The sequence below is a fragment of the Schistocerca americana genome, chromosome X (assembly GCF_021461395.2).
Source record: "Schistocerca americana isolate TAMUIC-IGC-003095 chromosome X, iqSchAmer2.1, whole genome shotgun sequence".
Taxonomy (NCBI): Eukaryota; Metazoa; Arthropoda; class Insecta; order Orthoptera; family Acrididae; genus Schistocerca; species Schistocerca americana.
The window spans coordinates 424,000,232-424,072,320 of NC_060130.1; the positions used below are offsets into that span (position 1 = coordinate 424,000,232).

Consider the following 72,089-nt stretch of genomic DNA (forward strand, 5'->3'; position numbering starts at 1 on the left):
TATTCCCTAGGTTATAATGGAGTCGCCGCCGCTTGTGACCATCCCACAATATGGGTGTTAAGGAGCTGTTACCCTGGAAGACGACGGACTGGCGTCCTCCCATCGGTATGATGAAGAAGGTATCGGGATTCATCAGACCACGCAACGCTCTGCCACTGCGCCAACGTCCAGTGCCGATGGTCAAGTGCCCATTTCTTTGGTAGTTGCTTATGTCGTGATGTTAACATTGACACATGCATGGGTCGTCGGCTGCGGAGACACATCATTAGGAGTGTTCGCTGCACTCTTTGTTGAGACACACTTGTACTCCGCCCAACATTACAGCCTGATGTTAGTTCCGCGAGAGTTCGCCGCCTGTCCTGTGTTACTAGTCTGCCAAGCCTACATCTGTAATGAGGGGTGGCCGCCCAACACTAGGACGTCTGGACGTGGTTTCACCTTGGTTTCTCCACATGTTGAAGATACTACAGGACTCCTCGAACACCCGACAAGTCGTGCAGTTTCCGAAACAATCGTGCCGAGCCTTCGGGCCATCACAATCTGCCCTCTGTGATCGCGCCTTCCCATTCTAAACACGAACAGCACGCTCACTCGTACTACATGCACCGTGCGTGTGGCTGACTAGCAGTCATTCCTCTCCAGACGACGCTGCTATGGCCTGGACGGGTTTTTATCGATAGCAGGTTGGTGGTCATAATGTTCTGGCTGATCAGTGTACATAAATAAAACAGTAAATGTGAGTGTATGCTTTCCCGGCGTATACAGCTGGCGAAGAGTTCTCGGGCTTCCAGCCGGGTGGCGGTGTCTTCAAACAGCGACGTTTCGACGAGTGACATACTCATCATCTTCTGGCGAAGTGCCGATACTTTGCGGATGCCGGTCCCTTTATACCTGCGGTGTGCCCCCCACCACCTGGCCGCGGGAGGCTGGGTCCAGAGGAGCCGGCGGGCGAGGTGGAGGGGGAAGCGGGTGCGCCGTTCGTGTCTCCGTCAGAGCATTCTGATTGCGTCTCGTGAGCTGGACGGTTCTTGTTGCGTTCCTGGCGTATTGTGGCTAATGCTGGATTCCAGGCCGCGCTCAGTTGATAGCCTTCGTCCCTGTTCACAAGGTTCTCGTGGACCCGTATTTCTATTGATTCTTTAATGACGCTATCCCAATAGCTCCCGGCTCGGCATAGCACCCTGGTGTTTTCGAAGTCAAAGGTGTGGTTTTCTTTGATGCTATGTTCAGCTATAGCAGATTTCTCTATCTGTCCAAGTCGAACATGCCTGATGTGTTCCTCGCACCTTTTTCAGATGCAGCGCTGCGTTTGACCAATGTACTGCACACCACATTCGCAGGCAATGTTGTATATACCAGGTGTGTTTAGTTTGAGTGGGTCTTTAGCTGAGCCCAGCAGCTCTTTCGTCTTCGGCGGTGGTCGGAAGATGGTATTTATGTTAGATTTTCTTAATAGCCTCCCGATTTTGGCTGATGTGGGCCCCAAATATGGAAGAAAGGCGAGTCTCTTGTTAACTTCCTCTTCCTCTTCCTGAACTTTGTCAGCCTGTCTCCTCTTGAAGGCCCTGCCAATCTGTGTTTCACTGTACCCGTTTTTCCGAAATACCTCTCTTAGGTGGTGTAATTCGTCTGAGAGGCTTTCTTTGTCACAAATGACGTGCGCCCTATGCACCAAGGTGGTCAGTACTGACTGGCGTTGCGCCGGATGGTGGCAGCTGGTTGCATGGAGGTACATGTCTGTGTGTGTCTTTTTTCTATATACTGAATGGCCCAGCGTGCCATCCGCTTTCTTCCTGATCAGTATGTCCAGGAATGGAATACAGCCATTCTCTTCTACTTCCATCGTGAAGGTTATATTCTCATGTATGCCGTTTAGGTGATGAGTATGTCACTCGTCGAAACGTCGCTGTTTGAAGACACCGCCACCCGGCTGGAAGCCCGAGAACTCTTCGCCAGCTGTATACGCCGGGAAAGTGTACACTCACATTTACGACACCTCTACGGGGAGGAGATGCTCTGTAGCTTCAAGCTACTGCAGAAAGAACGCAACAGGAAAGCCAAATTGTTCAGCTCTCTGGCTTTCCTCCAACGTTGCCGAGACAAGAACATCTTGCCACGATTTGCGGAATTAAGACATCCTGTGAAAACGAAGAAAACCGAACGTATTTTACGGCGAGCAGGGATGGCCATTGTCAGGAACGCATTCACTACACACGGCAAGAACTGGACAAGAATGCACGCATCCTGATCGCATGTCACCTGAAAATGGCAGAAGCATTACCGGCACACACTTGGGAGTGGGTTGACTGCAGCTCTCACGCCGACAGTGAGGTGCAGAAACGACATGTTGCCGCAAAACAGATCAACAAATTCGGCAGACTCTCTGGAGCTCAGTCGACCCAGAAGGTGACAAATAGCACCAGAGCTATTGTAAATTTGACAGATAAGGTGCTAGATGCAGCCGCAACTTCTGTCCTCACGAAAGGGTTGAACTTTGCACCTGTACCAAGGGCCATACCGAAACGGGACATCATCAGCAGCGTAGAGGAAGCAATCCGGGGCCTACCCAAGGAGGAAGCTGAGCAGATCCGAAGGGAGACCTGCAGGATCATCGACAAGTCACGACTCCCTAAAGCTAACATTACTGCGCAGGAGCGAGAGGCTATCCGCGCACTGAGGGATGATGCTGACATCATGGTCCTCCCACCAGACAAGGGAAATGCGACGGTGCTGATTCGCACAGTCGACTACCAACAGAAAATCTGCTCTCTGCTGCAAGACCCAACCTACAGGAAGCTCAACAAGGACCATACATCGACGATGACCAGGAAAACCGTGGCGCTACTGAAGGACTCAGATCTACCAGAGGCAGTGCAGAAACGGCTGTATCCCAGAGCGCCAACGACACCGCGCCTGTATGGGTTGCCCAAGATTCACAAAGATGGGGTGCCTCTACGGCCGATTCTGGACACTATCAACTCGCACAGTTATGGACTGGCCATATACCTGGCGACACTATTGAAACCACTGGTGGGACACTGCAGTCATCACGTGAAAAACTCCGCGGATTTCGTTAGAATACTGAAGGACATCCGAATACAGAGTGATGACCTACTCGTGAGCTTCGACGTCACCACCGCTACAAGACGCCTTGGCGCTCCTTAATCGGCACTTCGAGCCTGAAACAGTGAAGCTCTTTGAATATGCACTTACGACCACCTACTTCAAGTGCAATGGAGAGCATTATGAACAAGTGGATGGAGTGGCCATGGGATCTCCCCTTGCTTCAGGGATCGCGAATCTTTATATGGAACACTTTGAGGAGGTGGCACTACAAACTGCTCACCGTAAACCCAGGCACTTCTTCCGCTATGTGGACGACACTTTCGTGATTTGGCAGCATGGCAGGCAGGCACTGGAGGAGTTTATGGACCACCTAAACGGCATACATGAGAATATAACCTTCACGATGGAAGTAGAAGAGAATGGCTGTATTCCATTCCTGGACATACTGATCAGGAAGAAAGCGGATGGCACGCTGGGCCATTCAGTATATAGAAAAAAGACACACACAGACCTGTACCTCCATGCAACCAGCTGCCACCATCCGGCGCAACGCCAGTCAGTACTGACCACCTTGGTGCATAGGGCGCACGTCATTTGTGACAAAGAAAGCCTCTCAGACGAATTACACCACCTAAGAGAGGTATTTCGGAAAAACGGGTACAGTGAAACACAGATTGGCAGGGCCTTCAAGAGGAGACAGGCTGACAAAGTTCAGGAAGAGGAAGAGGAAGTTAACAAGAGACTCGCCTTTCTTCCATATTTGGGGCCCACATCAGCCAAAATCGGGAGGCTATTAAGAAAATCTAACATAAATACCGTCTTCCGACCACCGCCGAAGACGAAAGAGCTGCTGGGCTCAGCTAAAGACCCACTCAAACTAAACACACCTGGTATATACAACATTGCCTGCGAATGTGGTGTGCAGTACATTGGTCAAACGCAGCGCTGCATCTCAAAAAGGTGCGAGGAACACATCAGGCATGTTCGACTTGGACAGATAGAGAAATCTGCTATAGCTGAACATAGCATCAAAGAAAACCACACCTTTGACTTCGAAAACACCAGGGTGCTATGCCGAGCCGGGAGCTATTGGGATAGCGTCATTAAAGAATCAATAGAAATACGGGTCCACGAGAACCTTGTGAACAGGGACGAAGGCTATCAACTGAGCGCGGCCTGGAATCCAGCATTAGCCACAATACGCCAGGAACGCAACAAGAACCGTCCAGCTCACGAGACGCAATCAGAATGCTCTGACGGAGACACGAACGGCGCACCCGCTTCCCCCTCCACCTCGCCCGCCGGCTCCTCTGGACCCAGCCTCCCGCGGCCAGGTGGTGGGGGGCACACCGCAGGTATAAAGGGACCGGCATCCGCAAAGTATCGGCACTTCGCCAGAAGATGATGAGTATGTCACTCGTCGAAACGTCGCTGTTTGAAGACACCGCCACCCGGCTGGAAGCCCGAGAACTCTTCGCCAAATAAAACAGTGCTACAGCTTTCATTTAACTTCATGGGGAGCTTGAAAGACGAGTTGAACAATGAGGTTTTGTATCAGAAAAAGCTATTCTGAGTGGCTCTTGTGAATGCTCTCAGATCTTAAACTGAGAGAATCAAAAAAATTATTAATGGACCCTGTATTTTTTGTTGCTGATTTTGATCTGGCTGCCTCTGGGGCAGATAACTAATGTAAGAGCGGAATTGTGAAAGTTTGAAATTAATTATGAAAATCAACAGAAAAAATATTAAAGTAATGTATAATCAGATAACGAAAACCGCCTGCGTAGCCGAGGTGTACCTTTGGCGCAATGACGCGAGGACATCTTGTTTGTGTCCCTCCTGGCGTGCAGCGCCCGCACGAGTGTTACCCATTTACCTTCTTGCTGCAGCATGTTCTTTTTCGAGAGTGCCATGGCACAGGACGATCTTCATATTGGCCCTTGAGACATCATTGGGATCCACTTATCAATTAGCAGCAGCGTCGTCTGCATCAAACTGATAAATGAGAAGATGTGCACAGATGTCGTGTGCTCGGACGGTCGTGATCTCAAATTTAGTCATTCGGACAGCCGATAGACCATGCAGAATATGGCTTCCGCACTCTCAAGATCTTGGAGCTCCCTTTCGAAGTAACGCCTGATATTGTGATGACAGCGTTCAAACTATACAGTACCGTGATAAACCAAGTGGCTGAAAAGTGGCGAACGTTTGAGACGCATGACGTCTTAAACGGTGTGTGGAAAATCAAGATTGAATTGACGAAGCATGTGCCAGCCTACGTAGTTATCGGGGGCTACAGGGCCATATATGGTGGACAGCCACGTACTTGTGCCAGTTGTGGCCGGGAAAGCCTTGCCCGATTGGCATGCATACAATGTAGACTGTTTCTCAAACTGGTCGGCAATGTTGCAACTCCTACGACGCCCACTGCATTCCCCCTCAAGAACGTGGCGCCGGCCGGAGTGGCCGTGCAGTTCTAGGCGCTACATTCTGGAACCGAGCGACCGCTACGGTCGCAGGTTCGAATCCTGCCTCGGGCATGGATGTGTGTTATGTCCTTAGGTTAGTTAGGTTTAATTAGTTCTAAGTTCTAGGCGACTGATGACCTCAGAAGTTAAGTCGCATAGTGCTCAGAGCCATTTGAACCAAGAACGCGGCGATTACGAAAGCAACAGATGTTGTTGCCCAGGACCGACACATCCTGCAGCCGTTGATGACTGACATCTGCGTGGCGGACCCTCACCTCCTTCCACGTTGTCACTGTTCGAACTGGCTAGGAAAACGACCACTCATACCCACAGCCTGACCCTCTTGAGAACATGTGTGTCGAATCAGGAGCTGTAACGACTTCTGCCTTCCTCCCGACGGGGACAGCGTCGGCTGACTGCTGCCCGCACTCCGACATGGAACAAGATGTCCGCAAACAACGGTCCCAGCGAAAACGCAAGACGAGACTCGTACGCCATTTGACGATTGCTTCCTTCAGAACTGTTAACAGGGTGAGGACCTGCCATCAGATGATGCAAAAGACTCCACGACCCAGGCAGGCACTGTGTAGAATTACCCCCCCCCCCCCTCCCACTTTTTAAAAGCGCAGCCCATATGTCCCGTCACGATGTTGCAGCGACTATAGTACCTACGCCTGCAGCCGTAAGTCCGCCTTCTGATGCTGAGAGTGTGCACACGTGCTCCACTGACAATACTCTTCAGAGGCATCAGCAGCTAAGATGGGGCCGCCCCTGGCGGCCGCAAACGCTAAACTGAACAACTTAATGGAGGGGACAGCCCATCAGATTCACCGCCTAGCAATAGTTGAACTCAGTAACATATGTGCTCGCCATAAAATGGCCATGCTTCAGGACACACTCGTCGCAGCGGACACTGACATTGCCCTTCTTCATGAGATGCATGTCGAAGATTTCACAGGAGGTATACTTGCCAAAGACGTCGAGATCTCTCTTACGCCAGAGGTATGGCTCTCACTACGCAAGCAGTCACACTCATCAATATATTTGTGTCGTCTGGACCTGGTAGGCGTAGTGAGCGATCTACGTTCTTCGTTGATGCGGTCATGCACCTCCTTATGAGACGGCAGGATGCCTTGGTACAGTTAGGGGATTTCAACTGCATCCAAGCACTCGAGGATCAGTTACCAAGTCACACTCTGTGCACAGAACTTGCCCCAATTGATAATAACCTCGAGCTCGTGGAGTCGTGGGACCATGTTCATGGCGAATGGTCTGGCCTTACACGCTATACTTGCCATTCATCTAGCAGCATCAATCAGGTTTACATTTCATGCTCTATTGTCAGGGCGACGAGAGCTGCCAAAGTGTGGCGCATAGCGTTTCCTGAACACGTGGCCTATATCTGTACCATCGACCTCGGCCTTCAGAGTGTATGGCACAGCCATGGTCCATGGAAGGTGAATCTTGCTTCTCCAGAATGTCGGCTGCTCATAGAGGCCACGTGGGACTCCTGCACTCCCCAGTGTGGCGGCTACCAGTCTGCACCAAGCCTGCCTCCAAAAGACCTTGATTGACTATGGCAAAAACGTAGCGATATAGTGGCTACATTCGATCGATTTCTGTTACACAATTCTACAGGAATGTTCTACACTGCTGCATTCGCCCTCACGGCAAACGATGATGAATAGCGCCAAGGCCCAGATCACTATCCTAGCACCCCGCCACCTTGAGGAGGCGATCGACGATCATCATGGCTCGCTCTCGAGTCGTCTACGTACCATATCCATGTCGAAAGACGACGATGGAGAAAGGCCCTGATCCACGTTGTCACGACGGACGATGGATAAAGCCTCGATACTCAGCATGATGTACGGAACGCCCTTCACTCCCACTACCCTAATTTGTACTTGGAGCATCGCCATCCCCAAGAGGTGATCGCGGAGGTCTCTCAGCTCAGTTTTGGCATGATCCCCCTGGCTGTGCAACGGATTGTATTGAAGATGTAATGGAGGAGGAGATCCTTGAAGTGATACAGACGTGGAGAAGCTCATAAGTCGCTGGGACTCGATGGCCTCCCTATGTTCTATGGGGCTTTCCAGCATTTACTGGCGCCAGCCTCGATGGACATCTGCCGTGATCTGCTGCCCGCTTGGTGTAGCGCCTTGGAGACTTCCTCGAAGGACTGGTTGTACCCATACTTAGACCACGAGGTGGATACAGGGTCTGTGATTATCGCCCCCTGATCTTACCCAACAGTGACATGAAGATTTTCACTCGACTGCTGGTGACACGTCTCGAGCAAAGGGCCCGTTATGTTGTTTCACACGACCAGGCATCGTTAGAAGGCGACCATTACGTGCGTACTGCACTCTGTCGGTATCGCGACATGATTGCACTTGCCCAGGCTCGTCAAATACCTAGGGCCTTGGCCTCCCTCGACTTCAGCCAGACATTTAGGTAGTGTTGACCACGGGTTTTTTACGGCTGTCCTACGACATATGGAGTACCTGGGCATCATCGTAGAGGTAGTGATGCTTCTTCTTCGCAGTGCGACGTCCAGTGTGTTATACAATAGCCCTCTCACGAAGACAATCCTGACCCAGCGCTCGATGAGACAACGATATTGCACATCTTCACCTAGAAATCGCTGGTTTGTGGCCTCCGGAAACCTCTCACGTATATGACACTCGGCGGACACACTTTTTACTGCACTACCTATGCCGACGGTCCGGTATTCCTACTTCGTGGCGGCGGTAATCTTTGCGAAGCATTGGCGTGGGTAGCGACCTACGGTGCGGCATCAGGCAGTAGTCGCAACGTCCAAAAATCGCATGCTCTGTCAATAGGTAAAGGGCTGCCCGATGGGTGCGTCGCCTTCCTACTAATAAGTGACACGATACGTTTCTTGGGCATTGACTTCGCAACTGGCATGCAGAACACGATAGCCCTCAACTGCAGGGGTCTGTTAAACGACATCAGAGCAAGGTTAACTGATCGCCGTCTTAGGACTCTAGAAATCTTGCAACGGACGTGATACGCCAATATCTATTTGGCTTTGCTCCTTCATTATGTTGCGCAGATGGTTTTGATCCCGCTATCTCTGGTCTGCCGTATGCTGGTGGCTGTGGAATCCTTTGTTATATGGGCATGGCGTTTAAGGTCCACTATAAGCACTGACCCTCCCAAGGGAGACAGGGGGCTTGGGCCTCTTTCATGTTCAGGACAGAGCAAAGGCCCTATTTGTAAGCTCTCACGTGAGGATGTGGCGACGTTGGAGGTCTTAGTGCCGATCTCTCTCTCTTCCGGTACTGTTACCGGACACATTTCTTCTACATTGGCCAGTTCTTCGATGGAATAAGTCACATTTCCATCGCACTATTTCTCACACGCTAGACAACGGCGAGCTGCATATACACACAGCCTGCAACTGAGTAGGGCACAGGACGTGAGTGAAAGGCAATACCCCATATAGAGTGGGGTGTTGTGTGGTAGTTGGTGAGCACCACCACTCTTGATACGGATGTTCAGTTCGCTTGATACATAACGATTAACGGCCAGCAGGTGTGCCAGTATCTCCCTTCCTCGGTTGAATAACTGCGATGGGTTTAAGGTCGCACAAGTGGCCGAAGTGGCATTGAACTACAAGAGATTATCATTATTATTATTATTATTATTATTATTATTATTGTTGAATTCACATACAGAGAAGAAAGCTGACGATCGGAATTTCATGAGAAGATTTCGCCGCAAGGAAGAACGCCTCTGTTTTCGTGATTGCCACCCCATATCGCGTATCATAGCCGTGACATCCTCTCCCCTATTCCACTATAATGCAAAACCAGTTGCCCTCCTTTGGACTTAACCGATGTTCTGCGTCAACCATATCTGGCAAGGCTCTCATACGGCACAGCAATTCTCTAGCAGAGACCGGACAGGCGTAGTGTAGACACTCATTTTAGCAGACTTGTTGCATCTTCTAATTGTTCAATGAATAAAACGCAGTCACCTATCCCACCACGTTATCTACAGGGTGACAATTATTGAGCTGTATGAAGAAAACCCTAAATCAATTACATTTTATTCAACACGTAAGCCTCACTACAGATATTCGGATTTAGGTTATGACATGCTCGATATGCCTGCAATTTTTGGCGAAGATGTGGCGCAGACGAACAGCGAAATTCTGCATGACCCGGTGAAGTGTAGGAACATCGATGCTGTCGATGACATTCTGAATGACTCTTTTCAGCTCAGCAATGGTTTTGTGGTTATTGCTGTACACCTTGCCTTTAATACAGACCCACAAAAAGGCGTCAAATGTGTTCAGATTCGGGGAATATGGGGGCGAATCGAGGCCTATGCCTGTGGGCTCTGGGTACCCCAGAGTCAGAAAGCGGCCCCCGAAGTGCTCCTCCAGGACACCGAACACTCTCCTGCTGCGATGGGGTCGAGTTCCGTCTTGCATGAACCACGTCTTGTCAAAATCAGGATCACTTTGGATAATGGGGATGAAGTCATCCTCGAAAACCTTTACGTACCGTTCGGTAGTCACCGTACCATCAAGGTATATTCCACCGGACATTGCACATCACACAGACACCTGTTGAGGGTGAAAAGACTTCTCGATCGCGAAATGCGGATTCTCAGTCTCGCAAATGCGCCAATTTTGCTTACTGACGAGCCGATCCAAACGAAAGTGGGCTTCATCGCTTAACCAAACCATATTCACACCAAAGTCCTGTTCGTCAATTCTGGGAACAATAGTGTTGGCGAATCACAACCGCTGTTCCATTGTCCAGGGTGTTAATGGCTGATGGGTATGAATTTTGTATGGAAAGAGATGCAGGTCTTCAACAACAATTTGTCGCAGTGTCTCCCGGTGTTGTGCAGCTCGTCTGATTGATTTCCTAGGGCTGGTTTGAAATACAGCGCGTGTCTTCTCGATGTTTTCAGGCGTTTCACTCTTTTTGGACGACCGACATTGCCAACACTTATATCGCGAACACTACCCGTTCTCTGAAAGTTGCGAATCAAATTCTTGATTGTTAACACACTTGGACCGGTTGTCTTCAGCTTGAAATCGGTCGCAAACTTCCTTTGAACCACAGGTGGGCTGTTATTTCTCACATAGTAGGCCTTTACAAGCGCTATACGCGCAGGCACGCTGGACCGTGACATTTTCACTTGCAAATGACTGAAACAATAACGCGCTTGCTCATTCGCATGCTAATTCTCATCATGCCCCGCGGCCAAACTTGCAGTTTGAACGTCCTAACGCAAACCGTTCAGAAGTAATGACGATTTTGTTTCATATAGTTCAATAATTGTCACCCTGTATGTGATCGTTAAAATTTAAGTTATTCGTAACTGTAATTCCTAGGCATTTAGTTGAACTGACAGCCTTTAGATCTGTGTGACCTATAGTGTAAGCAAAATTTAACGGATGCCTTTCCGTGCTCATGTGAATGACGTCGCATATTTCCTTGTTTAGAGAGGGGTAGATCAACCGAAGTTATTCTCTCTAGCAATATGAAAGACCAAGACGACGAGCTAGTGGAAAGTGTGTGGATGCGATTGGAAAACATACAGATGCGCGTCACTGAAGAAAAGTCTAGAGGAGTACTTAGTCCAGTCGTGAGTGTTAAATGACAGACCGCCGAATATCCGTGCGAATGTCAGTATAAGAACAGAATGGAGGTTTCAGAAACGTGGAAGAGACGGACAAGCTGCGTGCTGATGGGTGCAGCGGCGCGTGCCTTGGGGACGCCGAGGGAGATCAAGAGGCCCTCGGCGCTGTTTGCTCTCTCAGCTGACCACGTGCTTCGCTGCTAAGCTCTCTACCATCTGCCCTATCTTCCGGTGCCACACAAGCTGTGGCAGATGCTAATTTTCCCCAGCAGCTCCTAGATCTTTATGATGCATCTGCAAAGTTAACTGAAAAGTATTACAGTATATAAAGTATACCAACAAAATACTCTTCTGAGCCTCCTAATATCGTGTCGGACCTCCTTTTGCCCTGTGTATTGCAGCATCTCGACGTGACATGGACTCGAAAAGTCGTTGGAAGTCCCCTGCGGAAATATTGAACCATGTAGCCTCTATAGCCGTCCATAATTGCGAAAGTGTTGTCGGTGCACGATTAGTGCACGAACTGGTTTCTCGATTATGTGCCGTAAATATTCGATGTGATTCCTGTTGGGCAATCTGGGAGGCCATATCATTCGCTAGAATTGTCCAGAATGTTCTTCAAACCGGTCGGGAACAATTGTGGCCTGGTGACATGGCGCATTGTAATCCATAAAAACTCCATCATTATTTGGGAACGTGAAGTCCACGAATGGCTGCAAATGGTCTTCCGGTAGCTGAACATAATCATTCCAAGTCAATCATGGGTTCAGTTGATGCAGAGGCCCCAGTCAATTCCATGTAAACACAGCCCATACTATTATGGAGCCCCCACCAGCTTGCACAGTGGCTTGTTGGCAATTTGGGTCCATGAGTTCGTAGGGTCTGCTCCCCACTCGAAACCTATCATCAGTTCTTACCAACTGAAATCGGGACTCATCTGACCAGACATCGGTTTTCCAGTAGTCTAGGGTCCAACTGATATTGTCACGAATCCAGGAGAGCTGATGCAGGCGATGTCGTGCTGTTAGCAAAGGTACTCGCGTCGGTCGTCTGCTACCATACGCCATTAACGCCAAATTTCGCCGTACTGTCCTAATGAGTAATGAGAAGTAATGTCTGGAATATTGTATTCTCGACCACACTCTTGTCACCTTGAATCTCGTAATACTGAATTCCGTAATGATTTCAGATGCAGAATGGACCACGCGTCTAGCTCCAACTACCATGCCGCGTTCGAAGTCTATTAATTCCCGTCGTGCGGCTATAATCACGTCTGACACCTTTACACATGAATCATCTTACTACAAATGGCAACTTCGCCAATGCACTGCTCCTTTATACCTTGCGTATGGGATACTACCGTCATCTGTATATGTGCATATCGGTATCCCACGACATTTTGTCACCTCACTGTATTATCTTGCGAACGATGGCGTTAACAGTCTCCCTGCTAATCCCAATACCCCACTGTCAGTTTCCGAGAACACTGACGATTCTGAGACTGCATCTGTCGCACTTTCTACGTGTCTGTCTGTTTATGTGAATACTGCTGGTCGACACAAGCGTCGAGTGTTATCAAATTTCTTTTCTGTCCCAAAGGCATTTGAAACAGTCGTCAACATATTTTCAGTAGACCGTCTCTGTTCAACAAAAAACTGCGCAACTGTTTTTTCGCAAGATGTTTATGCTTTCTTCCGCTGCACACTGGGACGAGTGTACGTCGAACAGTGAGGGACTTGTCCAAGCATAGAAATCTACTGTACCTTAGTGAGTTTTACGCTTATTCACAAATCTCTCCATGCACATACCCATGCGCGTCCTTGTATTTTTAAAGTACTTTGCCTCTTAGATACTGGGCAGTTACAGAAAATTTACACATAATTAGAGAGATTGTATCGACAAAATACTAGTATGGCATGCTGGAATACTATCAGCTTATTATGATATAAGACATGGAATCTCGGTAGAGGCCCGCAATCATTCTATTCAACATATACTTACGGCAAAGTCTCGATCGTAGAATCATTTATTTGTGATCACCTTACAGGTTTTGTTACACATTGGTAGAGGCACTGCAATGCGTAAGACAATGTAATTGTGCGATGTAGCCTTTGCCGCTGTTACCTAAGGGCCGTAAGATTTTCAGATTTTCAGACTGGAATCTATTTTTCAGTACGATGGTAAGTAACACATGTACGCAAACAGGTGAAATGAAATCATTTTATGTGATCACACTATCGAAATCAAGTGGCCCTAATCAGGTACTACGGCCGAACATTTATGTATTAGAAGTAAGGTGGAACAACTATAAGAATATATACTACCTATATGCCCCGGATTCGCACGGGCAACATTAAGTATCAACGACAGTACGATTTGTCTAGCGCAGCGGTAGTTAATTACGAAGGCGTACTGAAAACTAATGTCTCCGAATTTTTTTATGTGAAAACTCTCAAAGCTTTTAGATAAAATAAACGTTACTAGTATTCTATATCTTTATTCTTCATGTCCAGACATTTGCAGCCCTCTGATGTTGGAGTGTCCCGAAACGTAGCGTGTTAACATGTCAGCATGACAATGCTAGACCACACACGAGCGCTGAGACATCTGCAACAAGTCGACACCTTTGTTTACCATCTTCGATCATCGTCTATACAGTCCCGACTCGGCCCGATTCGATTTTCATATGTTTCTGAAACTTACAGAGCACCGTCGCGGACTTATCTTTGATAACAATGAACCGGTGCAAGCAGAGGCGAGGTGGTGGCTTCGTCAACAAAGTCAAACATTCTACAGTGAGGGCATCAACAAACTGGTCTCTCGTTGGGAGAAATATCTTCGTCATCAGGATGACTATGTTCAGAAATAAATATGTGAACTGAATAATAAATATGTAGAACACTAATAACGTTTATCTTATTTAAAAAAAGCTTTAAAAGTTTTTACATAAAAGTTTCGGAGGCATTACTTTCCAGCACGCCCTCGTATATACGCGATCCTTCCTTCGTGAATCAGACTATTTACAACTGAAAATTATATCAATATCGCTGCGGTAGTTCCTGAGAGTAGCCTTCACGCATAGTCAGAAAAAGGCGTCGGGGGCTATTAATCTATTAACATGTATAGCTATACCTAGAACTGGATCCCAGAATGAGATTCATTGGAACCCATGTACCAAAGTGGTTACTTATTAATGTCTCTCCGACCAATTCTTGAGTATTTTTCAAATTCATGGAATCATTATCCAGCAGGATTGACAGAAAAACTCTTGAGAATACCCCATCTGCGTGAAACCATTGCCCAGAAGGATTTACAAAACAAAAAGAGAATATCCAGAGAAGAACTGCGTGATCCATCACAAGCCTGTTCAGTCAAGACACACTTATTCTCTACAAAACTCCATTTCACTGCTGTTCACAGTAAAAAGGTTACTACTGAAATCCAGAAAATTCATTTTCTTAGAGGACTGAAGACACATATTTGCTACCTGCAAAATACACATCGCGGAATGATACTGACGATAAAAACGCTGGAAGGTTGGCTAACACATAAGCTTACAATTATTCGCTCTTCCCACTCAACATCCGTGAAACAAGTGGTACTGGTACTCTGTGTACTAAACACATATTAAATGATGACGAACTATTACAGAAGGTCGTTGGTAGAGGTGGAGATGCTTTAGACGACTGCCTGAATAATTAACACAGCTGGAACTTGCTGAAAAAATCAGCAACCAGTTACACAAACAGATTTTGTCATTAGCTGGTTAGCTCCACTCCTTGCATGATAGCAGCACTTGTTGTTTTGTTTCCTTGTACTATATTTGTTTTATGTCAACTACAGTTGCCACTACAGTAATATGCTGAATACCCCTGTTTACTTTTGATGCTCGGTAATAGTTTATAATTTTAATCTTCTGAAGAAGGGCAACAAGTCCCTGAAACCAGTCAAGAAATAAAATTTCTTTTGTGCAACAGGTTGCTGGTTTTTTCGACAAGTACTCTTAGAGTTACTGAGGATGGATAAAGTACTACAGCTGGAAATCCAATTTTCTTAGCAGTATTGAAAAATAAACGGCTTTAGAAATATTTTCAACCTGAGTTGAAACACTTTTCGTCCTATACTTTCTTTTTCCTTTAGCAATTACATACGCCCTTAACCAAACTCAAACGGATCACTTACATTATCAAGGCACACCTGGTGTTAATATAACATGCAGAAATTTGGAAGTTCTAGAATTGGAATATAGTAATATATTAATCAGCATAGGCAGAAGGTCGTGACGTGATAACCTGTAACATTCCTGTTTATGTTTGGGACCACTGAGGGATATTGCAAAACTGAAGTGATTAATGAGCTGTGCATACAAATGATTGATGAAATGCAGACCCCAGAGCATATACAATTGCATCTCGTCAATAACAGAGAAATTAAGAGTAACAGATTTCGAACAATTAATCCCTAGATACGACAGTCCATCACAGGTCAAGCAGCAACCTCACACATCTTTCTGTAGTGCTACATGGAAAGAGTAATGTCGTTCGCATGATACTTATTAAAAACGATTTAATAACATGGTAGGTGACACATCTGTATTGATTAAAAGGAAGTTGATGTATTTATTTATTTATATAGTAGCTGCCAAATTACCAGCATACTGATACTCATCACGCCTGAGGATATACACTGAGGTGCAGAAAGTCATAGTATAGCGATGTGCACTTATACAGATTGTTGTAGTACCGTGTACACAAGGTATTAAAGGGCAGTGCATTTGCGGAGCTGTCATTTGTACTCAGGTGATTCATGAGAAAAGGTGTTTGCCGTGATTATGGCCGCATGAGTGGGAATAAAAAATTTTGAACACATGGATCATTCAAATTCGTAAATCACTGCGGAATTCAATATTCCGAGATCCAAGGACAATCCTAGATTTCGGAAATTACCTTTCATCACGGACAATGCTGTGCCCGACGGCCTACACTTAACTGCGAGTACGACGCGCGTATCCGTTATGCGGCGGAATTTGGCATTAATGGACTATGGGAGCAGACGACCGATGCGAATGCCTTTCCTAACAGCAAATGCCTTTGCCTCTCCTGGGCTCGCGAGCACATTTGTTCGACGGTTGGAAATGTAAATGTTGTGTGACCAGAGCCTCCCGTTGGGTAGACCGTTCGCCAGGTGCATGTCTTTCGATCTGACGCCACTTCGGCGACTTGGGCGTCGATGGGCATGAAATGATGATGATGATGAGGGCAACACAACACCCAGTCCCTGAGCGGAGAAAGTCTCTAATCCAGTCGGGAATCGAACCCGGGCCCTTAGGATTGACATTCTGTTGCGCTGACCACTCACGTACCAGGGGCGGACGTTCGACCGTTAAGGAGTGGAAAACCATGGCCTGGTCAAGTGAGTCCCGATTTCAGTTGGTAGGAGCTGGTGATAGGTCTCGAGACTGGCGCAGACCCCACAAAGTCATGGACCCAAACTGCCAACAATCCACTGTGCAAGCTGGTGGTGGTTCCATAATGGTGTGGACTGTGTTAACATGGAATTGACTGGGTCCTCTGGTTCAACTGAACCCATCATTGACATGAAATGGTTATGTTCAGCTGCTGAAGACCATTTGCCGCCATTCATGGACTTCACGTTCCCAAACAACGATGGAATTTTTATGGATGACGATACGCCTTATCACCGGCCCACGGTTGTTTGAAGAACATCTTGGAGAAATAGAGCGAAAGATTTGGCCATCCAGATCGCCCGACATGAATCACATCGAACATTTATGGAACATAATAGAAAGGTCAGTTCGTGCACAGAAACGTGCACCGGCAACACTTTCGCAATTATCGAAGGCTGTGGAGGCAGCATGGCTTAATATTTCTGCAGGGGATTTGGAAAGACTAGTTGAGTCCATGCCACGTCGAGCAGCTGCAATACGCTGGCGAAAGGAGGTCCGACACGACTTTACGTGTTATCCCATGTTATTCCATCGCAAAACCCTTTTTTAATAATTGCATTATACTGACTTTCAAGTGAGTTTGTTCAGTATCTTCATACGTACCTCACAAGTCCGAAGGAAATGCACTGCAACAGTCTATAACAAAAAGTTACATAATTTTAGTAGCTTAATACTTAGTTTACAAATGTAGACACCACGATTACAATCACATTCCAACATTAAAATCATTGCTTCCTTTTTTCTCTAATGTCTCTTGTACAATTACTTTCGCTTAAATTAAAACGATGAGAATCTGTGAATCACTAAAACATAAATCATTTAATCCTGAAGTTTGTGAATAGTCTTACCGTTACGTTGTCCACTTCATCAGACAGCTTGTCAGGTTGCAATTATCCGTGGCAAAATCATCGGAACAGGTTACGCAAGTTCTAACTACGCAGATGATACTTGGAAGGTTTGCGTAACTGTAAGTAAACGTAATAAACAAGTAGACATCGCTTCTTAACTGTTCGCACACCCATATGAATGCACTTTTAAGCGGAATGAACAACTTCAGCTCTCAAGACGTAGCAATTCCACTTAATTAAATGCATGTACACGGTCTTTCAACTAGCTTCATGTTTGGAAATTTTGGAAATTTGTGGTAAGGTCTTACGGGACCAAACTGGTGAGGTCATCGGTCCCTAAGCTTACACACTACTTAATCTAACTTAAACTAACTTACGCTAAGGACGACACACACACCCATGCCCGAGGGAGGACACGAACCTCCGACAGGGGGAGTCGCGCGGACCGTGACAAGACGCCCTAGGCCGCGCGGCTACCCCGCGCGGCTAGTTTCATGTACGATAATAGATTGATAAGTCTATGTCTAAAAAAAATAGCAAGACTAATTTTAGAGGACCCCAGACTGTTGGGAAGCTTGATTATTGTGCGGATTTCTTCAGTCAGCTTCAAGGCGCAGTCGTTAAGAGATAATTATGTGAACTGACCGACGTCATAGGTTTCGTGAAGATGCATCAGAAAGAGTACCGCGATGTGTGAAAACATTTGTATGTGGTCTACGTACGCTGAAAGCTCTCTGTCCGGCGTAGCGCGGGACCCAGTAACCCCCTCCCTGATCACCGCATGACGCGACGGCACAATACTCGGACAGTATTAAATGATAAAATTGAACTTGCAGAGGCGACTTGGGAAAGAAGCCTGAGAACCCGCTGGCACATTTTATCACTCAATACAAGTGTATCAGCAGCACCTGCCCACAGGATAGGACTGTTCCTATGATAGATACCACATCGTAATTCTGTCATAGACGCGTTGATGTTAAGTTATCTCTCATTTTCCTGTATGATTTATCTGTACGCCTCTTCGTTAAACGTTGCTTCTCTGAAGAAAAGGTTGCAGAATAATCTTCACATACGTATAAGAAGTTGTGGTGTGGTTCAGAACGTTTCGTCCTATAGCCCATTTTGCTCTCTAATTGCACGCCACACTCCTATTTTCAGGTTGTGCACCGTTGTTGTATGATTACACGATTGTATAACAATCACTGGAAGCAATCAGATCCAGTAAATGTCTAGGAGTGTGCGTACAGAATGACTGAAAGTGAACGATCAAATTAAGCCAATCGCAGGTAAAGCAGAGCCCAGACTGATTCCTTGGAATCCCCCACAAAGGCGGTAGCTTACAGTACCCTCGTTCTACCAGTACCTGAGTAATGCTCTGGATTCATATCAGTTGTAATTGATAATGGAAACAGAGAAGATCCAAAGAAGGTTAGAAAGTTTCATCACACACTCATTAAGTAAGCGTGAAAGCGTCATGGAGGCGCTCCACCGGCTCCTGTGACAGACACTGTGAGACAAGCATTGTGCATCACAATGTGGTTTAATATTATAATTTCAAGTGCGTACGTTCCAAGAAGCGCCAACTGATACATTGCTTCTTCCCAAGTATACCTCTCGGAAACACCATGAAGGTAATATTATAGAGGTTCGAACTCAAAGGAGGCTTAACGTCGATAGTTCTTTCTGTGGAACATTCGTGACTGAACAGGCGAGGATGAAGTGATACTGGTTCAGAAAGTAACCTCTAGCCTCTAGGCCACTACTACGTGTGGCGAACCAGAGCAAGAGGAACTTATTGTCCACTACGCGCTATCTAAGCTGTATTGCATCGCTCAGTTCCAGCGGATGAGTGCTACCAAACAGGCACGTGCCCCATTCCACGCTACTAAGGAAATTTACCGGTTAGCTATATCACAGCGCAGCGCGAGGCCTATTTACGCAAGTGCATCGAGCCTGCGTACACTCCAACATTGTGGCCCACGTGCATCAGAGTGCTATCCACATGTTAATACAGGCCGCGCAAGCTGTTGTGTCATTACGCGAGGTGTAGTGTCGTCGCCGGCCGCGGTGGCCATGCGGTTCTAGGCGCTCAGCCCGGAACCGCGCGACTGCTACGGTCGCAGGTTCGAATCCTGTCTCGGGCATGGATGTGTGTGGTGTCCTTAGGTTAGTTAGGTTTAAGTAGTTCTAAGTTCTAGGGGACTGATGACCATAGATGTTAAGTCCCATAGTGCTCAGAGCCATTTGAACCATTTGATTTGTAGTGTCGTCTTCGGCAGTTTCCGCCAAGCTGTACAATTTATTGGCGTTTATCTGGTAATAAATATGCAACCAGTCGCTTTTTATGATTTATTCAACCATGAACACGTTTTCGGTCCACTGCAGGTTCATGGTTGAATAAATTGTAAAAAAAGCGACAGGCCGCATATTTATTACCAGATAAACGCCAATTTAAATCACAGTCGCAGTTCGTCACCCACAATGGATATACTGAAATGTGCGATTTATGTTCGCCCCATCTCGCTCACCGCGGCAAAGTGAGCTCCAGTAGAAAGGGCATCTAATTGAAGTGCTCTAGTAGCCTCCGCCAAACACTGTAAGGAGCCCTACAGACTAAATATTTGGAATTACAATGAACTGAACACCCTTAGCTGCTTACAGGCGTTGACATACAACGGGGACAGATGAAAATGTGTGCGCCGACCGGGACTCGAACCCGGGATCTGCTGCTTACGTGGCAGACTCTCTATCCATCTGAGCCACCGAGGACACAGAGGATAGCGCGACTGCAGGGATTTATCTCTGACACGCCTCCCGCGAAACCCACATTCTCGCCGTATTGTCCCGCACTACATTCGTAGTGCCCCTGCCCATTATACTCATTACTCGCGGCGCGTTGCCGATTCCCGTAAGAGTTCGGGCACTGTTTGTGCATTCGCACAGAAGAAGAAGATGGTCAAGTGGCCGGTGAGCCTTATATATATATATATATATATATATATATATATATATATATATACTAAGATGCTATCTGTTCTTTTTGTGCCTATCTCCTCCTTGCCCATCTCTATCTGGCCATCTTCTCCTCTCCCATCTCTCTCCATGTTATCACCCTCACACCAATAGGAGGTTGGTGATTCTTACCCCACAGTATTTCTCTCCAGATGGTAACTAACATGTGCACCCAATTTAGTTGAAATCATTCCAGGGGCTTAGGATGAACTTTTTACTCTGCCTTTGCTCGTGTTACGCACATGTCAAATACTTTTCACGTATTTGTACACATATTTCACTTGTGTCACAAGAGAATTTCGTCATGCAATTTCATTTTCACGTATATCAATGTTTATGACGTCACGTGTCGTCCTGTCACGACTGTGTCACGACTGTCGCGACTATGTGTCGTATAATGATATCATTTTGCAATTCATCCAGTGGTTTATGTGGGTTCTGCCTGGGAACTGTTTTGTGAACAGAGTTAGTAGCAATGAAATAATAAACTAGAACGTCATACAGGATGCCGCAGTTTATCACTCACCCAGTTTAGTCATATTTACGTAATATGTCCTGAACTATATGTTGTACAATTCATGCAGGCGCGCGCGCGCATACACACACACACACACACACACACACACACACACATACGCGCGCGCGCGCGAGCGCGTATTCTTGCCCGTTTGGTTGCGTTATGGTCTGTCGTATTTCATAAAACCCTACTGACTATTAAAAACTGAATAATGAAAAACAAGTAGTTAAAACAATTTTTAGGTACGTATAGGTGGCTGATCATTGTCGAAAAACCGGAGCCAGGCACTCCGTCAGACGTTACAGAGAGCTAGTTGGTCTATACACTATCGTTGAGAACGAAATTCACACTAATTCGTCACAGAAGTTATTTAGAGTCAAAGGAAGGTAACCACATTGTAGAACAAACTGTATTCATGAATTCTAAATATATCTGATGTCAAAGAACATCATGCAGCTGTGGTTCTGAGCATTTCCTAGGCAACTATTCTTAAAAATGGATTAATCTAACCAAAGTAGTTCACAAACTACATTTTGTAAATGAAGACGACGTGTTAATATAACCGTGTTACAGTCTAGGAAAGTATGAAGAACATCAGTGAACCAGTTGCATAACACAGGTTTATTAGAAAACTTGACCTATATTTCGATAATTATAAAACTATATTCTTCAGAAGGAGATTGACGCTTATTACATATTGTATTGATAAGGTACCTTAGACTAATGCCGTTCGGCTGTTGTCAAGTAACAACCGTCACACTCTCCCTCTAAAGAAGATAATTTTATGATTATAGGTCAAGGGTTCTAGTAAATCTGCGATACGCAAGTGGTCGGCTGATTCTTTTCATCCTTTCCAAGATTATCGCTATACCGTTACTGTTTACAGCCATGTTAAGATTTTATAACCACACGAATTTTCAAGAGTAGCGTCTTCACACGTATATCAACTACAAAAAGCTGTACCGCTGCAGATATTCTATTGTTGACGGATTTCGGGTTATTTCCTAAGCACCGTTGATGCAGTCTTATCGGAAGAGCCATTGTTTTGCAACGAAAGCGACGTTGTTTCCAATCCTAGTGGAATTGGAAAAAAGGATCAGCAGTGCAGCGAAGTTTCTGTGAAATCCGATCGGGAGTTAGGTGGATGCCGGGAGGCTGGGCAAGTATGTGGCTTTCCGCTGGGAGTTGAGTAATTTGATTAGGGCCAGCAGCCCTCATTAGGGCGCTGCGCCACTTACGGCGGAACCCAGCCACGCAAACTTCCCACCGGCTCTGCTGGACACCAGATTCGATCAGCGGCTTTGCGCCGTCAACTGTCCCTGGTCTCTGGCCGTGGAGCACTCTCTGCCACAGCACTCCTAAGCCCATCTTTGAACGGTACAAACAAACAAACAAAAACACACAAGCGAGCACGGGGGCGGCTGTAAAATTGTAAAATACTGCGAACGCCAGAACTCGGATAATTAACGTGGCACTGGAACACAGTTAGCCTGACGAACTGCTGCTGTTAGCTGCGGATTCGGATCATAAAATTCGTCAATTGTTTCTTCGAGAATTCTGCATCATTGCTCATGGAATGCAGAATTTTCTAGTATGGGTGCATAATATTTTTCACTCTAAAATAAGAGCAACGAGCCTGGTAACGTAAACACCTTTCTGCTTGCGGAGCCAAAGAATGAGCCGATGCTCCTCACCATGTCCGCCGAATTATGCCTGAGCATAGATAACTATGTTCACTTGGAAATGCTATCCTGAAGGGAAAGTGGGGCATACAAGTACCCCCATATATGCTGAGTATTCCACAGTACAATCTGAGACCGACCTGGTAGAACATTGACTGAAGGTGCAACTAACTGGAGGAGTGCTCTACGACAACAAACGAAAGAATGCACATCATCGGTCTGTCGTCCATGAACCTTTGCGAAACGGTATCCGTGGCCTGATGTGGCTTTTAGATGTACTCCTACCTGCCATAAGTCAACGCCCTTGCCGCAGTGGTAACACCGGTTCCCGTCAGATCACCGAAGTTAAGCACTGTCGGGCTGGGCTAGTACTTAGATGAGTGACCTTACAAGTCTGCCGAGCGCTGTTGGCGAGCGGGGTTCTCTCAGCCCTTCTGAGGCCAGTTGAGGAGTTACTTCACTGGTCACGAAAACTGACAACGGCCATGAGAGTGGTGTATCTACTACATGTCCCTCCATATCCGCATCCAGTGACGCCTATCGGCTCAGGATGACATGTCAGTCGGTCGGTACCGTTGGACCTTCCGAGGCCTGGTCAAATGGAGTTGGTTAGTACCTTTCACAAGAGTATACGAAGGCTCATTGGCTCAAATTACGTTCTCCCATGATGTGAGTAAACGATGCAGATGTTACGGCGCTCATGCTAATCTCAGTCTTCCTATGACGTGCAACGAAAGATACACGTAGGGACAGTGGCTGCAGGACACCAAAATGACGATATTGTTTTGGATAGTAGACTACGGCTGTTCACAAGTTGATGTTGTCAGGCAATGAATTGGGGAGTGACCTTTAGCGCCGTTTACTTTCTTTCTGCTTTTACAAGACACAATTTTCGTCAGTGACCCATGGCACGAATTCGTTGTCGCTCATGGCAGGTGTCTCTGAACACGGTAGTTTTCCACGAAATGAGGTATTCGTGATGTATTATTAACACCTGAAGAGCCCAGTGCCTGTATGACACAATCATGATCAACCGGCGATCAAGTCTGCTCATATTGCAAATCTAGTTGTATTCTGCGCCGAATGAAGCGTCAACGCCAGTGCAAGTTCTTACTACACCAAAGTCTCAAGACACTCCTTTCGTTGTGGCAATAGGCGCACTTCCTCTCTACGACAGCTGTCATCTCCAATGTATGATTTTACCTGTGCGTCCGTCGTACATAAAACCTACATATCGTTAGAAACTTTGTGTAGAATGTCTCATTATGTAGCGGTTGCAACTGTACTGGCGTGCAGTATGATCTTACCTCACCAAATGATTGTCCATGATAGAAAATCAATCGCAACATTCACACACACACACACACACACACACACACACACACACACACACACACACACACACAAGCACACACAGTTGGACAAATTCAAGACTCTGTTTCTAATATTACCTCGACATAGGTTAGGGTCAAGTCGTGCACCATCTACGTTCATGCTCAACACTTATACTTGCTGCAAACTTGTGATCCTCCAGTTTAAATTACGTAAGTTTTGGCAAGTTATGCGAAACTAAATAAAATACAAGTTGAAATAAATGTGATATTAATACAAGTGTGAAAAGAGTCGAATTCTATCGAATAACAAATTGTAGGCAACATAAAAGTATTTGGGTTGAACGAACTGACGATTTATTCCATCAGTAAAAACACGTAAATAATTTTAATGTGGGCCGTGCAAATATGCATATAAGCATGAAATAAAATAACAATAATAATCAAGTGTAGTAAGGAGTGAGTATTTGCGTATTTAAGTCGTAGAAGATTTCCCAAATACTTAATAAACACCAATGGTTTGTGAAATACAGTTTCCGATTCCGCTAAACTATATACAAAATAACTGCCACTTCACAAATAAATAAAGCTAAATATCGCCATTAGCACATCTAAACTTTGCAGTATCATGAGTGGATAGTGGATTCCAAAGGTCTGTCCAGTAATAATTCGAAAATTGCAGCTGAACTAGATCAGAGTTCAGTGCTCCCCATCGCTTAACACTCGTCAAGTTAGAGACAGGCCCACAGATTTTAAGTCCCATTCAACCTCGAATTCTTCTAACTACGAACAGAAGCAAAAGTAATCACTTGGACACCAGTCGCCCAAAATCTGTCACTTTACCAGTTCTAAATCACGCTAACAGCTCACTAACACACAAGTTACTTCTAAGCCCATTTGAAACAGTGTGACCGCTTGAAGTAGAGTAACCGCTCAACGCACAATAACCAGGAACGGAAGTTCGCGCCACCTAATGGGTCCGCTCTCCAGAGTCAGCTTATAAAATAAGCGGTTCCTAAGATTTTTTGACAAAACAAATGAAGCAATCAATGTACATGTTTTTGCACATAATTTACTGACCACTGGATAACATATTCTGATTTTTTAAAAGAAATTCAGTCATCTTTAAACCCCCCCACACCCATAGGAAGAGTTAAAGCTGCTCTGACCAAAATGAGGTTTGTCCATGACGGAAGTCCTGTAGTCTTCAAATTTTATCTGAAATAAAAAAAAAAAAATTTCTTAATGATTTTATGTATATACACTGAAGCGGCGAGTGAACATTTGTACCACGGCCGAGAATTTAACCCGGGTCTCCAGAATACTAGGTAGGCTTCCAAATGGCTAACCGCTTACCCACTGGCTAACGCACCTGCGTAGTAAGCAGGAGAAACGGGTTCGATTCTCGGTATTGGTACAAATTTTCACTGCCCGCTTCAGTCTATATTCATAAAATCATATCTGAATGACTCCAGTAAAGTATCTGAAATTGTGTCATTTCAATTTTTGTTAATCTACGCTGAGCTGATAAAAGTCATGGAATACCTCCTAATATCATGTCGGACCTCCTTTTGCCTGGCGTAGTGCAGCAAAGACGTGGCATGGACCCAATAAGTAGCTGGATGTCCCCTGTAGAAATATTAAGCTATGCTACCTCTATATCCGTCCGTAATTGTGAAAGAGTTGCCGGTGCACAATTTTGTGCACGAACTAACCTCCCGATTATGTCCCATAAATGTTGGATGGGATTCGTGTTGGGCAACCACTCCGTCTTCGGGCCACAAGCGGCCCATCGGGACCATCCAACCGCGGTGTCATCCTCAATTGAGGATGCGGATAGGAGGGGCGTGTGGTCAGCATACCGCTCTCCCAGTCGTTATGATGGTTTTCTTAGACCGGAGCCGCTACTGTTCGGTCGAGTAGTTCCTCAATTGGCATCACGAGGCTAAGTGCCCCCCGAAAAATGGCAACAGCGCATGGCGGCCCGGATGGTCACCCATCCAAGTGCCAGCCACGCCCGACAGTGCTTAACTTCGGTGATCTGACGGGAACCGGTGTATGCACTGCCGCAAGGCCGTTGCACGTTCGGTGATCGGGATGGGCATAATCATTCGCTCTAACTGACCAGAATATTCTTCAAAGCAATCACAAACTACTGTGGCCAAGTGACATGGCGCATTGACATCCATAAGAATTCCGTCGTTGCTTGGGACATGAAATCCATGAATGGCTGCAAATGTTCGCCAAGTAGCCGAACATAACCATTTCAAGCCAATGATGGGTTCAATTGAACCAGAGGTCCCACTCCAATCGATGTAAACACAGCCCACACCATTATAGAATCACCACTAGCTTGCACAGTGCCTTGTTGACAACATGGGTCCATGTTTTTACGGAGTCTGCGTCACACTCGAACCCTACTGTTAGGTCTTACCACATGAAATCGGGACTCATGTGACCAGGCCACGGTTTTCCAGTCGTCTAGGGTCCAACCGAATGGTCACGAGCCCAGGAGAAGCGCTGCAGGCGATATCCTGCTGTTAGCAAAGGCATTCACGTCGGTCGTCTGCTACCGTAGGCCGTTAACGCCAAATTTCGCCACTCTGTCCTAAAGGATATGTTCGTCGTACGTCCCACTTTGATTTCTGCTGTTATTTCACGCAGTGTTGCTTGTCTGTTAGGACTGACAACTCCACACAAACTCCGCTGCTCTCGATCGTTAAGTGAACGCCGTCGACCATTGCGATGTCCGTAGTGAGAGGTAATGCCTGAAATTTGGTATTCTCAGCACACTCCTGACACTGTCAATCTCGAAATGTTCCGTTTTTTTTGAATTCCGAAATGGAATACCCCATATGTCTAATTCCAACTACCATTCCGCGTTCAAAGTCTGTTAATTCCCTTCGTAAGGCCATAATCACGCCGGAAATATTTTCACGTGAATCACCTGACTACAGATGACAGCTCCGCCAGTGCAGCGCCCTCTTATACTTTTGAGTACGCGATCTGTATATGTGATTTTCGCTATCCCATGACTTTTGTCACATCATGTACAGGATATAGCGCAGAAGTACGAGCACAGTGCAGTGATTATGCTGATGTGATACAATGAATCTGTGAATAATTACATAATTTCAAATTCTAACTTAGCATTCGTTGTCTCCCATTTTGCGACAGCCACCATGTTTAGTTCCTTCTCCCTTCTTCACCCTTGCCGTCCAAATGCTAACCGCTTCTTCCACCTCCAATGCACACGCATCTTAAATTCAGCAAAGATAATGTACTGTTTAATCTACAACAGTTTGCTCTGTAGAAAGTGTTCAAAATGGCGACCACAACATTCAGTACAGGCATGACAGCCTCATAGCAAATTCCAGCGTCCTCTTACAATTACAGCAGGCACCCGACGAGCCTCATTAGACGTTGCAACTATTTTGGGAAGAAGTGTTTCTTCGTCTCACGCCAGCCGGTATGGCCGAGCGGTTCTAGGCGCTTCAGTCTGGAACCGCGCGACTGCTACGGTCGCAGGTTCGAATCCTGCCTCCGGCATGGATGTGTGTGATGTCCTTAGGTTAGTTAGGTTTAAGTAGTTCTAAGGTCTAGAGGACTGATGACCTCAGATGTTAAGTCCCATAGGGCTCAGAGCCATTTGAACAATTTTTTTTTCGTGTCACGAACGCGAAGCTTTTGATATAGCCCCACAGACAAAACTGACAGAAGTCAGATCAGGGGAGCGATGTCACCATCTAATTCGACCTTCCCCTCTAATGCAACGCCTGGGATGTGGCATGGAGTGCGTCATCAGGTACTTCCACATAAAAGTGTACAGATGCTCACTCTAGTTGAATCCACATCCGACGACGCATTTTAAGTGGTACATGCTCTTACAGTTCTGGAACAACTAGTTCGATGAAGACCTTATATCCCACTTCACTGATGGACGACACCACGAAAGGTCAGCATCACCGAATGGATGCAAACAACTCGAGAGTGCAGTCAGTAGAGGTAGATTGTGCGGTCAGCACATGATTGTCAAGGTCTATGAACATCGTATAAGTGAGTACTTCTGCGTATGCTTTCGTGACGAGGCAGGTTTCCTGACAGAAAAGATCGCTCTGTTACTCTGAAATGAAATGATTGTATGCCAGTTTTAGTCGGCGCCACTTTGGCGACTTGCTCGTAGATGATGGTGAAATGATGCTAAGGACAACACAACACCCAGCCCGCAGTGGATAAAAATTCCAACCCGGCCGGGAATCAAACCCGGTCCTTGTGAGTGGTAGTCAGCCACGCTGACCACTCAGCTACGGAGGCGGATTCAATGCGGTGTCACTAAATGTGACAGTAGTCTCAGTTTGGAACCGCGCGACCGCTACGGTCGCAGGTTCGAATCCTGCCTCGGGCATGGATGTGTGTGATGTCCTTACATTAGTTAGGTTTAAGTAGTTCTAAGTTCTAGGGGACTGCTGACCTCAGATGTTAAGTCCCATAGTGCTCAGAGCCATTTGAACCATTTGACAGTAGTCAGATTAATCCTGGCAGTGTAAAGAAAGTTCGGCATCAGAATTTGGCACTCGCAGGTTTAAGAACAATGATTGAGCACAATTATCGATTAAGTGACAATACTTACAAGTGAAGTGAGGGCATGTGGGAAGGTGTAAGATGATCCATAATCTAAACATATTTCAACAGCTCTGTTAACGGTGTTGGCAAACAACACACAGGTACTGGCACTGGGATTCACCCCATCTGTTCATGCATTTTCACAATAATCTGTAACAGTACTACGTCGATACCACTCTCGACAAGATCTCATCCCAATAATTCACGTTGCTTAGACGCAATCTACTATGATTGCTACAAAAATGGTTCAAATGGCTCTAAGCTCTATGGGACTTAACATCTGAGGTCATCAGTCCCATAGCCTTAGAACTGCTTTAAACCCAACTAACCTAAGGACATCACACACATCCATGCCCGAGGCAGGATTCGAAACTGCGGCCGTAGCAGCTGCAAGGTGCCGGACTGAAGCATCTACAACCACTCGGCCACAGTGGCCGGCAATTAATACAACACACACGTTTCATTATAAGTGCGACTCAATCCACTATCCGTTCAACAATGAATCAGGAAAGGGTACACAAATGAAATTCTGCAGAATATTGTCATCGCCAGTCCTGCTACATGAAAGTAAATCGTGGTTACTAATTAAACGGGACGTGTCTTATATACAAGCTAGTGATACGAGATTTGTAAGAAGTGTTTTCGAGTACACAATGGCAGAGAGAGTACGAAACACTATTGTTTAGGAGTTAGACCTAGACCTATCAATAATATCCTGCCTCGGGCATGGACGTGTGTGATGTCCTTAGGTTAGTTAGGTTTAAGTAGTTCTAAGTCCAGGGGACTGATGACCTCAGATGTTAAGTCCCATAGTGCTTAGAGCCATTTGAACCATTTTGAACTATCTGTCAAGATCACTCCACACACACTTTGTCCTGCGTTGTGTCTTAGCGGATGGCGTGTTTCCGCTTTCCCTGTATGCGGCAGCCGGCCGAAGTGGCCGTGCGGTTAAAGGCGCTGCAGTCTGGAACCGCAGGACCGCTACGGTCGCAGGTTCGAATCCTGCCTCGGGCATGGATGTTTGTGATGTCCTTAGGTTAGTTAGGTTTAACTAGTTCTAAGTTCTAGGGGACTAATGACCTCAGCAGTTGAGTCCCATAGTGCTCAGAGCCATTTGAACCATTTGTATGCGGCAGAAATCTTCGATACGGTGCCTCTTGAAGCACCAATCACTTCGGCTCCCATGATTACCGGAGCAGCCACCATACGAACACCACCAATTTTCCCACGTTACAAATCAGTTAGTTCCAACAAAATGCACTCATAACTACACGGAAGACTGTTCTGACCACGACTGCCACTTATAACGTATTGAGGACATTGTACTGGTCTCGTTTGTGTCAAATACAACCCGAGCTTGCATTTCTTGTAGTGTTTACATATTTAACCCCCGGATTGATCTGCAATCACTGGGAGGACCCTGGAAAAGAGGGAGAGATACAGCCGAAAAAAAAACGATTATTTGAAAAGCAAGAAAATCAAGGAATGGGGAGGATATTGGCTATGCCGTTCTCGAAGGAACCATTCTGGCATTCGTCTGGAGTGATTTAGAGAAACTTATCTTGATGACCGGCTTGCATTTCAGCTGTTGTCCTGTCCGGTGTCGTATTCATTGGTACACCGGGCACAATGGGCCACTGATTCACCTGCAAGTTTTGCGTCAACAGTCCTTTCAAGTAACATCATTGAACGTATCGAGATTTGAACCCATTCACGTGGCTTTTAGCTGTGAAGGCGGATGTCGACTTCATGAATAATTTTTAATGAAAGTATAGATGTTTACAATCCAAAGTAAACCTGTGTATGATCAGCAGCGTCTAGCAAATAAATTACGTTATTAATACCACGTCTACCTTTTTCTCATATTATTTGACCTGACGACAATTACCGGTCGATTGTCATAAACTATTCTGTTGTATGTCTGCACACAAACCCTAATAAACATCGTGTTAGGCAATATGACAACGCATGCGCCTCTTTAGTAGGGGCTTCTTTTGCTACCAACCTCGTAATGATACTTCTAATCTTTTCCTTCCAGAATGTCATTGTAAGTTTTTGGTTTTACTTATTTTGTTTTCTTAGTTATAAATTATAACATGATTGTAGATAACGGCTGAAATGCCTCCCAGAGTGGCCGAGTGGTTCTAGGCGCTTCAGTCTGGAACCGCGCCGCTGCTACGGTCGCAGGTTCGAATCCTGCCTCGGGCATAGATGTGTGTGATGTCTTTAGGTTAGTTAGGTTTAAGTAGTTCTAAGTTCTAGGCGACTGATGACCTCAGCAGTTAAGTCCCATAGTGCTCAGAGCCATTTGAACCATTTTTGAACAGCTGAAATGATAAAATGGTAAAATGATGAATGTAATACCAAGGGTAAGTAATGAATAAGAAAAATAAATTATATTATCATTCACGGCATTTACCAAACCGACGGTTGTGTCGTATTTAACAAAAATGTCTACCTTTGGCAAATGCATCTACATTTCAATGTCGCATACAACCTACAGTAAAACAATAAACCAAAATGACAATTTTTAATTTCAGGAAACAGCTTAAGTAAATATTTTCCTTATTTAATGATGAAAATAGCTAGTAAGACCGTCTACGTGTGTTGGGAAAGGAACTTAAAAACAAGAAGGCGGGTGCAGTTGGCTTTGCGGCTGGCACCGTCACGTGGCTTCGCAGACTGTTCTATCGATCCTCGTAAAATTTAGACTCGCCACGTGCGAAGAGTAGACCGGGTCAGGGATAGCAGTTGGCACGGATCAACTTGAAGTTCGCCCATCTAGGGCATTCTGGCGGTTTCCCGTGGTAGCAAAGACAAGACGACGTATTAATGCCTGTCTAGTACGTTCCGACAGCACTAATGTAATGGCACTTCTGTGAAACCATTTAGAGTACAGTTCTAATGTTCTTCTGACCTTCGTCTCACTCTTGGCATTTTTTTCAGTTTTGATGCCCTGCCAGCTTCGAATGAAATAAGGAAGGAAGACTGGGATGTAATGTCCCTTCGACGACAAATACTTAGACGAAGAGCACTTCTCGGATTGAACAGGAAATGGACTGTGCTATTTTGAAAGGAATCATCCCGGCATTCGCCTTTATGGAAAAACGGGAACCACGAAAGACCTAAATAATTGCAAATAGCCCAAACTTGTAGCTCTGAAAAGCCACTAAGTATATTTTACATTTTATCAATTTTCATCGCCTTGGAGCAAGACAGGTCGTCATCAGATGACTGCAGTACAGTCCGGAACATTGAATACCGTCACAGAACGTTTGATATAACATTTTTTCGAAATATATTCTCTGACTGCGAGTTTCCTTGACATCAGCTGTATTAGGTATACATCTACCGCTTATAACAGCAGACGAAAATTTTTGCCGACTAGAACTTGAACTCACATTTCCCACTTATAGCGAGCAGTCGCCTTATCCTCTTCGGCTATCCGTACACGCTCCCCGGACTGACCCAAACCTCGGTACGTCACACTGTCTACATCCTTAGATCGTAGTCCAATAAATTCACCACCTAATGCTCGTAACATTGCTTGGACTCCGACAGCAGGGAGAATGAGACAACAAGGAATCGAGACCAGTGTTGCTATCACCGTGTGCCCGCCTTAACCTGTAATCCTTTCTTGCAAAATAATGGCTCTGAGCACTATGGGACTTAACTGCTGAGGTCATCAGTCCCCTAGGACTTAGAACTACTTAAACCTAACTAACCTAAGGACATCACACCCAACCATGCCCGAGGCAGGATTCAAACCCGCGACCGTAGCGGTCACGCGGTTCCAGACTGCAGCGCCTAGAACCGCTCGGCAACTCCGGCCGGCCCTTTCTTGCATATCTGAAAGAACAGACATTGTTGACGATCCACAGTTCTAAGAAATATTTCCGAAATTAATTCGCTGACTGCGAATTTTCTTGACATCAGCTGTATTAGGTATCCAATAGTGACATACGAAGATGTATGCCGGTCTCGAACCCGGAAGAAATTTTATCACTATACTTTACGCCATCAGCAGCGCAACCGGACACATATTTAAGTTTTAATATTAATTATGGCACGATACCGTCTCGCAAAGCAACTTGAATGCAAAGGCCTAGCGCAGAAACACTACAGGACAAAGGGGTACGTAAACTATGGTTCATTCGTAGGTGGTGCCTCACTTCATACACTTGTGTCCAATATTAAAGAAAAAAACCGCTATTTCCCCGTTCTGTGTCTAATTCACGATATAATCATACAAATTGTCAACGTATATCCGTACGGTCGTGTTCTACACGGAAGATAGGACTCCGGTAAACGGACAACTACGCCAACGATGACGTCAGGGCACCTATCAAACTTGGAACTCAATTTCAGAACCCAAACACTACACCCTAATGGTGTGGGCAGGGATTATGTTAACCACATGAACCCCTCTTCACGAAATAATACGGGTGAGCAGGCAAGGTTTAACTGCTGCCAGGTATCGTGATGAGATATTGGGGCCTCGTTTGCGGTTTTGTGAGGTGCTATGGGCCCAGGCTTCGTGCTGATGAACGATAATGCTCGACTTCATAGAGCACGGGTGGTTGATGTTTTCTGGGAAATGGAAGATATTGCACCCATGGCGGGGTATGTTCGCTCTCCCGATTTGAATCCTATAGAGCAAGTCTGGGATGCACGGGGAGATAGGATGCATCACGTCAGCTTTAACCAACCACTCTCCAAGACTTGCGAACACCTCTGCAGGAGGAACGGGCGTTATTGCATCAACATGAGACTGATGACATCATTCACAGCATGCCTCGCTGTTTTCATGCCTGTATTGATGCCAGAGATGGTCACACCCCATACTGAGCATATTAACCAGCAGTTAGAACGTGTGTGCAAATCCGTTAAGTCCGAAAAAACGAAGAACACTTTTGTCTACCGTCATGCATGTTGCAGTCGTTTACATGGTGTACTCTTTAAAGTTTTTCTGCTTAACAAAATTTCCGTTTGTTGCTTTAAGTTTGGACACCAGACAATATTCGTAAGGACAAACCATATTGTGTTTCCCTAGTCGTATATCCCGTGATTTAGAGCGGAAAAACATGGATTAAGACGGCATACAGTGGACTGTGCCGAAGTTTCTTAAAGTAATTGAAGTATAGGTACTACTGGTTACTACTGTATACATAGTCGTCTTATGTATATTTCTTTAAGCACCTCGGTGAGAAGCGACGCGTGATATTTACCAGCCTATCTGTTTCACGATACTGCTGTGAATGGGAAACTATCTGCTGCAGTTTTTCATTGTGCAGTACCATTTTCCTTCGGGTAGCCCCAGAGTTGGACTATCATCGCAAAGGCGCTCAGCATGCAGTCATAATGGGGCAAAGTAGCGTTGCGGCATACTATGGTGCACATACCGAGAACCATCGAAATTGTCCAACAAGCAGATAGAGCGGTTCAGCACAATTATCCAGAGTGTTCGAGGATGGAGTTGTCACCACGATCTACAGCTCGGTAGTAGCCGAACGCTTGCAGTCGCTTCCATATGCATAAACACATTTTGAACCCTCCAGCGTCTTTTCTGCCTCGCTTTGTTTCCGGCATCACTATACTTAGGAACATACAGTAGCACTGCTTCGCTCCATATGTGTGCTATGCCGGCCGGAGTGGCCGTGCGGTTCTAGGCGCTACGGTCTGGAACCGAGCGACCGCTACGGTCACAGGTTCGAATCCTGCCTCGAGCATGGATGTGTGTGATGTCCTTAGGTTAGTTAGGTTTAATTAGTTCTAAGTTCTAGGCGACTGATGACCTCAGAAGTTATGTCGCGTAGTGCTCAGAGCCATTTTTTTGTGTGCTATGGACCCACATAGGGTTGATAGGTCTCCGACTTTCAGTCCTTTCCGCTCAAACTTATCCGAATCCAGCTTCTCCGATTTTCGTTAGACGTTTTAGCGATGAAGTAGATAGAGAACACATGACTAAGGCCCGTTCCAAGCTAAGGGCGTAAACGCGAGGAATAAGAATATATAGATATACTAACAAATGCTATTCTAGAAAAAACGTGAAGTTGGATCACAGTAAAAACTCTCTTTTAAGTGTCAAAATATTACGAAATTCATGGCACAAAAAATGGGACTCTGCCTTTAAAAAGGTTTTGGAGTCATGAGAAGTGGTCGTCTTATTTCAAATCACATCATAATGAATTTCATTCGGAACTATCTGAGTACCGAGCGTTGCCTGGCTATTTACTTATTCCAATCTTCTGTTAGTCCACCTCCTCCCTCCTCCTCTCTGACTGTCCATCTCCTTCCCTTCTCTTCTCTCTCCATATTATCATTCCCACCCGAATGGGAGGTTGTTTTGCTCACACCCACAGTATTTATTTCCAGATAGTAAATAATATGTATACCAAATTCCACTGAAATCGATCCAGGGGATTAAGAGGCGGTTTTTGCCTGTGGCTTTGCCCGCGTACGCACATGTCACATATATTTCACACGGATTTGTGCATATATTTCACCTGCATCTCTAGCCAATTTCATTTTGTAGTTTCATTTTCACGCAGCTCGGTGTTTCTGACGTCATATCTCCTAAAATATGTGTCATATAATGATATAAGTTTGCAGTTACTTTAGGTAACATATGTGAATACTGTCTGCAAAATGTGTAGCGAATACAGTTAGTTTTAAGTAAGCAATAAATTAAAACGTCATTCCTCGTGCGGTAGTAAACGATAAACGCTGTTCCTTTCAGCATTTTCTGGGGAAACTGTTCGCAAGAAAATGTTTCGTAAGGGTTTTGAAATGATGTGAAAAGTTGATTTCAAGTCACTAAGTGCTCTTATTCTCAAATTGTGGATGAATAAAATCTGGTTATCCGCGTGTCGAGGGCTATACTTCCTTTTCACCTCCACCCCGTCCCTTTTGATAGGTAGGTGAGTCTTATTCTCAAATTGATTCTTTCGATACAGTAAATGATTTGTGTAGCAGGTTTCGTTGAAATCGGTCCAGTGGCTTAGGAGATGTGGAACATACGCACATACGCGTACATACGTACATACATTTTTATAACATGTACTGATGCATGGTTTATTGAACTTGGCAGAATTTTGCAGTTCCAGGCCATAATGCAACTTCGAAAAAGTGCTCTCTTTCAATAATCCCCAATGGACAAAGGAGCGCAATAAACTTCAAGCTGACACAATCACGAAGACGATGTTGTCGTGTGTGTGATTTAATATTATCCTGTCAGTATTTCCACGAAATGATTTTCAAGAAAAATAACGTTCTTCATAAAGTGGGTTCAAATAACAGATATTAATACTTACCTACAGATAACTGTTATTTGTTTATAGATATACTTGAAATAACCGAAGTCATTGAACATCTTTTCGTTTTGGTCCCAGAAGAAGATAATTGTCTATTTAGTTTAATAAAGAACTTTAAATTTATGTTGACGTCAGATCATCTTAGGAGGAAGACCGAGAAATTAAGAAGACTAATCATTGAGTCGTTGTCATAATTGCCAGACCATAAGGCTGTTTGCTGATTGTTTTAGTTAAAGCATAATTAAGGATGATCTCGGGCAAGAAACTGAATGTTATTAAAAAAACGATTGAAATTACTCAACTGACTCTATTTAAAATTGATAGTCCGGCTTTTATGACAAAAATGTCCGGCTAAATACAGTGCCAAAGCCGGCCCTTCTATTTCCGGATCTGGCAAACCTAGTTGCGCAGCACCGCTGCGTCATAAATGTCGACTGAAACACTGCGCCACGATGAGAAACTTGATAACGGTAATGGTCAAATACAACAGAGGACGAGAATAGTAATCCACCAATAGCCAAGCCTGGAAAACACCAATACATTTTGCTGTTTCTCACCCACCTACATACGTAGTTAGGTTACACAGCGTCAAATACACGGAGCCCTCTGGCGGCAGAGGGCTGTAAATACGTACGTGAAGAATAAAGATGTAGAATGTTAATAACGTTTGTTTTATTTAAAAACTTCGAGTTTTTATAAAAAAATTTGAAGGCATTGCTTTCCGTCACACCCTCATAATATGCTCCTGCACTTATTTTTGAAGTAAAGAAGACATTATCGGTCAACTGGGCCTAAATTCGTTCCCAGGAGCGACTAAATACTGCACTGGAGAGAACACTCCTGTCTGCATAGTGAACACCAGAGTTGGGCTGTCGCTTGACAGGCAAGTCTGCAGGTTAGAAAGATGATATTGTGGCTACTATATGCATGACATAGTCCATGTCTGAGGTCGCTTTTTACGTGCCACCGTCTCAAGAGACCCTCGATTCTAGGTGAGCCACCGCCGCCAGATTCTAACTGCCGTGATTGACTCCCTGTTGATCACAGGTGTTTCTAAACCACAGATGGATAAAAGATCTCAGTACGGCAAATGAATCGCTAATTCAATGGTGACACCAAGAACAAGTGAGCACCTATATTAACCATCCATCCAGAACCACATGCCACATGCCATGCCCGCTAGCCGCCCCCCCCCCCCCCCTCTACACACACACACACACACACACAAAATGTAACTCCACGCACCATCTTCCATAGGTCAGAGCGCTTACTAAAAGCGCAAGAGCACCCCTACTTTACGTTCAGACACATGAAAAAACGTCACCGGCACTGCTGATTCACGGTTCATGACGGTCCGTCACACGATGCGATGCATGACGCTGGCCAGAGAGGGCTCTGCTCAGGAAAGTGGCAGAGTTATTCTCTCTTGGAGGTTTTTTTCACGGCAGTAAATATGCCGCTGATGCTACTGCCATCACCTCTCATTGACGAACCAGCGAGCCAGCTGACGCAGTGGGAAGACATTGAATTCGTATTTGGAACGATTTTTTCAAAACCCTGTCAGACCAAATCGATTTACATTTTGCGGGTTTCCCCAGATTTGTTTCAGGCAAATGCTGAACTGATTCTTTTCAAAAGGATACAGCTGAATTCCTGCCCCATCCGCCCTAAATCCGAGTTTAAGCTGTGTCTTTAATGACCTCATTGTTGACTTAACTTTAACCCCAAATCATCCTTCCTCTTTCCTACTGTCCAATGATGTGCATCCATTTATGTGCCCACAGTAACCCACATGAGACCTACACTTGAAAGAAGATGATGCACAATTCCACTGCTTCCCTGTTGTGTCAAAATTTTTTGGGGGTTACAACAAACATGTGGGGATGCTTTCATTACCTTCCTCCCCATTATTTCACCTACACCAAATCCTTGTGAACACATCTGGGACACCATAGAGTGAGATGAACACACCTGGTATGTGACCTGTGAATAACGACTGAGTGTTAATGAGTGAGAATGGCCTCTTTGTTTCGAGGTGTTAAGGTCACGACGCACTGTTGCCGTCATCAGACGGAAGTAGTTTTCACACTCTATTACTCAAGAGTCTCTAAATCGATTGCTCTTGAGTACAGTATGAACCTACAAGAGAATTGACTACGTAATTATCAATCCCACAAGGAGGTTTCGATTTTCCTCATGCTTACTGAATCTGATTTTGGGGTTCCGACACAACGGTACGACGCATTTCTTATAAAAAATTACAAAAAAAGACACGAAAAAGGGAGCTGACAAAAGTATGGAAACACGAAAAACACAACGCATTAACATGCCTAGTATGGAAGACTGTTGCCATTCAAAACAACTTCCAATCGTTTCGAAATGAATATGCGCAAGTTCTGTATGGTTTTCAAGGGAATCTTATACCATTCTTCCTGCAAAATAATGGCAAGTTCGTGTAACGATGATGGAAGTAGATAGTGATCAAGCGTCCACCTCTCCAAAGGTGACTACAGGGGCTCAATAATAGTGATATATGGTGACTGTGGTGGCCAGGGATATGCGACAATTCATCCTTGTGCTAACAAAACCAGTCCTGGACGAAGCGAGCTGTGTGAACATGGGTCCTATTGTCTTGAAACACAGCATCACCGTTTGGGAACGAACGTTGTACCTTGGAATGGACCAGATCAGCCAAAATGGTCACATGAGCCTTGGCAGTAACGCGATCCTGTGTGTGTGAATTTTTCAAGGGACCAAACTGCTGAGGTCATCGGTCCCTAGACTTATACACTACTTAAACTGACTCACGCTAAGAACAACACACACACTCATACCCGAGAGAGGACACGAACCTCCGACGGGAGGGGCTGCGCAGTCAGTGACATGGCGCTTCTAACCGCGCGGCCACTCCGCGCGGCAACGCGATCCTGCAGAGTAACTATGGGTCCGTGGATTACCACGGTATGGCTGTCAAAATCGTCACCAAACCCCCGTCATATTTCACTCTTCTAACGTAAGAAAGTGAGAATAGTGTGAAACAAGACACATCTGACCAAATGATGTTCTTCCATTGCCCCACAGACCAGATTTTGTGGCTTCGGCACCACGTTTTCCTGTTGCCGGTATTTGCATCAGTGAAGTGTGGTTCTGGAATCCTAGCTCGCCCTGTAATTCCCTGATAATGGAGCTCTCTTTGTGGTGTTTTTTTTTTGTGCTGACAGGGTTCGCGAGTGCGACATTCAGTTTTGCAGTGACATTTGCAGTTTTTGTCTTCTTATTTTCCTCACAGTCCTCTTTTGGAAATTTGTGGTAAGGTGTTATGGGATCAAACTGCTGAGGTTATCGGTCCCTAAGCCTACGCACTACTTAATCTAACTTAAACTAACTTGAGGACAACACACACACCCATGCCCGGCGGAGGACTCGAACTGCCGGGAGGCAGCCGCGCGGGCCGTTTCAAGGCGCCTTAGACCACGCGGCTACCCCGCGCGACACACAGTCCTCCTCAGTGACTGTCTGTCACGATGACCCAACACACACGTTGTGACATTGCAGATGATGTTTTTCCGCTTTTCATGTATGCAATATACATTTTCGAAGTAATGAAGGAACAGTGAGTTTAACGTCCCTTTGACGTCGAGGTCATTAGAGTTGGAGCACAAGCTCGGACTACGTCAGTGATGTGGAAGGAAATTGCCCATGTCCTCTTGAAGGGACCATCCCGGCATTTTCCTGGAGCAATTTAGGGAAATCACGGAAGAACTAAATCTGGATAACTGGACGCGGGTTTGAACCGTCGTCCTCCCGAATGCGAGTCCAATGTACTAAATAAATCTTCGATACGGTGACTCTTGAAACATCAAACACTTCAGGTCATTTGGTTACCGATGCATCCACCATACGAGCTCCAACAATTTTCCCACGTTCGAATGCACTGAGCTCCAACATAAAGGACTACACAGAGCACCGCTCTGGCCACGACTGATACAACGTATTGAAGACATTGCACAGGTGTGGTTAGTGGTCAGATTCAAAAGCGGAACCTGCATTTATCTGCATTTATGTTCGAGCATGCATTTCTGGCGGTGTTTCCATATTTTTGTCCAACCCTTGTAAATTTTAAGATTTTTGAGTAGTGTTAAGTACAAGACATTTCGAACGCTTTATCAGAACGGCAGGTAGCGGAGTGCGTAGCGTATTGGTCTTGTTTTTTTTTTAAGTGGTTTGTTTGATTCTCGCTAGTTGCAACTTTTTAAATTCTATGTTTACTATCAAATCTAATGTTAATTATAGAGTACCGTACCATAGTTTTACTAAAAATAACGTATTTTACTATTAATTGCTAATAGCATGAAAACAAATACTTGATACGGAAGCGTAAAATCTCTTATTTGTTACATGAAAAAGTATATCTATCAATAACATTGTTCGATGTCTATAAATAGAAAACATTTTTATTTCCTGTTTCATGTTTCCGATTTCTGTACCAAATTTTAATATACTGTGAATACTCGCACTTTTATATAATAAGTAATTAAAAAAACAGATGTTTTATTAAAGAATTGTGGTTACTATACAAGGTATTTCAAAATCTTGACGAAAATAAACTAGGGCAGATAGATCACGTAATGGGGAACAGCTTTTGTGTCAGACAAAATGTTCGCTAGTACTTCCCATCGAAGTCAACCATTCTAAAACTGGTTAAGCCCCTAAGAGGCGGAAGGGCTTTCGCACTCTGTGGCATTCGTATGTAATGCATATTGCCAATCATCCAGTCAACTGTCCGGCGTGAAAGATGGTATGTGCGCAAAATTTAATTTCTCGATTCCCTTCCAAAACATCTTTCTCCCGTTAGAGACATTAATTCTTACGGTTTTTTGTTGGAAATCGCTATGACTACACTGGAGTAGGTAGTATTCTGCACACTTGGTTAGTAAACTCTACTAATTCGGCGAAATCTTGTCGTCCCACGGCCCCCGGATACTAAAACGTAACCTAGCGTCGCTGCGAAGGGTCAGAGAACTTTTGTCTTCAACGGAAGTTGTTCCCCCTGACATGATCAATCGTCCCTAGACGTTTGTGGCAAAGACTTTGAAATATCCTGTATGTTAACCGTATTACCATTTGATAATAAGTTTATAATTGAGATGAAAGTAAAACAATGCTGTAAGGAGGATCGATGCAGCGACTTCGGGATTGCAAGATTTGTACGCTACGCAGTCAGGTAACGGCGGCACTGTAAAGAACTTCGAAAAGCTTTTTACTTAATAGCATGCAGAAATTTTCAAAACTTCATATGCGAAATAAGGAGGTTTTTTTAAGAACAAAAGAAGTGCATCGTGCTGCTCTAAGAAATTAAGAAATTTATGTTCGGGCACTTGGTACTGTAAATATGAAAGAAACGAAGAGGTGCAGTTAGGTCCGCTCGTCACACCTGCTCGTCGTAGACACTGGCGGCTATTCCACATTTATTCGTTAACGTTACACTGCTACGAAACCCTCTCCTCGTTGTACATGGTCACCGGATTCACGTTTTGGGGTCTCGTTTATCATCTTGGTGACAGTTTCCGGAAGTTGTAAGCAGACATGCAGCAAAGAGCACAGCGTAGTCCGCATTGCGGACAGTCTGTGCGGGAACTGGAAGCCTTGCTGGCGAGTTTTGCGGGCGGGCCGCGGCCCTCACGCAACTCCAGCTCCCCTGCAACTGTTCGCAACTTTTTGGGCCGCAGTCGTTTCCATTCCGAGCGCGCTCTCCGCATCCGTATTGATCTCTAAACGCGCAGCAGTCGGCGTTCTGAGTGATTTCCGATTGCTTTCCCAGTACGTTTCTTTCTTTGAAACCAACAACAATTTGACGTTCGAGAGTTTCGAGTAACTTGGATATGACATTTGTTTTCGGTATTTGGTGAGTTTGGCGCTTCCCAATTGGCAATTTCATTTTGTATGACAAAGACTATATTATTTTCTCTGTGGTCCTTAAAAGTTCGAGATCGTCAAACAAGGCGGACGGAAATGCTGCCTGAACTAAGTCCTGCTAATCGGGATCCTGATTGCCATACGACAAAAACACACTTCCTGATATCTAAAAGTTACTGTTATCGAAGGCCACTCAAGTACTGCTTTAAGGCCAGTCGCACTTCTGCCGACAAAAGCTTTGCACATAGTAAACTAGACAAGAAGAAAACCTATATATGCTCCACTAACCCGAATAAGAAAAGGTCTGCCAATAAAATAAGCCAGCACCAGTCAGTACTTTACACATGCAGTATGTTAAGCAGTTACGATGACACTATAAATAGCTTCTCTCGTGCAGAGCTTTGCGTCAGTATTTTGAATGTCAGCAATATTAACTCCAAATATGCAATTGACCTCAGAAACAATTTCAAACATACAAGAAAATTCTAATTTGTCTTCGTCAGTAATTTTCTAAGGAAATACACGCATTAAGTCTCCAACATGGCAAATTCTATGCTGCAGCAGTACGCCAGTGCACAAAATGTGTGTGTGCTGTGCACACAAACATGAAACAAGAAGCTGCAGGACGCAGAATAAAGTTAAGTGCTCATATATGCAAATTAGACGTTGATATATTGCTTGAAAAACTCGGTAGCTAAATGAAGTTTTATTTTGCTAAGGACAGCCGCAACTTTCGAAATGCATTCAATATAAAATCAATAATAATGAATATATAACAGCTATATATATATATATATATATATATATATATATATATATATATATATATATAAAACAGCTAAAATTTTAAAAAAGCAGCTGGTTGCTGCACTATGTTTCTGAGTAATTTATTGCAGGGACACTGAGCCAAACATCTAGTAACATGGCTAAATTAATGAAAATCTAAGAGCATTAGAACTTTAAACTCAGAGAATCGCTGCATCCACGAACGAACACCAGACTGCTTGAAAGTAAGACGCATTGAGAGTGTACTAACTAACAGATCATAACTCTCTACCTATTGATACACTAACTGGGTTCAGTAAGGCACGGGCAGCAGAAGGTACCAAAGCGTGGGGAAATTCGATTCAGTTATTAGACTAGCCAATTCGGAAAAACGTACAGTGAATTTGAGCTTTTCCAAGATCCTGGTGCTCTGCAGATAGTTAACTTCTCCGTTTAGTCAGTCAACATACATTTTGTTTCTAAATACCGACACTATCAGCGCTAAAGGTGTTTCTGTTTCACGGGCCCTAAAATATCAGGCGAGATTCTACTTTTCTGTTTGACTGTAACTCCTTTCACATGTAAGTTAAGATGAATTCCATTAGGAGTCCACTGGAACATCCGAATTAATTCACGACACTACAAACATTGATCGATGATGGCTAAGCACAAATGTATCAAATCGAAACAGCGAATCTATGTCAGAAACAACTATGTCGAAAGTAATAAGCGAAAGTGAGAAAATTTCAAGTTATAATTGGTCTGCTGAAGATGATGACAATCCTAGTAGACACATTGCGACAATGATTTTACCCATCCGTACAGGTTCCTACAATAAATCACAACAGTTGTTGCAAGTGATATGCCTCAGATTCTACGCAGAAGACACTCTCGCGAGCGTTGTTACCAGGAAGTTCTTTTCAGTCTCGGCAGGTATCTGGTACACAAGACGTTCCATATTCCTGCAAGAGGTCCTTAGATGGTATCAGATCGCGTCAGCTGTCTGCCCATAAAACAGGACCTTAATTTTCCGTCCTACACAGATGTTCCAGAGTATTACGTCCAAGATGTCCACCATATTAGAACCACGCTAGGGCACGAAGTTGAAGTGGGGTATTCTCGAACAACTTGGAAAGTATGTGCCTTTGAAACACAGTGTTCAACGGTGCAGTTAACCAGGGAGGAAGTATAGAAACACAGTGTTCAACCGTGCAGTTAACCAGAGAGGAAGTATACATGGGTCTATTAACCAGACCCTTCCTATACCCACCCGCAATGCCCGAATGATTTCCCAACAGTGCAGTACACTAATACCATTTCACGTCCAATTGATGAAGAGGTGACTGGAGGTTTTGCACCTGTGCCATCCAGCACTGCTTCATTCAGGTCGGGAGCCTGTTCAGTTCGTTGTTCTCGTCCGATATTCTGTTGTGATACCGTTTTCATGTTTCCGTTAACCGTTGTAATGCTTTGGAAACGTGACGGGCGTCGGAAGTTTCCTACTTGGGTACTTGACTAGATACAACCGGTCTCCATCATTACGGTTTCCTTTTGCTTGTCCGCACACGAAAACCCAATCTGCAAATTACGTTACCGGGCACAACGCCATTTCATATGGACTAACTGACTCTACACTTCTACTTGTAAACGGAAAGTGCAGTGTTATAGTCAGGACTGACCATGTCAGTTTATACATCAGTGTAGTAATAGTGATTTCTGTCCTAGTCCCAAATGACGTATATTTACAAAAACTTACCTCCATAATGTTATTTTTTGGGAAAAAAATTAAAACTGTACGACTACCTCTTGTAGAGTTATTGAATGACACATCTGGTTTCTTAACTTTCGACTCAGTCGTTTCCGGACAAGAGTAACTTAAATTGTTTTTCTCAACACTGAAACATTCTGTCTCGCAGCAGTAAGTTAAATCTAAAGTTATCTATCTTATTTATTTATTGCTTATTTAGCCTATTTAGATTACGGCCTTGCGGCTCTCTCTTGTAACTGACGAGGAACAACATATACCAAAAAATATTACATAACGATCTCAGTAATGTAAAACAAAACCAAACATTCAACACAAACCAAAAGAAATTTTACCAGACAATAGATAACACACACAAAAATAAACAATCCACCAAACATAACAGACATGGAACACTTCTGGAGCAACATATGGTCAAACCCGGTACAACATAACAGGCATGCACGGTGGATACAAGCAGAAACAGACACATACAAGATGATACCACAAATGCCTGAAGTGATAATTTTGCAACACGAAGTCACCAGAGCAATTAATTCTACGCACAATTGGAAAGCGCCTGGAAAAGATAAAATAGCAATTTTCTGGCTAAAGAAGTTCACCTCAACACATTCACATCTAACTAAATTATTTAACAGTTACATTGCACACCCATACACATTCCCTGATACACTTACACATGGAAAAACTTATCTGAAACCTAAAGATCAAGCAGACACAGCAAACCCAGCTAAATATCGCCCCATAACATGCCTACCAACAATATACAAAATATTAACTTCAGTCATTACACAGAAATTAATGACACATACAACACAGAACCAAATTATAAATGAAGAACAAAAAGGCTGTTGCAAAGGAGCACGAGGGTGTAAAGAGCAACTGATAATAGATGCAGAGGTGACATATCAAGCTAAAACTAAACAAAGGTCGCTGCACTACGCATACATTGATTACCAAAAAGTTTTGGATAGTGTACCTCGCTCATGGTTACTACAAATATTGGAAATATACAAAGTAGATCCTAAACTGATACAGTTCCTAAACATAGTAATGAAAAATTGGAAAACCACACTTAATATCCAAACAAATTCAAATAATATCACATCACAGCCAATACAGATTAAGCGTGGAATATACCAAGGAGACTCATTAAGTCCTTTCTGGTTCTGCCTTGCTCTGAACCCATTATCCAACATGCTAAATAATACAAATTACGGATATAATATTACTGGAACATACCAACACAAAATCACACATTTGCTATACATGGATGATCTAAAACTACTGGCAGCAACAAATCAACAACTCAACCAAATACTAAAGATAACAAAAGTATTCAGCAATGATATAAATATGGCTTTTGGAACAGACAAATGTAAGAAAAATAGCATAGTCAAGGGAAAACACACTAAACAAGAAGATTACATATTGGATAACCACAGCGACTGCATAGAAGCGATGGAAAAAACAGATGCCTATGAATAATCAGGATACAGACAAAAAATGGGAAGAGATAATACAAATATTAAAGAAGAACTAAAAGAAAAATATAGACAAAGACTAACAAAAATACTGAAAACAGAATTGACAGCAAGAAACAAGACAAAAGCTATAAATACTTATGCTATACCAATATTGACCTACTCATTTGGAGTAGTGAAATGGAGTAACACAGACATAGAAGCACTCAATACACTTACACGATCACAATGCCACAAATATAGAATACATCACATACATTCAGCAACAGAAAGATTCACATGAAGCAGAAAGGAAGGATTTATCGACATAAAAAACCTACATTATGAACAGGTAGACAATTTAAGAAAATTCTTTCTAGAACGAGCAGAAACTAGCAAAATATACAAAGCAATCACTCATATAAATACATCGGCTACACCATTGCTATTTCATAACCACTTCTACAACCCTTTAGATCACATAACATCAACAGATACGAAGAAAGTAAATTGGAAAAAGAAAACACTACATGGCAAGCACCCGTATCATCTAACACAGCCACACATCGATCAAGACGCATCCAACACGTGGCTAAGAAAAGGCAATATATACAGTGAGACGGAAGGATTCATGATTGCAATATAGCATAAAACAATAAACACCAGATAATACAGAAAGCATATTACTAAAGATCCCAATACCACAACAGATAAATGCAGACTTTGCAAACAACAAATAGGAACAGTAGATCACATCACAAGCGGATGTACAATACTAGCAAATACAGAATACCCCAGAAGACATGACAATGTAGCAAAAATAATACATCAACAGCTTGCCTTACAACATAAACTTATAAAACAACGCGTTCCCACATACAAGTACTGGAGAACGATGAATACAAATTATACTGGAACAGAACCATTATAAAAGATAAAACAACACCACATAACAAACCTGACATCATACTCACCAATAAAAAGAAGAAATTAAGACACCTAATCGAAATATCCATACCCAATACAACAAATATACAAAAGAAAACAGGAGAAAAAATTGAAAAATACATCCAACTGGCTGAGGAAGTCAAGGACATGTGGCATCAGGATAAAGTTGACATTATACCAATTATGCTATCAACTACAGGAGCCATACACACAATATCCACCAGTACATCAATGAAATACATCTACGTCCAAACTTATATATACAACTACAGAAATCCGTAATTATTGATACATGTTCAATTATCCGAAAGTTCCTAAATGCAATATAACATATGCCGTACAGTTAAAAGGAAGTCACGCTTGATCAAGGTCCGCGTCACTTTCCATTTTTGACCAGACATAACGTCTGAGAAAAGAAAGAAATAATAATAATAATAATAGCAGTAACTGTAATAATGACAATCATAATAATAAGAAGAAGATGAATGCGGTACAGGAATAATAAGCAGGATTGATACGGTCGAAATATCGTACATCAAAAATGTATTGCAAACAAGCATTCATTTCCAGTCCCATCCAGGAAAAGTTTTCAGAATTGTAACAATAATAAAAGCCACATCCAGCGCTGTTAAATTATTCTGCACTGCGATAAAAATTTTTACACTTGCTTTCGTTCTCGGCCTCGCTGGTCTCAGTCTTTAGGAGTTTTTAATGTACTAAACTGTAGGAAAGGTAATTTTTGCTCTTTGGGGCCACCAGTGCAAAATATGTCTTGCGGTGACAGAATTACGATAATGGTATATCATTTGTAATGCTCTCTATATGATTTTCCTGCTTAAATCACAATTAACTCATTTCGGCTTATTGTTCAAATGTGTGTGAAATCTTATGGGACTCAACTGCTAAGGTCATCAGTCCCTAAGCTTACACACTACTTAACCTAAATTATCCTAAGGACAAACACGCACACCCATGCCCGAGAGAGGACTCGAACCTCCGCCGGGACCAGCCGCACACTCCATGACTGCAGCGCCTAAGACCGCTCGGCTAATCCCGCGCGGCTTTCGGCTTGTTGCCATCATTGACTGTTCTGTAAATACATTAATAGGTGATAGTCTTGACATTGTGAACTGTAACTATGATCGTAAATGTATTACACATTCGACTGTTGTTTTTACCTTATGTGTAATTCGATGTTACTATATGCTGTCTTTATTGGAATTTGTATTTAGACGTTACTTGGTCGTTCGTTGTAGACATGCTGTTATATCTGATTTAAAAATACAGATTAGTCAATTTTTGTGCGTTATTTTCTCTCTGCACAGCTTCGACGACAGTAGATCAGTGTCATTACCAGGTACATGTTTACACAGTTACCACTAGAAGTAAGTGATGTGTCGAAATTCGGTTATGTTTTGATTACTTTCTTAGGTTTGGTTGTGATTATGTTTTTACTTGAAATTTTGTCAGGTTTGTGCTGAGATTATTAAGTTTTATTTTTATTTCTTAAGTAATAATTTTGCTATCATTTACGGGTTGTGATGTTTTCTTGGTGTTGCATCTTTGTTGTACAGTGTTTATGCTGTTACTATGGATGCGTGTTACTTAGTTTCTTTGGTTTGTTTATTTTATCCGTTTTCTGTTTTACAATATCAGTAAAGTTTTCAATATGTTTTTTGTGCTTCAGGTCGGTTGGTTAGTTCACTACATTTAGAGTGTTATTATGTGCGTCCTCCCTTGAACCATGGGCTTTGCCGTTGGTGGGGTGGCTTGCGTGCCTCAGCGATATAGATAACCGTACCATAGATGCAACCACAACGGTGGAGTATCTGTTGAGAGGCCAGACAAACATGTGGTTCCTGAAGGGGGACAGCAGCCTTTTCAATAGTTGCAGAGGCAACAGTGTAGATGATTGACTGATCTGGCCTTGTAATATCGACCAAAAAGGCCTGCTGTGTTGGTACTGCGAACGGCTGAAAGTAAGGGGAAACTACAGCCGTACATCTTCCCGAGGGCATGCAGCTCTACTGTATAGTTACATTATGATGGCATACTCTTGGGTAAAATATTCCTGAGGTAAAATAGTCCCCCATTCGGATCTCCGGGCGGGGACGTCGTTATCGCAAGAAACAAAACCGGCGTTCTACGGTTCGGAGCGTAGAATGTCAGATGCCTTAATCGAGCAGGTAGGTTAGATAATAGGGAAATGTGTAGGGTAAAGTTAGATATACTGGGAATTAGTGAAGTTCGGTTGCAGGAGGAACAGGAATTCTGGTCAGGTGAATACAGCGTTCTAAATGCAAAATCAAGCAGGGGTAATGCAGGAGTAGGTTTAACAATGAGCAAAAAGAAAAAAAAAAAGGAATGCAGATAAACTACTATAAATGATGTAGTGAACGCATTATTGTTGCTAAGAATGACACGAAGCTCACACCCAGCCACCGTAGTACAAGTTTATATGACAACTAGCTCCGCAGATGAGGAGGAGGTTGAGGATATGTATGCTGAGATAAAACAAATAATTAAGATGGTTAAGGGAGCCGAAAATTTAATAGTCATGGAATTCTGGAATTCGATAGTAGAAAAAGGAAGTGAAGGAAAAGTAGCAAGGGAATATGGACAGGGGGAAAGGAATGAAAGAGGAAGCCGCATGGTAGAATTTTGCACACGGCATAATTTAATCATAGCTAACAATAGGTTTAAGAATCAAGAGAGAGGGTTGTATACGTGGAAGAGACCTGGAGACACCGGAAGGTTTCAGATTGATTATTTAATGGTTAAACATAGATTTAGTAACCAGATTTTTGAAATCGTAAGACATTTCCAGGGGCAGATGAGGACTCTGACCACAATTTATTGGCTATGAATTGCAGATTAAAACTGAAGAAACAGCAAAAAGGCAGGAATTTTAGGAAATGGGACCTGGGTAAACTGAAAGAACCAGAAGCTGTAGAGGGTTTCAAAGGGAGCATTAGGGAACAATTGACAAGAACAGGAGAAAGGAATACAATGCAAAAAGAATGGGTAACTTTGAAAGATGAAATAGTGAAGGCAGCAGAGAATCAAGATGGTAAAAAGACGAGGGCTAGTAGAAATCCTTGGGTAACACAAGAAATACTGAATTTAATCGAGAAAAGAAGAAAACGTAAAAATGCAATAAATGAAGCTGGCGAAAGGGAATACAAACGTCTAAAAAATGAGATCGACAAGAAGTGTAAAATGGTTAAGCAGTAATGGCTAGAGGACAAATACAAGGATGTAGAAGCATATATCACAAGGGATAAGATAAATACTGCCAACAGGAGAAATGAAGAAACCCTTGGAGAAAACAGAACAACTTGCATGAACATCAAAAGCTCAGATGGAAAACCAGTCCTAAGCAAAGAAGAGAAAGCAGAAAGGTGGAAGGAGTGTATGGAGGGGCTATACCAGGGAGACGTAGTTGCGGGCAATATTATGGAAATGGAAGACGACGTAGAGGAAGATGAGAGGGGAGATATACTGCGTGAAGAATTTGATGAAGTACTGTAAGACCTAAGTTGGAAGAAGGCCTCAGGAGTATAAGATAGGTTAAGGAAAGGCAAACCTACCATTATAGCATACGAAGACTTAGAGAAAGCTTTTGACAGTGTTGACTGGAATACTCTCTTTCAAATTCTAAAGGTGTCAGGGCTAAAATACTTGGGGCGAAAGGCTATTTACAATTTTTAAGGAAACCAGATGGCAGTTGTAAGAGTCGAAGGTACGAAAGGGAATCAGTGGTTGAGAAGGGAGTGGTACGGAGTTGTAGCCTATCCACAATGTTATTCAATCTATATACTGAGCAAGCAGTAAAGGAAACAGAAGCGTAGCAATTAAAGGTCAGGGAGAAGAAGTAAAAACTTTGAGGTTTGCCGATGATATTGTAATACTGTCAGAGACAGCAGCGGACTTGGAAGAGCAGTTTAAGGGAATGGACATTATCTTGAAAGGCGGATATTAGATGGACATCAACAAAAGTAAAACGAGGATAATGGAATATAGACGAATTAAATCAGGTGATGATGAGGGAATTAGATTAAGAAATGAGACACTTAAAGTAATAAATGAGTTTTGCTATTTGAGAACAAAATAAATGGTGATATTCGAAGTAGGGGTCATATGAAATGAGACTGGAAATAGCAAGAAAAGCGTTTCTGAAGAAAAGAAATTTGTTGACATCGGGTTTAGATTTAAGTGTCATGAAGTACTTTCTGAAAGCATTTTTGTGGAGTGTAGCCATGTATGGAGGTGAAACATCGACGATAGACAGTTTAGACAAGAAGAGAATAGAAGCTTTTGAAATGTGCTGCTACAAAAGAACGCTGAAGATTAGTTGGGTAGATCACATAACTAATGAGAAAGTACTGAATATAATTGGAGAGAAGAGAAATTTGTGGTACAACCTGTCTAGAAGAAGGGGTCTGTTGGTAGAGCACATTCTGAGGCCTCAAGGGGTCATCAGTTTAGTACTGGGGTAAAAATTGTAGAGGGAGACCAAAAGATAAATACAGTAAGCAGATTCAGAGGGACGTAGGTCGCAGTAGTTACTCGGAGATGAAAAGGGTTGCACAGGTTAGAGTAGCATGGAGAGCTGCATCAAACCAGTCTTTGGACTGAAGACAACAACAACAACAACGTTATTTGCGTATCAAAATATTTCTTCAAGGATGTTCGTGTTTGCCCCCTTTTGCGTAATACAGAGGATTTCCAGCGCTTCGTTTATCAATTTTACGTCGTGTTTTTCTATTTGCTGATGTTGAAAGAATGTGAATGGGTTGTTTTCACTGTTTCTGGTGAGCCCTTTGTATCTAATGTTGAAGTTACTGCCGGTTTGTCCGATGTAGAATTTGGGGTATATGTTACATGAAATTTTATGAGTGCCGGGGTGGTTATGTATGGGAATTGTCGAGTTGACTTTGTAGATTTAGTGTTTGAGGCTATGTATGTTTTGATATGGAAAGGCGATGTTTGTTTTGTTGAATAATTTATTAATTTTGTTTGTGATGTTTCCTATATGAGTTGTGGTTACGCGTGATGCTTTTTGTTTTCGTTGTATGTGTGTTAAGTGTTATTTCTTCATGTATATTGAGCCTTTTTGGTTGTGTTTTACTGTAATATAGTTTTGGTATAATTTTTGTATCATAAATGTTTTGTTGGGCTATGTATTCTAAGGTTTTTATTTCATTCTGAATGGCTTTGTCTTCTAGTGGTAGATTTACCAATATGTCAAGCAAAGTGTAAACAATGAGAGTTTGTGGTCTTTGGGTTTACATGAGTGTGTGCTGATAATGTGTGTTAAAAGATGTTACTACAATGTTTATGATAACCAGAGTTTCCCTGCACCATCTCAAGAATTAACGACACATGGCATTGTTAATTGTGATTAGATTGTTAGATGGGGACGGTAAGGTGGATGGCCCTCTTGCGTCTATTCCAGAGGGGTAGGCTATATGGACATTAGTTTTTATTGTCCTTTTACGTTCAAAAAAATGGTTCAAATGGCTCTGAGCACTATGGGACTTAACATCTGTGGTCAACAGTCCCCTAGAACTTAGAACTACTTAAACCTAACCAACCTAAGGACATCACACACATCCATGCCCGAGGCAGGATTCGAACCTCTGACCGCAGCGGTCACGCGGTTCCAGACTGAAGCGCCTAGATTCGCACGGCCACACCAACCGGCTTTTACTTTCATTTCTATCATCATTCACACGCACTGCACAAGCGCTCTTTACACTCTTCAAGACAACGCACAGAAACGCTTGAAATATTACACCGAAAAATTTCACTACGCCCCGCGAATAGCACCAAACACGGGTCACAGCCTTCGAATTCGCAGGAATGACTAGGTAAACATAACGCAAGAAATTAGTTAAAGTAATTTTGGGGATTCAAAGAGAAACATGGCGAACAAGAAATGAAGAAATATTTTAAATGACAGTTTCCTTCTTTTTATTTCTTTTCTATTTGCCTACCATTATAAACCTGTGATCCCATTAATATCGTGTTTTCACATTTTACAACGAGATTTATAATTTATTAAATGTATTTTGATTGTCTGTAAGCGTTGTGCTCACATATTACGGCATCTATTACATCTATCAAATGAACATTATATACTGGCCAAATATAATTCATTCCAAACATGGCTTTTTTTTTTTTTTACTTCAACTAATATAGCAGTAGGTAAGGAAGCGAACTTCCTATACTCATCTCAATGAAAAAAAATGGATTTATTTAATAAGTACATATTCCTTTAGTCGCCACAGATATAATTAATTTACTTGAGTAAATACTATTGCTTTTCACACAAGCTTATCTGCTGTTTTTAGGAAGGCACAGACTCATCAAATAGTGCAAATGGCTCTGAGCACTATGGAACGTAATATCTGAGGTCATCAGTCCCCTAGAACTTAGAACTACTTAGACCTAACTAACCTAAGAACATCACACACATCCATGCCCGAGACCGGATTCGAACCAGAGACCGTGGCGGTCGCGCGGTTCCAGACTGAAGCGCCTAGAACCACTCGGTCACAGAGGCCGGCACAAACTCATCAAATTTGCAGAAAATGTACACAACCTATTACCACTTGTCAAATAAAAACATAAAGGATAAAGTGGACTGGTCATGAAATGAGACAACAAAAAAACATTCATCAAAATTGCAGCAGAAGAATGTCCAGAAGGAAGAAGACAACTAGGACGGCCGAAAGTGAGATTGTGTAGGAAATGTCTCACAATTATTCTAATTTACGAGTTGGAGATACTATTGTAAAAGCATATAAGTTTAGTAAAGCACTGTTAAGACAACAGCAAAGATTTTGTAGAGCTTGTTTAATTGCTTTTTTAACACTAGAGCCGGCCGGACTGGCCGAGCGGTTCTAGACGCTACAGCCTTGAACCTCGCGGCCGCTACGGTCGCAGGTTCGAATCCTGCCTCGGGCATGGATGTGTGTGATGTTCTTAGGTTAGTTAGGTTTAAGGAGTTCTAAGTTCTAGGGGACTGATGACCTCAGAAGTTAAGTCCCGTAGTGCTCAGAGCCATTTGAACCATAACACTACTACTACTATTACTACTATTGTTATTATTATTATTATTATTATTGATGATAATGATAATGATGTTGCAGCATAGAATTTCTTGCGTTGCTTTGTGAACTTAGATCGCAGGAGAAGTAAATCGAGCAGATCAGTTAGTTACTTCTTGCTATGGATCATCACACAGGTACATACTAGGACTAGCTGAACATCTTAGAGCTCTAAGACCTCAGCGCCTAGAAAGGCCACCGCTTTAGAGAAACAACAGCTAGAATGAGTTACATTTGCTGCAATGTAATGGCTCGTTTGAGTGCCATTTTATGGCAAACGGCCGAGAAATTCAGGTCGTTATAACTAGGTACGCTCAAGTTGCACAGTAGAAATGCTAATGAGTGTTTGCTGCCCCCCTGCGCCGGCCAAGTTGGGCCCGTTCGCCTGCGAGGCAGAGCATCGACCAACCTGAGGCGCAGGAAGTAGCCGTCAGATGCGCCGCGCCGCGCCTGAAAACGTGGCGCCGCCGGATAAACTCGCTGTCACGGGCTGTGGACAGCAAAATAGACCCGCGCACTACTCCAAATAAGCAACATTCGTCGTTCTCTTCACTTCCAACTGAAAAGCGTGTGTTTTATAGTACACTCGTCACCAAATGAATTATGATCGCTATTGTGAAACTAATCGATTTATGAGGCCCAAGTTGCGCGTTGCAGCTCCCTTCGCCCCGTTTCGCCCTCCACCAACGTGAATTTTCCAGACCTTGCCGCTTACCAGTCAACAATTTCCTCCTTGCCTGTGGTTGGCATTAGCTTCATTTTGTGAAGTGGCTCCTTATAGTTCGGTCATTAATTGGGCTCACATTTAATAGTGCTGCTGGTTTCTCCCATGGGTTGAAATAAGAGAAAGAGTTTCTTGCGAGTTACTTGTTACGGAAATTTCATCTTGTACATAAACATTAACTAAGAAGTCAATTTTTGAAAGTGGTTCATCATACTCTACAAATGAAATAGTGAAATCTGATAAAATTTTGGAATTTTGGTTAATATCTAGAATCATCACAAATTTCAAACGGAGTAAATAATCGGTGTAACTGCCAGGCAAATGCAATAGTTGCGTGAGTGTTCAAAAAATTAAACACTCCAGCTCTGAATACGTTGAAGCACTGGATTTTTCACATGAAGAACGATCAAGGATGTACACTGACAAGTAACCCCTTGAGTGTGAGGTCGCGAGTTCAATCTTTAGTAAGGCTCATTTGAAAGCGTCGTGTTAACAATTGTGACATGAAAAATATTAACTGCTAATGTCTCACCATGTGCATCAGGAAGGCGATAGAAAATGACTGCCTGGGAGGTACAGAGACAAACCTTCTATGGGAGTTATGTATTACGCTTTACAAAACGGCCCGCATCCCGTGGTCGTGCGGTAGCGTTCTCGCTTCCCACGCCCGGGTTCCCGGGTTCGATTCCCGGCGGGGTCAGGGATTTTCTCTGCCTCGTGATGCCTGGGTGTTGTGTGCTGTCCTTAGGTTAGTTAGGTTTAAGTAGTTCTAAGTTCTAGGGGACTGATGACCATAGATGTTAAGTCCCATAGTGCTCAGAGCCATTTGAACCATTTTTTACAAAATGAACATCGTCGACATTCAATAAATGTTCAAAACGAACCATTAGCTTGTACCATGAACACCGAATGATTAAGGTATTCACCGAATGAATACGGTATCCACTATTAAACAACGCATATAGAATCATATTGGTGTAACAAGGTAATGAAAAGTGATGGAATGTGACGGCATGCAACCGAATGCGAAACAGTTCGTTGTGGTGGTTATCGTGAAACTAACTATCCTTTAAGGGGTAGCTGCAGATATTATGATAATATGTTTTACAGGCACGGGAAAAACAAATATCCAGAGGCTGAATTTGTCCAGTGGTTCCAGGTGGTATAAACTGTAATGTCACACTATTTTAAGGAAGGATAATTTGCTCTAAAGGAGTATGATTTTTATACGCAGACAGGGAATCAAGCAAAAGCAAATTTTTTGATCAGTTGTTGGCCAAAAGCAGAGCTCATAACCTAGCTGTAGTTCTCTTACGACCATTTTCCCACTCTTGCTTGCTGTGACGTAAATATTCCCTACTGCCTTTGCAAGATCACGCACACGAGAAAGAATCGTTCTGAGTAGAGCACCTCCAACTTCTTGAGGCACAATGAATACCTTTCCAGCCAATTTACCTTCAGCATTAACAGTCGGCATAATTGCATACGGATGTGTTAAGGCATTGATGTTAGTTGATCTTGATACAAATTTCGTGGTACCTCTCATTTCCAGGATTCCTTCCATATTCGTTTCCTCTTCAAATCCCGATTGGTCAGAGTTGAAACAAATTCCTTACTGAACGATGGGATACGTTTGTTTATCGCATTTACATATTTTTGGACCGATTCAGCTGTTTGTTGTGCATCGTCAAGTTGACTCTTTGTTTGAAATTTCGTTATCTTACGGCTTACAATATTCTGTAGCACTGTTTGAAGTTATGCAATCATCCACTGCTTCCCTCAAAATCACAGTAATCTATGTCACGTGCACTCTGATGTGCATAACGTAGTAGGTCACTATCATGCAAATCCTATAATTTGTATCAAACATCCTTGAGACTCCCAGACACCAGTTTTTGCAACAAGTTCGCCTCGTCCTCTCTTGAATATCTGTAGTTTCTCTTATGCACTGCTCTGTCATATTGCTGCGGACTTATTCAAAACCTGTTCATAATTGTTTTTTTACTGTGCTGTGGATGATATTCCATGTACACTACTGGCCATTAAAATTGCTACACCAAGAAGAAATGCGGATGATAAACGAGTCTTCATTGGACAAATATATTATACTAGAACGACATGTGATTACATTTTCACGCAATTTGGGTGCATAGATCCTGAGAAATCAGTACCCAGAACAACCACCTCTGGCCGTAATAACGGCCTTGAATGCCTGGGCATTGAGTCAGAGCTTGGATGGCGTGTACAGGTACAGCTGCCCATGCAGCTTCAACACGATACCACAGTTCATCAAGAGTAGTGACTGGCGTATTGTGACGAGCCAGTTGCTAGGCCACCACTGACCAGACGTTTTCAATTGGTGAGAGATCTGGAGAAAGTGCTGGCGAGGGCAGCAATCGAACATTTTCCGTATCCAGAAAGGCCCGTACAGGACCTGCAACATGCGGTCGTGCATTAACCTGCTGAAATGTAGGGTTTCGCAGGGATCGAATGAAGGGTAGGGCCACGGGTCGTAACACATCTGAAATGTAACGTCCACTTTTCAAAGTGTCGTCAATGCGAACAAGAGGTGACCGAGACGTGTAACCAATGGCACCCATACCATCACGCCGAGTGATACGCCAGTATGGTGATGACGAATACACCCTTCCAATGTACGTTCACCGCGATGTCGCCAAACACGGATGCGACCATCATGATGCTGTAAACAGAACCCGGATTCATCCGAAAAAACGACGTTCTGCCATTCGTGCAACCAGGTTCGTCGTTGAGTACGCCATCGCAGGCGTTCCTGTCTGTGATGCAGCGTCAAAGGTAAATACAGCCATGGTCTCCGAGCTGATAGTCCATGCTACTGCAAACGTCGTCGAACTGTTCGTGCCGCGCTGGATTAGCCGTGCGGTCTTAGGCGCTGCAGTCATGGACTGTGCGGCTGGTCCCCGCGGAGGTTCGTGTCCTCCCTCGGGCATGGTTGTGTGTGTTTGTCCATAGGATAATTTAGGTTAAGTAGTGTGTAAGCTTAGGGACTGATGACCTTCGCAGTTAAGTCTCATAAGATTTCACACACATTTTAACATTTGAACTGATCGTGCAGATGGTTGTTGTCTTGCAAACGTCCCCATCTGTTGACTCAGGGATCGAGACGGGGCTGCACGATCCGTTACAGCCATGCGGATAAGATGCCTGTCGTCTCGACTGCGAGTGATACGAGGCCGTTGGGATCCAGCACAGCGTTCCGTATTACCCTCCTGAACCCACCGATTCCATATTCTGCTAACAGTCATTGGATCTCGACCAACGCGAGCAGCAATGTCGCGATGCGATAAACCGCAATCGCGATATGATACAATCCGACCTTTATCAAAGTCGGAAACGTGATGGTACGCATTTCTCCCCCTTACACGAGGCATCACAACAACGTTTCACCAGGCAACGCCGGTCAACTGCTGTTTGTGTATGAGAAATCGGTTGCAAACTTTCCTCATGTCAGCACGTTGCAGGTGTCGCCACCGGTGCCAACCTTGTGTGAATGCTCTGAAAAGCTAATCATTTTCATATCACAGCATCTTCTTCCTGTCGCTTAAATTTCGCGTCTGTAGCACGTCATCTTCGTGCTGTAGCATTTTTAGTGTCCAGTAAAGTACGTAATTGCGTTTAGTACCCGCTCCTTGGACAACGAGTGTCCTTTACTGTGTTTCACTTGAGACAGGATTTGTGGCTTCCGGCCTGACAAGGATGCTGAACTACATGACTCGACACCTGTTTCATTCTTACTTTCAAATGTTAAGCACGTATCGTCATAATTGTACTCCTCATGTACATCGTCCGCACGGTCGAGCGCATACGTCACTCACCACACATTCGATTGATTCATCTTGCAGAAACGCTAATGTATCATCTGCCACCACCTTCTCGCTCTGAGAAATTCCTTGTTTCCATTCTGACGAAATGTCAACTTCGTCAACTGTTTTTGTAGATATAATGCACTGTTTGCTTTGGTTATCGTTGCCATTGGTCTGCTTTATATCAACACCACTAACACTGTAGCACCACTGTGATGTACGCGTTGACTGAAAAGTTCGGTACGCGGCGTAGCCTCAAGCTAGCTCACCATTGGCCTGTCCCCTTTAGCAGCCAATATTGGATTCCACAATAGACAACATGTGGGGTGTCGAATGCCGTAAACATCACTGGCCTTTTGCGACCTTGCTTGCGCTCAAGGAGTTCCTTGAGAGTACCGTAGCCTCTACCATCACACTCGTGTAGGGTAGGGAAAAGACCCATACGAGTTTGTGAATGTGATGTTCCAGAAGGAATCCCAGATCACAGAATATTTCAGTGCCTTTCTAAGGCCCAGGCGTCCTCCGAGAAAAGCCAGGCATTGATAAGAAAAAACATAAATGGAACTGAGACAATGATAAACAGAGTATACTTAAAAGAATATCAGACATTGTATCTAACAAAACTCCGGATGATTTTGAAAGGTATTAAATTATTAACGCACAACAACTGTGTGAAGTTTTATGGTTGCTACTTTTCATCCAATTTGTGAAATTCTCTCAGTCATTGATACTGGATTGTAATTTTAGGATTATATTGTGTTTTAGCGTTTACTAGGTTCGAAAAAAATCGGTACAGAGACACGAGTGACAAGACAGTCAAAGATGTAGTGGATTCGACTTGTAGTACCCAGCTGACAATTTCTGTTTATGACGTGGTTGGTAACGTTACATTCTTCTAGCAGTTTGCTTAGTTGTCAGTCTAAACTGATAGTGTGTATTCAATTATATAATAAGTAGAATGGGATATATAGTTGTAGTACCTCTTAGTACAGTAGCACTAGAAATTCCCCTATAGTGGAGCAAAATAATTACAGATGTATAAGACAATAATAACGATTTCAAAAAAATATTTGAGAAAATATAACACAATATAAAATTTAACACTGTAGAACTGTAGCATTTTCACAGCCCGTTTTAGGTATCGGTTGACGGGCTTCATACAATAAAGTTAACAGATGAAGTGGAATTAATGTAGAGTGAACTCATCGATTTGGAAAAATCCGCCGCCACTCTGAACAGTTGTAGTATACAACGAGGAGTTGACAAACGAGACTGCGACAAACTTCACAAATTCTTAGGAGCAGATGGGTGGGCCACAGTTCAACAATTCATTAATGAACAACATCAATCGCGAGCTACCACAAAATCTAAACTGACCTCCTTGATATGGGGTAAAAAATACCACCAGGGTGACCTTCACAGGACACAGACATTAGCGTGCGTGAAGTAATACCGCCATTGGAATTTTCAAATGTGGAAGAAGGTCGTGTGGAATGATGAGTCATGGTGTACGTTATTAAGGCTGACAGTGAGGTACGATAGCTTCATGGAGTTACCGTCGTGTGGGACATAATGATTTACACTTACCATCAGTTGCCATGGTAGTCTAAGGAGTAGAGCACTAGACTTCGGCCCAGGAGATCCCGGGTTCAATCCTGGATAGAGACGGGGAACTCAAAATGAGTACTTGCCGGGTGCAATTGGCGGTCCAGGTGGGAGAACCACGACCCGTTCCCCTCCTAGTGCCGTCGCGAATAGAAAGGTTGCGCTCTACCAGCAGTCAGGCCGACAGCCCGCTCACCAGGTTCCGCCACAGACTTTGCCTTTACTTTTACATCTAGCATCGTCTCTCAGTAGTAGACGATACAGGCAGCCATCGTCCCCTCACGCGCATCAGTTTGTTCGCTTGCAGCAGTCGACCTGTATCTTCATCAACGCACTACACTATCCTGCCGTTCTCGAAATATGTCATAATGTTTTGAAGAACATTACGTGGACGGGACTGTGCTACTGCACCCTCAGCCTCTGACCACCTTACCTCAGTTCCACTGGGCGCATCTGGAGCGGAGTCGATTGGAATGTGAGCACTTTACACCCAGATGCGATCAGTCTCGATGAACTGTGTGCAGCGCTTCATTGATCTTAGTTGAGGATGGTTCCTCAATGATTTCAGTGTCATGCGGAGTGCATGTTATGATGAGGTCATCGTCCCATGAGTGGAGATATTTATGTTTCATTTAATATATCCACTACAGTATTTTGGAACCCACTACCGCAGTAGTAACTTCCTGTTAAGAATGAGCTGTAAGGCATGTTTCTGTACACAGGGTACATCAAATAGTCCCTTATCGGTTACCGCTCACTGTCTACTCCATTGGAACACAGCTAACCTACGATACATACCACGTACACTGTCTTTAAACCACTGTATTCATTCGAAACCGCCTCTGTGCAAGATTCAAAGTATTGCCAATTACGTTTCACAAAGACACATAAATGGAAGCTGTGGTATAGCCCTGTAGCATTTACAATACTTCGTGACCTGACTACAAATGAAGTTGAAGACCTAGTCACTTTCTGTTTCTCGTTCTAACTATTGCGATCGACCGAAGAGGAAGTGTGAACTTAATTGGAGTCGGAAAAACGACTTCCCGTGCGTCTCCAAAGCCAGTACAGTCCTTATCACTTCAAAGATGTTCGTACATACTCATATTGTTTCCTTTAACGCAGATATTCCGATACTACAAAATTATAGCGGCACTTTTAATTAATAAAGAGATTTTCTCTGAGTATTAATTAGTGCAACCATAAATTACAAAACCTACAGTTACAGGTAATCTGCGTAAACCAGATATGTTGGTCACTGATGCATCGTGTATACGGATGATATCAACCCCTTCAGGGTCAGTTAAGGCTTGACGATTGTGCACTGAAACACCGAAACTGGTAGGAATAAAATAAATGACATCATAAGGACGGCTGTAGGTGTTTCACTTTCTTACATAATCCGTACTGACTTCTAAGAACAACACAACACAACACCCAATCCCTGAGCGAAGTAAATCTCCGACCCAGCCGGGAATCGAACCCGGGACCTTAGGATTGACATTCCGTCACGCTGACCATTCAGCTACCGGGGCCGGACTGTAACATTAGTCAACACAGTCAATGCACGTGAATAACTGTTAACGGACTATCAAACATTATCATAGCTAAGAGAGATCCGCATAAAATTAATACGCTGCTAGGCTGAAGTCAGAGAAACTTTCAGAATGGGAGGATCTACTGTCAAATGGAGAAGCAACGTAAATTGACAGCCATGAAGTTGCCGACTGGAACAGCAAAAATTCTAGGGAATAATTGATGAATGTGGAGAGATTTAAGTACCGGGGAAGCTTAATACAGGAAAATGGAAGAAACGACAGAGAAATGAATGAACAGAGGACACAAACAGAAGTACTTCGGAAGAGTGTAAGAAGTCTGGTGAAGAAGCATGTCCTTCAAAACAGAAAAAGGCTTATATATCGAGCGTAATATGTTCCATTCCTGACATATGCCTTGGAGGAAAGACAGAGAGAGAGAGAGAGAGAGAGAGAGAGTGATAGAGAGAGGGGGGGGGGGGGGGGGAAAGAGAAAGAGAGAGAGAGAGAGAGAGAGACCCGAATACAAGTTAGTGAGGAGAAATAGTACCAGAATGACAAAGATGGACAGGTTAAGGAACGAGAGGATCAGGCAATTAGTGAGGAAAGAACCTTTACAACCGGGGTCGTCCAGCTTCTTTTAGCCACTGCCCGTTTTTGTATCTCTGTTAGCAGTTAAATTTTTTAACTGCCCACTAGTTCCACAGTAACGGCGATTTATAAAGTAAGAAAGTGACTTTATGTTATAAAATTTATAAAGCAGAGCTGCAGCAACTTAAAGCAAATAACATATAATTACCAAATAACTAATGTCAAAATTTCATGGAAACCTGGAACGTCCACTAGTGGGCATAGGATCTGCTTTACAGAATAGGATAGAGGACTCAAGGCTTGGATAGTATGGATATGTTAAGTGAATGGAGGACAAGGGGATACAGGTAGATTGACAGGACGTAGAAGAAGGTAAAAAGATCAAGAAGAAGACCTAGAGACTGGTGGCTGAAAGGAGTGAAGGACTGCGTGCCAAAGAAAGGTGGAGACGGACACGTGGACGGTAGACAAAAGACGACGGAGAGGCATCTGTTCCAAAGAGAGCCGACCAGTGACTGGAAGCTGTTGAAGACGGTGATGATGGAGTCGCCGACAAAATAGTGAGCTGGCTTACTGAAATCTATGCCCCGTTGTATTATCGTGAAAATATGTGCATGTTTAGCGTTTTGTCTAATTTGCTCACATATTTTTCTTGTTGGATGCTGTAATAGTAGTCTCGCTGAAGAAAGTGACGACGAAAGAAAGCCTGGCGCAATATGTGTTGTTTCCGAGGTCAGTCTGCACTGGCACGACTCGTATTTTATGAAGCAGGAAAATGCCGCGGTGGTCCCTCAATGAACGCCACAACCTGCTGTTCCTCCAGTAGCCCTCAACAGGGGAACGAGAGCTCTCTCTTTAATGAATTCGATGTTGAAGAGGCCTTAGACAATAAACCTACCAGCACCATCATCAGCCTCGCGCACTGCCTTTCTTGCTCCTTCACCACTTGTCTCGTCCTCACTTTTCCTATCTCTCATCCCACCTCCGTCCTTCTCTCTCAGATACCCTCTTTTCCTCTCTCTCTCTCTCTCTCTTCCCCGTCCCCCTTCCAGTTTGGCACAGTCACGCCATATCCACTTTTTCGCCTGGGTTCCCAAACTGCTTTAAAGACCAGTCGCATCAGCCAGTATTATTCTCTCAAGAAAGCATTACACTATAGTGGAAGTATTGCATTGTGGGAATCGTGCAACTTAAGGCTGCAAAACCATTTGTTGCAGAAAACATCAACATAACAGACACAATTTTTTTTTTTTTTGCAAGTTATGCACGTAAGAACGTACCAAACGCAGCTGCCACTGAACAACTTGAAGCTAAACCATTACCAAGAACAGATAGCGCTTAGTCATGAAAAACTAACTACTTCACTGGAGTGATCATATTCTACATCAACTGTGTAAACGTCCGTTTATAAACACAACCCATTTTTCATTCTACGATAATGGTATTTTATATCTGCTACAAGTTTCGCGTATTATGTGAACGGTATCTTCAGTGGATTTTCTGGAATAGTACACAGTTTTGTTTTTTACATATATTAATCGCAGATTTAAAATGCTTCACATTTTTACAGAAATTACATGGTCCTTTTTGGCGTCGACATTTTCCGTTTTGTTGCTTTTTCCCATCTTGTCTTAGACACTGGATTCGCATTCGGGAGGACGACGGTTCAATCCCGCGTCCGGCCATCCTGATTTAGGTTTTCCGTGATTTCCCTAAATCGCTCCAGGCAAATGCCGGGATGGTTCCTTTCAAAGGGCACGGCCGACTTCCTTCCCTAATCCGATGAGACCGATGACCTCGCTGTCTAGTCTTCTTCCCCAAATAACCCAACCTCCCAACCCATCTTGTCGTATGTGCATACTGTACACATAGGCCAATTTCTTTTATGTAACGTCCGTACTTTTAGTGCACTTTGGACATTCGTTTATATTTTTCCAGCTTGGAGACCAATTTATGTTTGTTTATTTGGGATTGTCAGTTTTCTGACTAGTTTGATGCGTCCTACCTCGACTTCTCTTCCCGTGCCAACCTCTTCACCACAGAGTAACAGAGTAGCACTTACATGCAACGTCGTCAGTCATATGTTGGATATATTCCCACTCTGTGGCCGTCGTGGTCTAGCGAGTAGAGTGCTAGACTCTGACGGTGGAGGTCCCGAGCTGGACCCCAAGTAGGGGTGGGGGTTCTTCCTCGTTCTCGTCCTTCCACAAATGCCGCAAGTCCACTCAGCTTGCTATCAAATGAGTATGGGGGATCTTTCACGGAGCTAAAAGGCGGCCCCTGCTAGTGCCGTGGTGGGAAAAGGCTGCACGGTACCTGAAGTCAGGCAGTAGCCCGGTCACGTGCTGTGCCCGACAGACTATACCTTTACGATTTATATACTACTCGCTCTTCCCTAACTATCACTGAAGTTATTCCCTCACGTGATGACATACGTTCTTTCATCCTGTTCCATTTTGTAGTGAGTGTTTGCACATATTACTTTCCTCGGCGATTTTGTGGAGAGTCTCCTCACTTATTACCTTATGAGACGTGTTAATTTTCAGCATATTTTCGTAGCACCGTAAATTAAACGTTTCGTTTCTCTTCATTTCTGCTTTTCCACAATACATTATTCACTTCCATTACAATGATGTGCTCCACACGTACATTATCAGAAATTTTTTCCTCAAATCATGCCTTATACTTTTTACTAGTAGGCTACTCTCAGCGTTTTGTTTGTAAATGGGTATTAATTTTCCCCACGCATTTCACACATCATTACACGCAGTTGTGGGATGTGCTGCGTTTTCCTTACAGCTCGAAATGTTGCCAGCGGCATTCACGGTTGTTCAGTCATTTTGCAGAGATCGAGTTATTTATATACGATGCCTATGGAAAAATAAATTTGAGAAACGAGACTAATTGGTCAATGAGAATCTGCGCCGGCTTCGTGGAGAGCGAAATGTGAACGTCTAGTGTGGCCCGAACGATTTATCGATATCAGGACGCTGAACGGGTTCAACCGCTTCTAATGGTGCCCTCCAATCACACTGATGAATTCTGTATAGCAGATTTCGTCGAATCGCGTTTTATCTGCACGATATATGTCATCTTGTTACTCGGTTGATTGCATTTACTCACACTGACGAATGAGTTGCAAGCATCAAGTATTTTAGTTTTTATTTTCGTCAGCCATATGAGATACTGGTTCCAATTAATTCTTTCTTTGACGGTCTTGGAATTTCAACATTTATAAAAGCAATAATACAAACAAGTTCGATTTATTGTGAATTGACAGGTCAACATGGACGTCATATTCAGAAGAATTCAGCACGTATATCGGCATTAAATCCACTCCACCTTTTATTTCAGACAAAAAGGAGAGGTTACTGTTAGTGCTGTATTACAAGGAAGCGCCAAAGAAACTGATATAGACATGCGTATTCAAAGACAGGGATATGTAAACAGGCAGGATACGGCGCTGCGGTCGGCAACACCTACATAATACAACAAGTGTCTGGCGCATTGTTAGATCGGTTACTGCTGCTACAATGGCGCGTTATCAAGATTTAAGTGAGTTCGAAAGTCGTGTTGTAGTCGGCACACGAGCGATGGGACACAGCATCTCCAAGGTAACGATGAAGTGGGGGTTTTCCGTACGTCGATTGCGTGAGTGTACCGTGAATAGGAACCAGGTGAAAACGTCAAGTCTCCGACACCGCTACTACCGGAAAAAGATCCTGCAAGAACAGGATCAACGGCGACTGAAGAGAATCGTTCAACGTGACAGAAGTGGAACCCTGCAGATTTCAATGCTGGGTCATCAACAAGTGTCATAATTACGAAAGTAATGCTGGTGCAGAATTTTGTGCACGAACACACATTCTCGATTACGTTCCATAAATGTTCAATGGGATTCACGTCGGGCGATCTGTGGCCATGTCATTCGCTAGAATTTTCCAGAATGTTCTTCAAACCAGTGGTGAACAACTGTGGCGCGGTGACTTGAGGAATTGTCATCCATACAGGTTTGGAAAAATGAAGTTCATGAATGGCAGAAACCGTCTCCAGGTAGCCGAACATAACAATTTCCAGTCAATGATCGGTTTAGTTGGGCCAGAGGACTCGGTTCATTCCATGCCCACACCATTATAGAACCACCACTAGCTTGCACAGTGCCTTGCTGACAACGTGGGTCCATGGCTTCGTGGAGACTGCGCCATTCTCGAACGCTACCATCAGCTCTTATCAACTGAAATCGGAATTCATCTCTCCAGACCACAGTTTTACGGTCGTCTAGGGTCCAGCCGATATGGTCACGAGCCTAGGAGAGATGCTGCAGGCGATGTCGTGCTGTTAGCAGACGCACTCGAGTCGGTTGTCTGCTGCCATAGCCCATTAACGTCAAATTTCGCCGCACTGGTCTAACGGATACGTTCATTGTACGTTTCATACTTATTTCTGCTATACTTCACGCAGTATTGCATGTCTGTAAGCACTGACAGCTCTACGCAAACGCCGTTGCTCTCGGTCATCAAGTGAACGCCGTCGGCTATTGTGATGTCCATGGTGAGAGGTAATGCCTGAAATTAGGTACTCGCGGTACACTCTTGACACTGAGGATCTCGGAGTATTGAATTCCCTAACGATTTCCGAAATGGACTCTTCCATGTGTCTAGCTCCAAGTGCATTCCGCGTTGGAAGTATATTAATTTCCGGCGTGTGGTCATAATCACGTCGGATCGTTTTCACATGAATCACCTGAGCACAACAGACAGCTCCGCCAACGCACTGTCCTTTTATACCTTGAGTACGAGATACTACCGCCATCTGTACGTGTGCATATCGCTATTCCATGACTTTGGGCACCGCGGTATAGTTCATTAAAGTTGCTACGACAGCAAACAGCTTGGGAAATTCGCTGTTTGCATTGCCTGTCCATAGGCAACTAATTCGACAATACAAATATAAAGTGTTCGTGTGGAATGAGCGGCCGGCAGCCCCGTGTGGGATGTTCGGCCGGCTGCTACAAGTCTTTTTATTTGACGGTACTTCGGCGACTTGCCTGTCGATGATGATCAGATGACGAGAACGACAACACACACACACACACACACACACATACACATACAGTCCCGAGCGAAAAAGACCTCGACCTTACGAGAAATCGGCCGGAACCCCGTGGCTGAGTGGCAGCAACGCTATCCAGAAGACCATGAGCTGCCGACGGAACAATACATAACGGGTGATTTGTCCTCATGTTGTATCACTTCTGACATAAGCGGTGCGCTCTACAACTGTACCACGGCACGTATTACGAATGGAAACTTTGGGAGATACTCTGTCCACTGCATGTTTGTAGTTTTTGAACAGTCATCTTCTGAAATCCTGAGAGTACGTATGAAGACATGGAGTGAAAAAAAGGGAACAGGAGAGGCGTGCGGATGGAACTGAATGGCTAACTCATGAACTCCATACTTAACGAGATTCTGATCTTTTTATGTAAATGCTTCTTTACGCATTGAAGATGATGGAATAATATTTACCTCTAGGTATGTGACGGATGGTACATCGATTGCAACTGTCATTCTCGCTATTTCCTGTTCCAGTTGGAAATGGTGCGCGGGAAAACACAATTTATGAGCTGCAATTTCTCTAATTTTACTGCCATGATCATTTCGAAAGGTGTATTTGAGAGCAATAAATGTATTGTTTCACTCTTCTTGAAAACTACGCAATCGGCATTGTAACAATACATTACCAACAAGGCAAGTAAAGACACGAAGGTTACTCTTATCTCTAAAAGTCTGTGTTTCGATTTGTGGCCGAGTGGAGCTCGTTCGTTCGCGGAAAGCTATGCTTTCATATTTTGTCGGCAGTAACCACTCAGCCGCACGAAACCAGTGAAATTTCCATCGTTCTATTGGTCACATGTACAGTATCGAAATTTCCCCAGCCACCATGAATAAATAACACACTTCTCGTAAAAATCATCGTATAATTGTAAAATCATTAGACAATATTTGAGGCAACGAGCAGAATCAGTACATACCAAATGCTACGATGAATTGTTTTTTATAAAGTTGACTAAATCATCCATAATCCTTATAGCATTTACGCTGCAATTAACGACAGAATCTCAATCCCAACTTCAAATACTAGTTCACAATAATGCATACTACCGGTACTTCATTTACTTGAGCTACGCGTGTCCTCATTCGCACTGTTAAGCTATTTGGTGCAAAATCTTTAATGAACCTTAATGGCTCGCTCTTATTTCCCATGACTTAGATAAACAGATTACTGCTGCAGCCTCTCCTGTATCAAATGAAGTTCAAATGGCTCTAAGCGCAATGGGACTTAATATCTGAGGTCATCAGTCCCCTAGACTTAGAACTACTTAAATCTGACTATCATCACACACATCCATGCCCGAGGCAGGATTCGAACCTGCGACCGTAGCGGTCACGTGGTTCCAGACTGAAGCGCCTAGAACCGCACAGCTACACCGACCGGCTCTCCTGTATCAAGGAGTCCAATAACAATCTCCTCAATGTTTCTCTTCATACATCCCCGCCCCGCTCCTTTCCCATTTTAGTGTCCTTCAATAGTTCCCCTGCTTCTTCTTCTTCTTCTTTTATTACTTCGTCTTCTCCTTCTCCCCTTCTACTTTTCCGTCCCTCTTTCCCTTGAATTTTACCCTTCCTCTTTTATCTCTTCCGTCACAAAATTACGACAGCCACGATTTCTTACTTTCTCCACTAAGGTCATCAATTTTCTTTAAGAATTTTTTCGTTTCGTGTTGTGTTTGTGTGCGACTTAGCGAGCGTCGCTGAAGGTTACATTATATCGGCATTTTGACACATTACACTGGAGGAGAAAATAAGAAATTTGCTCTGCTAGATATCAGTGAACCTCTGTTTCTAAAATGCAATCATTATGTCGAAAAGTTCCGTAATTATTTCCACATAACTTGGCATAACACTGTTCATACAGTAAACTTAAAGAAGTAATATTACATTACCGACGTTTTGTTCATTTTAGAGTGAAGTTTAAATCGATTTCAGCACACGTCAAAATTAACAAGGAAGTGACTCGTTTCATAGATGGGTGAGGTGGCGCAGAGTTGGGATACGAAAGGTAGAAAGAAGGAACTAGTATACAGCGCTTCACTCTCTCTCTCTCTCTCTCTTTGTTCTTCCTTCAGTCCAGTAACCGAGTCTCCCGTCGCTAGTTCTCAACCCCTATCTCCATTAGTTTCTATAGCACGCTCTCTTTGTCTGGTATCCTAAAACAATAGTCTGAAGTTGTCCGCTCCCGGTAACTGAATGGTAGCCGGTACGGTAGCTCAACGTATTTGGTCAGAGGTTTTAGCTACCCTCTGTAATAATAATTAAAAAAAAAACTGAGTAAACTGATCGACGAACAACATGAACGAGTGTCATCGGACGTCCACCACGAACAAATTCAACGAACAATATAGAACAAAATGAGATTTTAAAAAAATGGTCAGCTTGACGGATTGTCAATCCTCTGGGCCCGGGTTCGATTCCCGGCTGGCTCGGGGAATTTTCCCCGCCCAGGGACTGGGTGTTGTGCTGTCCTCATCATTATCCTATCATCCTCATCGACTGCAGGTCACCGAAGTGGCGTCAAATTGAAAGACCGGCACCCTGCGAAAGGTCTGCCCGACGGGGGGCCCTAGCCATTCGATTACATAAATAAATAAGTCTGAAGTTATTTATGCTTGTGAGGACAGGCGTGGTACATCAGTCCTTCAGCTTCACGCTGTTCTATTCGTGCAAGACCTTAAAAATTAAATTATTTGTGAAAACATAAGGCGTGAGATTTACTTCACTTTCAGATCTGCTTCCTTGATAAATATCCAGAAAAAATGTGTCACTCTTATGAGCCAGTACTTTATTTGCAATTAAATCCAAGCCATTTAACAAGCGACGAAGAACAGCTTACAACTTACACTTTATAGTAATGTCATAAGCTGACAGAATCAGATCAATGTTAAATCCTCCAGTCTCAAGACATGCATTACAACGGCACTTTGAAACTAGCGAATGATCCCTTCCGCTGATTTCATGCATTTTTTTTTCACAAACACCCTCTGCAATGCTCGATAGTCCCTGTGCGTCAGTACATGAGATCTGCCTAGTCTTGGCTTATATGTCACTATTACTTCGCATTTCCTCTTGAAAATCACATCTACAACACTAAAACACGCGTGCTTTCCGTCGTATAATGAGAGAGATAACGAGGGACGCAGCTAGCCATTCTGCTGAAAGTTCGCGCTCCGACGACCTCATGTAATCCCAAAGGAGGGAAGTCACAGGTTTGAGGTCCAGCGGTGGTGATAACTCACCTTACCAATACAACGAAAAGGCTATCTGTTTTTCCGTATGCTCAGGTTCATTAACATCTAAGTGTAATGTTGCAGCGTCTCGTTGAAACCGTAGCCTCTCGTGGACAACAAGAGATAGCGTCTCCAACCATTGTCGCAGAACATCTCGAATTAACACCAGACATGTACGGTCGCATATTGAATACCTTTCTTAGCTACTGATTGAATTAACAAATTACATAATCGCCTACATGGTAGAAGGGGTTGTTCAGAATAGATTAGATTAAAATATGCGTTAGTGTTATTTAGACACACTATATGATCAGAAGTACCTGGACACCACTATGTAATGAGGATCTGACCAGTAGATATCGCGAGAAGCCGATCCGTATAAAAGGAGGCGGGGAGTATTGTGTTGTCTGGAGAGAAGACGTTACAGCATAATGGATCGATCAGGGGAGCTCATTGGCTTCGAAGGTGGACTAGTTATTGAGTGTCACCTGAGTAGTAGATCCATCACGGACATTTAAATCCCAAGCCGACTGTTGTAGATGTGATTTTCAAGTGGAAATGAGAAGTAATAATGACACCTAAGCCAAGACTACGCAGGTCTCATGTACTGACGCGCAGGGAGCATCAAGCATTGCAGAGGGCGTTCGTAAAAAATAAATAAATAAATAAAATAAAAATAAAAGTAAAAAAATGCATGAAATCAGCGGAAGGAATCATTCGCTAGTTCCAAAGTGCTAACAGCTGTCCACCCTAGCGCAATGACTGTGCGTAGGGATATAAAAAGAATAGGGTACAATGGTCGAGAACCTACGCATAACCCACACATTTCTATAGTCAGCTCTATGTTGTGCTTGAGGCGATGCACAGCGACGCTAATGATCATATTATGACCAGCAACGAGTGATTTGGAGTCATGAATCACGCTACACTCTGTGGCAATCTCGTGAAAGGGTTTGAGTTTGGTAGATATGTAGAGAAAGTTACCTCCCACCATGTGTAATGCCGTCACGTTTTACAGCATCGTGTGATATGGTGATTGTATCAGCATGACAATGCACGCTGTCGTAAAGTAGCGTCTGTGAAGCAATGGTTTTTGGACAATAACATGCCTGAAATGGACTGGCCTGCCCTTATTTCCGACCTGAACCCAATGGAACATCTTCGGGATGAGTTAGAAAGTCTACTTAGATACAAACCGCAACGTCCGCAGTGGACTGTAAATAGCTTTCTCCGCAAAACGCTGGTTACAAGGAATATGCCGTAATTGAGTACCTGACTGCTGCGAAAGTGCGAAAGAAAGAGTGGTAAACAACCATGAACGTTTGTGTGCAGTGCACGGAAATGATGCCATTGGCAGGTGTAGTGTTGGGCGATGGGTAAAGAAAGTGTAGAAACTGAGTCCCATAGTTGGCCACGTTCGCGACATCATTGCCTCATGCACCCTATAGCCCAGACCTGGCGCCCTTGGATTCCATATTTTTGGGCTACTTGAGGATTCTCCGCAAGGGACACACTTTG

The 72,089-nt window shown here is 43.8% G+C and overlaps 2 pseudogenes; one reads left to right on the top strand and one right to left on the bottom strand.

Annotated features, from left to right (window-relative positions):
- Positions 1 to 22,982: 22,982 nt before the first annotated feature.
- On the top strand, positions 22,983 to 23,101 carry LOC124557251 (annotated as a pseudogene).
- Positions 23,102 to 25,983: 2,882 nt separating this feature from the next.
- Positions 25,984 to 26,101, bottom strand: LOC124557144 (annotated as a pseudogene).
- Positions 26,102 to 72,089: the final 45,988 nt, after the last annotated feature.